This window comes from Stenella coeruleoalba (genome assembly GCF_951394435.1).
Source record: "Stenella coeruleoalba genome assembly, chromosome: 17".
Classification (NCBI taxonomy): Eukaryota; Metazoa; Chordata; class Mammalia; order Artiodactyla; family Delphinidae; genus Stenella; species Stenella coeruleoalba.
The window spans coordinates 52,150,242-52,222,330 of NC_137163.1; the positions used below are offsets into that span (position 1 = coordinate 52,150,242).

At 38.2% G+C, this 72,089-nt stretch overlaps 1 long non-coding RNA gene across 2 annotated transcripts; it reads left to right on the plus strand.

The window, feature by feature from the left end:
* Positions 1 to 10,634: 10,634 nt before the first annotated feature.
* On the plus strand, positions 10,635 to 34,598 carry LOC307176135. 2 transcript variants are annotated; one of them, XR_013824615.1, is made up of 5 exons: positions 10,635 to 10,713; positions 11,557 to 11,667; positions 13,516 to 13,795; positions 15,286 to 15,504; positions 33,842 to 34,598. It is a non-coding gene; the product is annotated as an uncharacterized lncRNA (long non-coding RNA). The 2 variants fall into 2 exon arrangements; XR_013824616.1 differs by lacking the exon at positions 15,286 to 15,504 and having other exon boundaries at positions 13,516 to 13,598.
* Positions 34,599 to 72,089: the final 37,491 nt, after the last annotated feature.

The following is a 72,089-nucleotide window of genomic DNA, read 5'->3' on the forward strand; positions in this document are numbered from 1 at the left end:
CTACTGGTATACAGAGCTTCAAAAGTGTTTCCTGGGAAAATGATTTGAACTGTGTCTGCAAATGAGTTTCAAGTATGTGTATATATGTGTGTGTGTGTGTGTGTGTGTGTGTGTGTATATATATATATATATATGACACTATCTGGAGGGATGGGGAGAAAAGTATTTAAATTCCAAGAGGTACATTAAGAGAGAAGTCATCCTAAGGAAAGATAGACTCAGGTACTAATACTCCACATAAATAAGACCTGAGTATTGATGGACAACCCTGGTGCCACATGCAGGCCATTACCTAAAGCCATTCTGGTGCAGAGGTGTCTGCTGGAAGGAAACGTCTAGGTGTAATTCTGCGGTTCCACAGAGTCATGCTGTGGGACTCCTTTTGTATCAATAGATGTAATGGAGGAGAGGAAAATCTTCAGCTTTTTATTTTCAACTAACTTCTAAGCAGTCCCAGAGCCACCAGCCTGGAAGGATTCATGATGACAGCCTAAGAAGCCATACTGCAGCAGGTGCTTTTGGCTCAGAGCTGAACATTGATCAAAGATGGCAGCACAGGCAAGCAGCAGCCTAGAATGGAGCACTGATGGGAGGGTGGTAGCCTTTCAGAGCAAAGCATTGATCAACAGTTATGAGAAGTGAGCCCTGATCCAGAATAAATTGAAGAGACATGTGAGACACCCCTCACAGTTTCCCAGCATGCCAGAGTTGAAGAGAAGCTGAAGGGGTGACAAACATGACAGTCAGATAAGATATTGATACTAAAACTCTCACAATATCTTTGGTATCCACAGTGTAGTGAGACAGGAAGATACTCATGTTATTTTTAGTGAGCTGAGCCAATTATAAATCTCTGAAATTATTTCTTTAATGAGCTGCCAAATGAGTGGAGACGAGACCAGGAGGAGTAATAGCTGGGGAACCTTTAAGTCTTTTGTTTCTATTGACTAAACAGAAGAACTGTAAGGAATATTCCTATAGGAATATCTGGCTTAGAAATAGCAAATGCTCCTTTTAATTGGTTGGGAGATATCACCCTAAACTGATCTAAGTTAACATTGCTTGTCTCCACATATCAAATGGAAACTTTATTTTAAAAAGAAGTACTATTACTTCTCTCAGAGAGACCCTTAGAAAAGTATTCCAGACTACTTCATTTCTTATCTTTTTTATTAAACACAGACACACACACACACACACACACATGCATACACACACACAAAAGAAATCTGTAAGCAATGAATTGACCGTAGTCATCTTATTTGGGGCTTGGGGGGAGGTGGCAGATGTTCAAACTGGAAAAGAATCAAGCAGCATGAATCTGAGGAAAGAGGGAGGACAAATGAGCACTGTTCACAAAGCATGGAAACAAATTAGCGAATTAACTAGCAAATTTGCAGTTTTTATCCAAGAGAAAAGGTCTTTGGCTACTAACACATGAGCAGGCTAAAGAGCTTCTGGAGACACAGATGTGAATAAGAACTCCAAAGATGGTCGAGTTTTACCAGTAAACAATCTAATATGTGAACATGATTAATTAGTTTCCACTGATGGGGTGGGTGTTTGGCTTTTTGGTAAACACCAAGTGTTTCAGGATACAAAACAATATATCCTTTTAATAAGGGTCTATCTAGGAAGAGAAAGGCAAAGAAGGTTTGATGAGGGCTGGGAATAATGCTTAAGGGGTTCTGTTAATATTGGCCAAGGCTGTAGTTGTACTTACTTTGCTATCCTTTATGTGCCTTAATGTCCTGATAATTCATAATTTAAGAAGATGGTTAAGACAATTCTAATTATAATAATACGGAAGCAAATGATTTCCCCAGATGTCAATAGAAAAAAATAGAAGTTGAGTCTCTGTCATTTCAACTATTTTTCCAAACTCCATTTCTTATAGAAGCCAATTTAATAAGATTCAGTGCACTTTCTTTTTAAATTTATGTACAGAAAACTTCACATTTTGGGGTGTACAGTTCTAAGAGTTTTGACAAGCGTATAAAGTCTTGTGAGTACCACAGAAATCAAGATATAGAACAGACAACCCCACACACCCCAACACCCAATCCTGCTGTGTGTTTATAGTCACCCCTCTCTCCACACTTAATCTCTGGCTACCACTGATCTGCTTTTTGTTAGTATAGTTTTGCCTTTTCCAGAATGTCATGTAAATACAATCATTTATGTGTGTGTATATATATATATATATATATATATATATATATTTGCTGGTATCTTCAGAATCTCAAGGAAATCTAGGTGCTTTTTAAAAAAGGAAAAAGATGAGAGGAATGATAAATTAGGAGTTTGGGATTAAAATATTCACACTACTATATATAAAATACATAACCAACAAGGACCTACTGTATAGCATAGTGAACTATATATCTTGTAATAACCTATAATGGAAGAGAACGTAAAAAAAGAATATATGTGTATCTATCTATCTATAAGTGAATCACTTTGTTGTACAACTGAAACTTAACACAACATTGTAAATCAACTATATTTCAGGGGACTTCCCTGATGGTCCAGTGGTAAAGAATCCACCTTCCAATGCAGGGGATGCAGGTTTGATCCCTGGTCAGGGAACAAAGATCCCACATGTGGCGGGGCAACTAAGCTCGCATGCCACAACTACAGAGCCCACGCACTCTGGAGACTGCGCACCACAACTACAGATCCCATGCACCCTGGAGCCTGTGTGCCACAACTAGAAAAGAGAAAACCTGCATGACACAACTAGAGAGAAGCCCGTGTGCCGCAACAGAAGAGCCCACATGCCTCAACGAAGATCCTGCATGCTGCAGCTAAAGACCTGATGCAGCCAACATCCCCCCCCCAAAAAAACGTATATTTCAATAAAAATTTAAAAAATAAAAAGGAAAAAATAAACTGAAGATGTCCTGATTGCCAAGTGTATTAGAATAGTTTTGCCATTTAATTATTTAAAAAAATAAATATATGAGGGTTATCAGTTATGATTCCTAGACTATGAGTCTCCTCTTGGCCCCTGAAAGATAAAACAAACTCATGTACATTGAATGAAAATAAAGGAATCTTGCCTCTAAAAGGATATTGAGCTGAGGTGCTTTTGAGACAAGAAGAGATGGTTACTCTGTGAAGGGCAAGATTCATTTCCTACTGGCTTGAGCTGATCATAGAGACAGCACTTGACGAATGAACGGTCTTTGAAACCTTCAAACGTGTGTATGAGGGTGCATTTTTGGATGAAATTGCCACTCGACCCCTCTGATCAAATCTGCTGGCATGGTTTTCTTGATGCATTTCCAGGATGTGCAGACCTTTGCCCATATGGTCTCAATGAAGCACCGGATCCCCTGGGTGGAGGGAAGCCCTTCATTAGTCAGGGGCACATGGGGAGCTGCACTGCCTTCCGAAAAGTTTGAAACAAGTTTGGTTATAAGTCTCAGTTTTTCTTTAACTGCAGGCTAACTCTAAGTCTAACCCTAACACTAACCCTCTTTCTTTACCCTGAATGGCTGTTTCCTATTTACTGTCAAGCCCCCTGCTTTGCTGAGGGACCAAAATTTTTCACATCAAGGGAAAGTGATAGTCTTGAAGTGGTCCTCAGGGCCTCATGCGGGTTCACCCAACTTGACTCCCCTTGCTCAAGATAGCAGACCTGCTACATTTATTTGGTAAATGGTTTTGGATAATGAGGATATCAGTTTTTAAACACGTCCAGTTTTTGTCCTTCTAAAGCACTGCAAAGTAATCTTTCCATTTAACCACAGCTAAGTAGGCTCTCTGGGTCAAAAGGCATATCTTGATGGGTAAATCTTACTGCTATATTGTAGGTATTTCTAAGATCTGGAAATATTTTACTAAATTCTGTTAAAAAATGTTTCTGAGTACATTAATATTAAGGGATTTCAAGTACATATAAATTATTTAAATACATGTAGTAACAATATCTTGAAATATTAATGTTGGCATTTTACTTTTCCCCACTTATTTATGCATGACCTTTCTTCCACATTAATCCCAGACGTAAGTTTGTTTTCCTGGGACTAAAAGATTAATAGTTTGCCCATCCTTTTTTTAAAATTTTTTTTTATTTTCTTGCGGTACGCGGGCCCCTCACTGTTGTGGCTTCTCCCGCTGCGGAGCAGATGCTCCAGACGCGCAGGCTCACGGACCCAGCCGCTCCGCGGCATAGTGGGATCTTCCCGGACCGGGGCACGAACTCGTGTACCCCTGCGTTGGCAAGCAGACTCTCAACCACTGCGCCACCAGGGAAGCCCCATACTTATCATTTAAAAAGTAAATTATCCAAGTCGCACTCCTGATAATCATCAGGAAGAAAGACGTGAAGTAAACAAGCCCCAGATGGTATGAGTTAACAATAGATTTGGAATGAAATGGAAGAACAAATTGCTCCACCCACACTGTCCTCCCATCCCTTGAGACCAGAAGCAGGGTTTCTAGAAAGGAGTTATGGAGGAGGGGCAGGAGTTAGGAAGTTCCCTCACAGAAGATTGGAGGGAGGGGAGAGGAGAGAATGAGGGCTGGCTGGACCCCGTGCGTGGAGCTGGTGCAGGAGACTACTGAGGACCAGGTGCTTAGTGAGGCTGGGAGACTTCAGAGGAGCCCAGCTTGTTGCTTTGGGGAAGCTGCCACGTAACTCTCCACTGTCAGAGACTTTGATGATCCCAGTTGATCCCAGAGATTGTGGACTGTCTCAGCAGTACAGTCTCCCTGCAACAGAATGGTCTTCTTCAATAATCAAAAGGGGTGGAAATGTGTAAGAGAAAGCCCCAACCCTGGAGCTTGCATGAGACTGGCTGGCAGTGAAACCAAGTAAGAATGAAAGGTAATGATTCAGTTACCGAAGACAGGGAAGCTAATTAGAGTAGCCATACGAGATAGGCTGAGTGTGGTCGTCACTAAGGCAGCAAAACTTCAAAATTTATCTCTGGTGAGTCCTGCTGCCCTAATCCCTGTTTATATTCTTCCCTGGAGCCTGCATTGGATTCACAGCTAGCTACCACCTAACCCCCAACAAAGTTGTCAACCGACAAATTTTGGGTAAAGATTTGCATTTTTAAGAGTGGCAAGGCAGGCTTCCCTGGTGGCGCAGTGGTTGAGAGTCCGCCTGCCGATGCAGGGGACACGGGTTCGTGCCCCGGTCCAGGAAGATCCCACATGCTGCAGAGCGGCTGGGCCCATGAGCCATGGCCGCTGAGCCTGCGCGTCTGGAGCCTGTGCGTCTGGAGCCTGTGCTCCGCAACGGGAGAGGCCACAACAGTGAGAGGCCCGTGTACTGCAAAAAAAAAAAAAAAAAAAAAAAAAAAAAAAAAAGTGGCAAGTCAAAGATCAAAAACTAAATGGGGTGTTTCATGGTGGAATTAAAATTTGAGGAGGTTGTATAGGGAAACTTGATTGAGTAATAAAAAGCTATTGATACACGAAACAGAATGGGTGAATCAAAAAAATTACGCTGAGTGAAAGGAGTTAGACAGAGAGTATATATCATATGATACGATGTATCTAAAACTTTAGAAAATGCAAAGCAAATTTGAGAGAGTGGGAAGGGACAGGAGGTAGAGATTACAAAGGGGCACAAGGACACTTTTGGGGGTGATGGATATGTTTGGTATCTTGATTTTGATGATGGTTTCACGGTTGTACACATATGCCAAAACATATCAAAGTGTACATTTTAGATATGTACAGTTTATGTATATAAACTATACTTCAATAAAGCCATTAAAAAAGAGACAAATGAACAAAACTTGGTGGAGTAAGGAGCCTTGAACCAGAGCAGACAGCCGCCTACTCGACCTACCTATAAAGTTTCTAACTGAAAACTGCCTCTTAGTAGGTGTTAAGCCAAAAGACACAAGCAAGCCAAAGAGCAGGAGAAGGAAGAATGTATTACTTGCAGCAAGTAAGGAGAATACCAGGGCTCTTTCCCAAAGCAGTGTCTCATGAAGGGGCTTGGGCTGTTGACAGAGTCCAAGCTTTAGTTGATTGAAGTCACGAGGGTCAGAAAAGGTCAACATAATCATCCCTTAGGTTTTAGCTGATCTGGTGTTTGAGAGCTTCAGGCTAATCTTTACTATTGAAACAGAACTGGACAACTGACATATTATCTTTGCTATCTCTTTCCTGATAACAGTCCTTTGCTTCTGCATTCTTTTGTTCCCTTAAGATCATTAATTACCGAGACCTGTTTAAGGATGAGCATTGTGGCCAGGCTTAGATCACAAAATGGCTTAGGCCAAAAATGGCTTCTCTTCTGTCAAGAAAGCCATGCCTGGTTCTCTTTCTCCAGGGACTTCCCTATCCTACCTGCTTACAAAATCACCTTTGAGAACAGTTAGAACCTTTCCTTGGAGGATACAGAGCTACAGGGCAAGAGGTAAAATGACGCACAGAAGAGCACACGGTTTGAGCTGCCTCTTCTTTTGTGTCACCCATAAAGCCACAGTGCCAGGAAGTGCTCAGGGGTAAAGGGTCTCCTATCTCCATAGAAGTATCACCTAGCCTTAGTTAAGTAGCCAGTAGTGTTTGTGGCTGAAAGTGTCATGGGAGAACATACATTGTCATTTAAATTAGGGTGTTGGACTTGGTGTTAGACTGTAGCTAAATTAGTAAGTCCTTGTGACTTGTCATTCACTTTCCTTCTCTGTACAATTTGTCTGAGTTGCTTAATAAACATTCCTAATTTAGCCTTGAGGAGAAAAGAGAGTTTCCTAACCATCCCTTTTTGTGTATTTAGGACCTTGTTTAAAGATGCTGAGTTCCCTCACAGATAGGGAACCTTCTTTTAAGGTGTTTGGGGTTGTGGTGATACCACTTAGTTTTAACATGTTTGGATTTCAAAGCTACACTGGCCCGTCTGGCTTCTCACACTGCTGCCTTCCTCCCCCAGCACCTCTAGAAATTGAGCTGGTTCCTGTGATGAAGGTCAGAGCTGGTTGGAGCTGGTCCAGGAGGGGACCTTAGGCTGTCAGGCCCCTGCCCAGAACACTTCCTTGGAGCCGGCTTTCCTGGAGGATTCTGTTAGGTGTCCTCCACCCTCATCCCCAAACTTTTCCCCAGCCCCTCACAGGTACTAGACTTCATCTTATTTATAAGCAAATCCCCATCTAAATTACTCAATATTTCCCCCCCAAATGAACATTTTCTCATTCCATGTGTAAATTGTAAAATTGGGCTGCTCAGAATATTTTTCATTAGTGATTTCTCGAATAAATATCCAGTGGTTAAACATTCTTTTGTCTCTAAGGGATTAAATATTGAGTTCCTGAACTGAAATCACACTGAATATCAGCCTCTTCCTAACAATGTGTTTAAAAGGTATAGTCTGTGCAAAGAGTATGTTATGGAAATAGGACGTAAATTATTAAAATAAACCCCTATAGTCTCTCCTTCCCAGAAAAGTAATGAGTTGTTTTTCTGCTCATCTTTTATATCTTTCAAAAAAGGAAAAAACAACATGAAAAGTCAAACTTCATCAGCATCTGAGATACCCCTATGGATTTAAGCCCCTAAACAATCTCTTCTTCCCTCCCAGAAAATTAAATTAATCCATGCCTGAAAGCATAGCCCTGTTTCCTTTGCTTATTTTTGTCCCAGAGCACATCTAATCTCTCCCTGCCTGTCGCTACTCTAATCCTGCTTGGGGACGTTAACTCCCTGAGGTCAGGTAAGGATGCAGTGCAGAAATTAATTTAGAGTGTCCTGAGACAAAGCAACTACCTAAGTTCTTAATGCATTTTAAATATATTTTGAGGTATCTCCTCACCTTTTTTGATTTTGTGTGTGTGTGTGTGTGATAAATCTCTTCTGGGAAGAGAGCAAAACAAACCCTCAAGAAATCAATGAATAACTGCCCAGAAGCCAAAGAGTACCAGGGCTTGGGGTCGGGGTGGGGACATCTCCAAGTGGAGGGCAGAGTGGCTTGTCTAGGCTCTGCCATGGGAGAGAGGATGGGTGCGGGTGAGGATTATGAAATCTAGCTCCTGAAATGGGAGAAGGGGCAATATCTTGGTTTTGTTTGAAGGCAGCTATCTAAGTTATCTTTGCTGTAGCTTCTGAGGGGAGGGGGTAAAGAGGAGGGTTAGATCTGAGAGTGAAGGGGGCGGATGGGATAGAAGATGACTTAGCTGACACATTCTATGATCCCGGTCATCACGGAGTCCCTCAAATCCTTTTTCTCTCCCTTTTCATTGAGATCTGTAAGACTGCTGGTTTGATATTCTCAGAGTAAATAGATCATTTTTCACCCACTCAGAGATGCAAAGTTACGCTTACTATTTATAGTAAAGATATATTTCATGGATAAAGCAAATATCCTCTCTGTGTCATCTGCTAAAGGAAACAATCTTCTGGCTGATCAGTCAGCTGAACAGATTGCATTTTATAGGGTTGATGACCAGCCAGTTCACTGTAATATTCCCAAAGCATAATGAACCCCACACCTCAACACCAATATCCGAAAACAGTTCTAAAACTAGCACAGTTGTACGTTTGGTAACAAGGTCTATAGGCCCTTGCAAAACCGTTGCTTTACTGAGTATCCTAAATAGTAGTAAAAAAAGTCATTTGAGAGTCAAAACAACACAGAAGGCATTTATTAAACAATTTATTATTAATAAAAAACAAGCACAAAAGAAGAAAAATATAGTTTCTTATTGTTCATGAGAGTTATCTAACAGAATTTAATTTTAGATTTTAGTAGCCTTTACAAGTAAAATTTTGCCATATGGAAAAGTTTCTATGATATTAACTTCAAACATGGGCAAAATTGTTAAATAAATGAAGGTGTATTATAGGGTTTTCTTAACTCCACTTTTGATAATGAACTTTAAAAAATTTTAGACACATTTGATTTCCATGACTTCTTCTCAGTTTTCTATAAATAGACTTTCCCTAACATATATGGCAAAATAATTTGCCCAGGAAGTTTTGTGGTACTGGACTTAGGAAAGTAGAAAATTTTTTTAAGATCCAGAGGAATAAGTTGTGAAACTTCAGGAATGGTGACAGAATGTGGGAAAGCTACTGTGGGACTAAGTGCCATCCCACGGATAGTCACATAGGCACAGAAGTGGACATGCTGGTCCCAATTTGATTGTCTTTTTATATATTGTGCAAGAAACAAAACAGAAGGCAGTGACAAGATTATCTAGTCACTCTTTAGGGAGGGAAGCCTGAACTAATAGCCAGGAAGGGTGTATAAATATGAAAAGGAGACTTGAAATTTGGACATCTCTTGAAACTAAGAAGACGGACCCTGCTTTCAGAACTGGACTGCATTTTGAATGGAAAGTTGACCAATTAGCTTAGAGTTCAGCCTCTTGTCTATCCAGGTCCCATAGTCAGCTCTTAATTGCTAATGTAATCATGGGTTTGTCAATAATCAATTTTTCATATTTGAAAATGTGGATGTTGCAAGTTGACCTCTAAGTCTTTTTTCAGATCCCACCTATCAGTTTCAAGGACATGAGATGTCAGAACAAGTAGTGTGCTAGAGCTGACTGTAGGACTACGGAGAGCCAAGTGTTCTCATCTTTCCACCTCCGCACTCAGTGAAATCACACTGTAGCTTGACATCCTCCAGGGTGGGAGTATTTACACCACAGAAATTGGTAGACTCTACAAATCAGTGCCCCACCCACTCCCCACCCTGGGGGGATTGTTTAATATTTACCAGCCTTCATTAAAGAAATTAAGAAATTAATACTAAATATGTAAAGTGTTTAGGACAGTGCTGATACATTGTAACTTCTCTATAAGAGTTAATTTTTGAAATACATTTTCATGAGAAATTATTACTTTCAAGAATTAAAATGTAAAAAAATTGATGTTCTCTGTTCATTTATTCTCTCACTGAAGGATAAAACTAAATGTAAATTCTATTATCAGTGTGTGTGTGTGTGTGTGTGTGTGTGTGTGTGTGTGTGTGTATTTTGACAACTCAGCCAATTTATTTTTCTTAAATTTAATTCACGCTATAGATGTCCATGATATCTAAAGAAATAAGATTTAAAAAATATAAATGAGAGGATTTAATTTTGGATCTAAATAATGCCTAGAAGCAAACAAATAAACTGAATATTTTCATGGAATTGGCAAAATTTACAGGTTGCTGTGAATTAGCTGATGCTCTATCTTCTCTCTGATGTCTGACTTCACTACAGTCCATTTGTTACCAAGACCAAGCTTGTACTGCTCACCACATGACAGGCCAATAAATCAAGGGATGAAGTGTTGGGGCAATGAATAGTGACTTTATTTGGAAAGCCAGCAGACTGAGAAGATGGCAGACTGGTGTCCCAAAGAACCATCTTACCCAAGTTAGAATTCAGCCTTCTTTTATACAAAAAGAGGAGGGGGTATGGTTGGTTGTTATAAACTTTTTGCTGCTCTCCAGACCATGGAGTGGATGTGACAGTCCTTTGTTCTTGCAGCTGTCCAAGTATGTCTGGTCATGATGTTCCTGTAAACCTCCAACAAGATAAATGTTATTCTCTGTTCTGCAACACTTTATCTCTATATGAATGGAAAAGTGTTATACCTTTAAAGGTCAAGCTTGGGAGGCAGAGCTTTGAGAAAGAGCTATTATGTATATTTCAGGCTAGAAGCAACATTCTTTTGCAAAGGTGCAGAGCCAGTATAACTAAGCACAAGCAACAGAGCACAGAGGTTGGAGCTAAAGGAATAGATCCAATACGGAGTCAGGTTTGTTTTTCTCTGTTTGCATACTCTTTTCTTTGAAGTCCTATAGTACCTCAGGTTTGCATGAGCAAATCTAACACTGAGCTATATCCTGTTTTGTATTACTTTCTAATATTTTAATGTATGACATGTTTCTCCAACTAGATAGCACTTCTCAGAGTGAGTGCAGCAGCCACATTTGCTCCTTTTCTGTCTCCACTATCTAGCCTATATAGACACCTTGCAGTCAAGGCTGTCTATCAATTAATTGAGCAAAGTCTAGGAGTGAGGATGGTGAAGGGGGATGATTTTTCATCCGAAATCTGACCCCCAAATTTACTCAGATTCTCTCCTTCTGTTCCAGTACCACCATGCTTATTTTCTGCCTCTTGCTTGGACTTTGACTTATGTTCTCTCCCTCTTCAACTAGGTTGTCTAGTCACTGAGGACAAGGACAGTACTATACACCTGTTTATAGTTCTAATTCCTTATACCAAATATAGTTTTAGTTCTTCAGTGCAAATAACAGAAACTAATTTTGTTTAACTTCAACTCGAATTACATTTATTTGAAAATATAAGTTAAGAGCTTGAAAGCTTGTAGGGAGAGATGAAGATCCAAGCCCAGGACACATAGTCAGGTCCAGTAGATCTCTGCAGCAGGAAGCATTTGAGAATCCTCCATCGACACAGCCACTGCAATCAATCAACTCCATCTGCTTTTCTATGCTTAGGTCACTCTGCTGACAATTAAAAAATGCCTGCATAGAGTGATCAGACTAGTTTAGGCTGCATGTTCACCCTTGACTATGCCTGGACAGTGAGAAGAAGGGCCTGACAGCCCTTGTCAATTCTTTAATTTTTTTAGATGGAGGGAAGTCTCTGGATTTCCTGCCCCAGCGAGACTATATGCATCTCTTAAGAAAGGACCATGAATGCTGGGTGGCTTCTAATTGACAAGTGCCCATTTGAGGATCTGGTAAATATTTAATGCTTTGTTGATGATGAATGGGCAGAAATGGGGTTTAAGACTTATTTTACAAACTTATGTAGTAGGAAAGTATATCTTTTCATAAACTTCAATAATAATTTTTATTCCTTTCTACAATATATTCTTATAAAGAAACACATACAAATGCTTATCCAAAATTACAGAATGGGAAGATAAAAAAATATTTTCAACAGAATCCTATTTTAACATAAAATAACCATTAGAAACCTCTTACAAATCAGTCATTTCTGTATCCAAACTAGGCATGGCTGTATCAAAAGCACAAAGACAATCAGCCTGTTTTCTGGAACAACAAGCCTCATTCACGTTGCTTTCTGTGTTTATTACCGAGATTATGTTCTTAAAAATACCCGAGATTGTAGGGACTATCAAAAAGCCCTGGGCTAACTGAATCCATTGCGAACAGTTCCAGGGGACTCTAGGTCACATGGCTTCCATAATACCTGCAGTCCTCCTCTCTGCATTGTGCAAGGCCTTTGAGTCCGAAGGAAATTTACAGAGTGGAAGGATTTGAGAATCCTCTATAGTAGGACAATCCTGGAAGAACTGGGCTATCATGGGATGATTGGCTTGTGGCATTCATGCACTTATTAATTCCTTTCTTCACCCATCCACTAAACATTTATTTAGTATCTAGTATTTCCCCAGGCACTGTGCTAGTAGGCACTAGGAATAGATTAGGACTAATATTTAACCAGCACAAACCTCCAGCCACATTGGTGGTTTATAGTCAGCATCTGTTCTGATTGGTCAAAGCTTCTCCCATACTGGTTGTGAAATACATTGAGCAGCATCCCTGGATACGAAGATGGGTAAGATATAGTTCTTGCTCTGAGGAAGCTTATAGTTTGGTAGAAGGGAGAAACACATAAGTAAATGAAAGCAATACAGTACAGTGAGAGCTATTCTTGGCCTGATAATTTATTTTTTAGTTTGGTCTGTTTCAGGCTTCTGGGTTTTCTTTACATCTTTCATTTACATTGTAAAAACTATATCCATCCAGAAACAAAGTAAAAGTATACTATATTAACAGTAGAGACATTGCTGCAACTCTCTGATCTCTTCCAAGGCAAAGCCTCTCGCTCTAATAATTCTTGGAAATGATTTATTTTCCCAGAGCTTTTACATTCATACAAGCGTAACTAATTGTGTAATGAGAGACCGAGGCAGAAAATAGCAAATGAGCAGTTATATTCCTTCTCTTTCCCAGTTATTGATTATGGTAGATTTCCCCCGAAACCCGAAAAAAACTAATATCTGCTGAGAAGCTACTAAGTGACAGACAATAGATGTGGAGGCTGGAAATACAAATATTTAACAAACGCGGTCCCTTCAAGAAACTGAAAATAACTTAGTATGATTAAATGCAGAGTATGTGCCTTGTGAAATCCAAGTCCCAGAGAAGTTAAATAATTTTCCCAGGTTTGCTGACTCCTCTACTTCTTCAATTACTCATTTAGCAATGAATTTTTAGAGTGTTATGAGTAAAACATAGTCAAGACATACCAGTATCTTTATTTTTTCCTGCATTTAATTTTGTTGGAACCCCTGCCACTCTGGATTATTTTGGTGGCAGGGAGGGGGAGGGGATGAATTAAGTGCTACCCCATGCAGACTAGTATCTTTCAGTGTGACCTCAGTTCAGTCAACAAATGAATGAAGAGGAAGAAAAGGGCTATAGCATCTTTTTAGCTGACCTGTTAGAATGAGATGGTCATTAGGATTTTGGCTTCTTTCACTTTTCACCTGAAGCCAATGCCATCCTACCAGCACACATGTATCCTACTGCTAATTTTGTCCATGTTTATTTTACAGGTAACTGGAGCCCATGGCCCATAGGGGGATGCTTCATGTGCGTGTGATGTACATTTTTAAGCAGCTGCTGGTACAGTGAGAAGGTACATCATGAGCAGATAGAAGCTATAACACTTAGCTGTCCCAGTGGCAACATGACAATGTTAAATTCTAAGTGGCAGTGTCTGCATAGGAGTTTGGAAACAGCAGACTGTGCATCTCATATACTCATGTGAAAAGCTTCTCTGGGAACACCATACTTTCATTCTTTTAAAGAAGAAACAGCCTCTGTCTTTAACAGGTCTGTTGGTCAGAGGTAATGTTTGCAAATAAAATTCAAGTTAATATGTTAAATTTCAAATCCCACTGAAAATAGTTACTTCAGGATGCCTTCTTCTGTCTCATATCTGAGCCTCAAGGTGAAATGGGTATCTTCACTCCTACTGATGAAAACAATTGGCAAGTCTCCTTGCTTTAAACATAGAGAGCCTTCTTTGCTTGCTATGAAAAAATAATGAGGATGATTGAAAGCACTCATTGTAGCTAATGTTATTCAAACTCTACTTTCTCTTATAATATGGCAACTGATACTTAGTAAAATAAACAGAAATATTATTAAGTAAAAAATTTATATTTTAAGTAAAGGTGACCAAAAAGCTTTTAAGTCTTTAAAAATTACCTCTATGCCTGTTACTGGAAACTTTTTGGTCCTGTCTGTTTGTTTAATGCTTACCACTCACTAGAGCATTAGAGAGGAACAAGAAGGAGGGAAGGGAGAGGAGAAGGTGGGGTAGCAGAGCAGGGGGTTACAGCACCTATTCTACAGCCAGGATTTCCTTGTCCAAATTCCAGCTCAGCCACCTTTGAGCTGTGTGATCCTTGAAAAGTTCCTCAATTTTTCTGTGCTATCTTATATAAAATTGATATAATAATAGTAATAGTAGTAATAATTTCGCAGGGTTTTATGAATAATAAGTAAATTAATATTTGCCAAGCACTAAGGCAGTGCCTGGCATATAGTAAATACTAAATAGGTGTTTGTTAAATAGAGTTGTAGTGGTTACAGTCATAACAGCTAACATTTGCTGAGCCTGGAACTGTGCCAAACACTATACTTAACATTTTTGTGTAGGTTTGCTCCTCTAGCCCTCACAAAACCCCTATGAATTTGGTATCTTCATTATCCCCAGTTTATAGATGTGGGAACCGAGGCTTAAGGTGATCAGGTAACTTGTTTCAGGTCACAGAGATGTGAGAGAATGACCAACTATTTGGAATCTATGCGGCTGGAATCTAAAGAGCCTGCACCTTCACTTAGCATAAAGTTTAGAATAAAATATATAAAATAAAAACATTTTTATGAGTATAGGAAGCAATTGGAAAAAAGAAACCCATGATGGTTCAAACATCCCTCATCTCCCCCAAGAATTCACTTAATAGATAATTTGTGTAGCCTGTCTCTGCCTTTGCTTCCTGTGTTCCTTTCTTCACCTTAGTGAAGAGAAGTAAGATGGTGGAGCCTTGAACACACTTTACATTTTTGGGGGGAAAGTGGCATTTTTGAAGGGGAATGCTTCAGGAGTGATGGCATTTAGATGGCATTCTTGTAAATTTTATATAACAGATTTGCATCTTAATGTTTTCTTGGTACATGAAAAAAGAAAAATTTCAACAGTAAACAGGACAGAAATCTAAAGCGCTGCTGTGTCAGTTAGGGATGTGTTCGTCTCCTCAACTCGGTCATCGAAGACCCAGGCTCACTTTTTCTTCTTTTCATTTCACTATTCTTAGCATGTTAGTGTGACTTTCCATGGTCTCAGGATGTCTACTCCCGTGGAAGCCCACATTTTCCTTCAAGGTGGGAAGCGAAGCAAAGAGTAAAAAGCTTACCAGAAGCCCCCAAATGTCCTCTTATGTCATCATGACTTTGTTGGTTGGAAACTGGTCACATGACTAGCCTAGCTGTGAAAAAGTCTACCAGAGTGACCTCTTCCAGCCTCTAGAGTGAAGGTGGGTAGAGGAAAGAGGAGTGGGTTAGCCAGCCACCTGGGTCTATCACAGCTACTCAAAATGCAGTTGATTTTTTAGTAAAGATGGGAAAACTTTCACTTAGATACTTAGACTAACATGAATTAATTGTGTGTGTGTGTGTGTGTGTGTGTGTGTGTGTGTGTGTGTGTGAGAGAGAGAGAGAGAGAGAAAGAGAGAGAGAGAGAGAAAGAGAGAGAGAGAGAGGGAGAACAAATTGGCAACACAGGGTGGTCAATTACGTCTTCTCTGTTAAAACAAAACTTAAAAAGCATAAATTTAACCCATCTATAGTGTATAAGAAACTGACATATCATTATAACTAATTTTAAAGAAATTTGAGACCTATATAAAAAAATTGTGTCTTCCTTTTTTTTTTTAAATTTATTTATCTTTGGCTGCGTTGGGTCTTTGTTGCTGTGCACGGGCTTTCTCTAGTTGTGGTGAGCGGGGGCTACTCTTTGTTGTGGTGCGCAGGCTTCTCATTGCAGTGGCTTCTCTTCTGGAGCACGGGCTCTAGGTGTGTGGGCTTCAGTAGTTGTGGCACGTGGGCTCAGTAGTTGTGGCTCTCAGGCTCTAGAGTACAGGCTCTGTAGTTGTGGCGCACGGGCTTAGTTGCTCCGTGGCATGTGGGATCTTCCGGGACCAGGGATCGAACCCATGTCCCCTGCATTGGCAGGCAGATTCTTAACCACTGTGTGAACAGGGAAGTCCCTGTGTCTTCCTGATTTAGTCTTACTGATACTGATCATCATTTATTTGATCCAAGAGTTTCTTTATTCTCTCTGCCTTTCTGTTAACAATGTACTGAAAGTGTAGAAAAGCCAATTTGCTTACTCTCAGCTCCCTCAGGATCTAATTCAAGTTGCAACCACCTAACTGGATTTGAAGAGTTTTGGGATCTTAAATCACCAGAGTTTAGTTTAGTACAGACCAGCCACTAAAGTTTTGTTAGTATTCTTGTGTCTTGGAGAAAGCTTCTCTGTCCCTTTACATGAGAGAAACTTGACTTCCACTCCTGAGGACATTTCATACACTAAGGGCACAATTACTCCAACTTTCTCTGTTCCTTAAATTGGAAGAGGACAGACTATCTGGCCCCCACTCAACGCCCATATCTATACACGCTGTATTTTGGCAGTCTTTGAAGATCTGTCTCAGCTTTTAGCAGATTTAGAGTTCAGCTTCAGCAAAGGTTCTAAATATAATACAGTAATAATGTCTACCATATACTGACTATGTGCCAGGCTAAGTGCTTCAAATGTATTACGTTAAAGCTTCGTGACTCCACAAGTGGTTGTATTATCTTCATTTCATAGGTGAACAAACTGAGAGAGATTAAGCCTTTGCTCAAGGCCTTTTAGCTGGTAAATGCCCAAATTAAGTTTTTAATGAAGTTCTATGTGATCCCAAAGACCATTATCTTCTATTAAAAATATTTTAAAATTAAAGTTTGTTTTTATTGAAGTAAAATATGCACATAATTTAAAAGCCAAACAAGACCAAAAGGCTTACAAACAACAAAACAGCAATTCCCTGCTCACCCCTCTTCATGTTCCTGTTGTACTTCCCTTCAGCCAAGACTTTCAACCCTTATTAGTCTCCATGGGAATTAACTTCACACTTCTAAGAAATTTGCTTACACTATTGTTTCTTTTAAATTTTAATCTAAAATTTCAGTTAATTAGAAATTACATGAGGAATACATACATTTACATTCTTATTTAAAATATTCAAATAGGACTGAAGTTCATTTACTAGAAAAGTTCTCTTTACTTCCTCCCAACCCTACACTCCAACTCTTTTTTTCTTTTTATAATGAAAAATTTCAAACTTCAAAGTTTGAAACTTCAAACTTCAAAAAATTTCAAACTTCAAAGAATTTCAAATTTCAAAGAAATCAATTTCTTTGATAGCATCCTTGCTTTTAGGCGTGACAAATTGTCCTGGGCTCATTTTGTACATTTCTTACTCCAGACCTGAAATCAGGCATTTCTCTAAGAAGCTTTCCTTCCTTTTACTGGAATGTAGTACTGTATTTAAAGACTGAGCAGTACAGTATCTGTTGACTTCCTTTTCCATAGATGAGGATTTTGCTCTCTTACATCATTCCCTGTCAATCAATGACTGTATCATAATTTTCGGTTAAATCAATATTCACTGATTGCATTGTTATGATTCCCATAATGTGTTGTGATTATTTTTCTATTCTTGCACAACTTTTTGTATTCCTCCTGAGATAATTCTTATTCTCTTTTTAATTTGCTTAGCTTTCTATGTACCTTACTCTAAATGCCTGTTCTTCTCAAATACCCCAGTTGTTTTTTTTTTTAATGAACTTTTCCTCACAAATACATCAGAAAATCTATCACTTCCACTTTTTTGATTGTTTGTTTTCTTCTGGACATTTCTATCAGTCATTCCGTTCCGATCTGTACTGGTTGCTTTCATGGCCTACTGTAAAGCTTTTGCCCTGGAAATTTCTGTCATCAAGGGATCCCGTTTGACATTCTTCTGCATGAGATCTCATTTTCTCTTGGATCCTATGTCTTCCTCTTCTCGGTTTATTCCCCTTTTTTGATGGAGAACATTCTCCAGAAATTCCTGAGAAAATTCCCGAACTAGAGTTTCAAATACCTTGGCAAGGTTTCAAAGACCATGGATGTTCAGAAAGGTCTATTTATTCTACCATTGCTCTTGATTAGTGGCTTGGCTGGGTATGGAATGCTAGACTGAAAATGCTTCTCACAAAGAATTTGATGATGTTGCTTTTCCTTTTTTTTTCAAGTTTCTAATATTGCCTTAGGAGTACAATGTTTTCCTTAATAGATGACCTTTTTCTTCTCTCTGAAAGTTTTTGGGTCTTCTCTTTATTCCTAGGGTTGTAAAATTTCATGATGATGATCCCTAGGTACATCATTTTCTTGTTGTTGTTCATTGTACTGGGTGCTCAGTGGTTCTTTTAATCTGGATTTCAAGTCCTTCAGTTCTGCAAAATATTCTTGATTTATGGCTTTTATAATTTCTTCTCATCTGCCTTTTTTCATCCTTTGGGAACTTCAATTATTAGATATTTGACCTGTCAGTCATATTTCTTCATCTTTAAGCCCTTTTTTTGTGTATTTTTCTGCTGTAATATTTTATTTTTTTGTTTTCCAAAACCTTCTACTTGTGTTCCTTCATTAAAAAAAAAAAAAAAACCTGTTGTTCCTTGATTCAATATTCAATATCTCTCTAAGGATATGAATAGTATATGATTTACATGGTTTCTGTATCTACATCCAAGGGCATATGTCTGCTGAATGGAGTACAAGCCAAATCCAATATTAACAATTGTTTAAAAAATATTATCAAGTGTTTTTAATTTGGAGAAACAGAAATCTACCAAAGTTAACAGAATTGATTAGCTTTTACAAGAAAGGATTTGCTATCTATGGAAGAAGCTTTCTTGTTTTAGTAAGTTGTGATTCAAAAGAGCAATATAAAAATGCAATGCAAACACCCATCACACATTCTCCTTTGAAGAGGATGTGGTTGATGCCCAATACAGGGCTGTGATCCATGGACTTCCTGCTTGATTACACAAGTATGGTGAAACACTGCAGTGAAGCAGTATGTATTGTTACTGACAGGTTTTAATCTGGAGATTTGTGATACAATACAGCCTTCTTGCTCTCTGTAAATTTACCCAAGGGCTCACATCAAAGGGAAAGTTGTGATTATGATAATTTTAAAATATCTATTAGTTTATATTTAACAGATAATAGAGTATACCCTGTGCCATTCTATGATTTTTTTCTTTTAAATTTCTCTTACTTTTGTCTCCTAGGAAATCCTGACACCACATTGACTCAAAAAACCACTCTTAGGTCCACAATATACTTATATTCCAGATCTAGCTGCTTTCAAAATGGCAGATTGGTTTAAAACACTTCCACAAAATTTATTTAAGTGAATCATTCTATATCAATAAAATAAAGATCACTGTGAATGGTCATTGTTCAACGGCCTTGTTGATACTCTGGATTTTCTCAGCTTCCTCTTCCAATATGCAAATCCTGATACTCAGCTAATTTCTTACTTGAGCCAAAACTGTTTTTTATACTTATTTTTTCTCCATTTAGATGAGAAACTTCTTGAGACATCAGACTTGACTTTTTTTAAAAAGTGAAATTGCTATTTCCTACTAAACACTAAACCTAATTGATAATTTTCTTTGCCCATTTCTCATACCCTAAAGACTTTCCTCTTCTTTTCATACATTTTTCTTAACTTCTGAGTCCCCAGTTTTCTATACAAAAGAAGTGCTCTCTATATAGCAATACCAGTGCTCCTCAGAATTATGTTGGAATAGTAACAATAAGAAATTAGAAGAGTTTAGACAGCTGAAGTTCTCCTTCTGTGTGTGTGTGTGTGTGTGTGCGTGCGCGTGCACATGGGTGTGCTGGTAATGGGTACATAGCTGGAGAGCCCTGCTTATCTCTTAGTCACCTGTATGGTACCCAAAGATGGGATCTTGCTTCTGAGTAGATCGATGTTGCCCATGGCTGCTTCTATATTTTTTAAGGAGGCCTCAGAGAAATTTGAGTTTGAATCTCAGCATTGCCACTTAATAACTGTGTGCCCTATTTACTTATATATAAAACAGAGATCTTTTTTACCTTATCATAAGACTTATATGAGGACTAAACAAGGTCATGCATGCAAAATGTCTAGCAAAGCAACTAGAATGTTAATAAACCCCCAACAATTGATTAAAGAAATTGGATGCTTTTTCTAGGCTGTTTTTAATGGGTATAGAGCAATCTTGAGAAAGGAAGTACTCCATCCAATTCTTTTTAGTGACAGTTTCATAATTAGGCAGGAAATTACTTTAGTTGCCAGAGACTACTAGCTGCAAATAATCCCTTCTCATGGAGAGCAAGTGAGGAATCCAGAAAGAGAAGTGGAGAAAATTTTCATCTGAGGAATGCTGTTTCTTGAACATGCCAGTCTTGTTTCTATCTTTTTCTCTGGCTGTTCCTTCTCCTGGAAGGATGTTTACAGGCGTGATGTTTATACGACTAGCTGCTCTTGTTCAGATCTTAGATTAAATTTAAATTTTTCAAAAAAAGTTAGTTCCTGACCAATCAACTCAAAGTAGACCTTACCGTGATCTAGCTCTTTTCTTGTTTGTTTTGCATGTCGGTTTACTTACTGCACTCCCCCACAATGTAAGCTGGTACTTTGTCCATCTAGGTCACTAAATCCCAGTGGGTCATATGCACGTGTATTTAGTACACAGCAGTCATTAAAAAAATATTTGTTGAATGAACTTTTGAACAGGCAGACCATATTTCAACACTAAGAATGCAAAGAACAGTGATGAAATAAAATTCATGTTTTATGGAAGACAAGAAAATTTAAGCATAAAAATGATCTCTACCCATTTTGGCCTCCTCCCTTCTCTTCAGGGTGTCTTGTACTTCTGCATTAATCCTGAAGAGATAATATTCCTTCCTAGTCTTGTAAGCGGTCATGATGACCCACTACTCACTTTGTACACGCAGATCTGGATTGTGTTAACTGTCAGAACGTCATTTGATGAGTAACTCTTGGTCTCAGAAACATATGTAATTGTGCTTGACCTTTAATAGGTGGAAGAGTCCTCAGAGTTTTCTGAAAGATTGTCTCCTGGGTTACAATCCTCAGATAGGCTCCAATAAAATTTTCTATTTCGTTCTTAGATTGATTATTAATTAATTTTTCATCAACAATAGACAGTCAGTCATTGACTTATTGCTAGTAATTCACTACTCTCTATGTATGGAGAAACCACTTAATGATGGTGGTGAAGCAGATACTCAATAGAAGTTTCCTGAATAAATCAAAAAGCAAGGAGTCAATTTAGTTGGTAGTTGACGATGGAGCTATAGTCAATGAGAGTGTGTTTTAGAAGTAATTTATCAATCGCTGGCCCCAGGATGAGGCAAGGTACAGTGAACAGAGGATGTCAAGGTCTTTTACATCCAAGCAGTCCATCCTCACATGTTGTCCCATGACTGCCCAGGCACCCTTCCCCAATTCTTTTAGCAGCACCTGAATTCTGCTCCTTTTAATCTTTCTGCTCCTTTAACTTTCCATCAATCAAATCTCATCTACCCTATGCTCTTTCACAAAAAGCCTTGTTCAACAGATAGTGTTTTCAATAACTTTCCTCCTCTTTGACTTCTCATGCAACCCAATTAATAAAATAAATTAGAATGTATTTTAATAGCACTCTCCTTTGTTCATTGTTCAGTAATGAATAGTGGACTGGCTCAAGCACCATCAGCAGAAAGATAGTTTAGTAAAGAGTTCGAGAATGGGCCAGTATCTATTAAAAGGCTGAAAGAGGAGTGTGTTTTGGGCCCATGTCTACTGAGGCAGAAATTCCATTTTGCTAACACCCCCTCCACACCCATTGTCTGAAGGATGCACTGCTGTTGACTTACTAAGTGGGCCCAAATGATCCCTGTTGGGCCTTTGAAATTCCCATGGAAATTTGTAAATTCTATCTATTCTCCGAGCAGCCAGCCATGGCTAATGGCAGGCCAATGATGTTAGTGGAAAACAACTTTAGCTTTTTATATTGGCTTGATTGAAGAACTAGGTAAATATGAAATTGTTACACATTTTTTTCTGATTTGTTTCATAATAATTAATAATACCTAACATTTAATGAATAGTTAACATGTGTTGAGCATTTTTATAAGTGCTTAACATGTGGTTTTTTATTTTATCTCCTTTTTACAGGAAAGGTTTCCAGAAGGTCAGAGAGATTAGGTAATTTTGCCAAAGGTCATTCAGGTAGTAGAAAGCAGAGCCAGAAATTTGATGCCAGCTTGTTTGGTCCTTATTCGGAGCGCTTGATCCCTGACCCACTCTTACTCTGGCAAGTGTGTGAAAGAGCGATGATTACAAGCTGATCTAAAACACAATAGCAATTGTCTCCAAAGAATTTCAACATAACAAAATCCAGAAATACGCCTTTCCCTTGCCATAGATAATCCTCGTGATAAGCACAGTTCAAAGGTTATTAAAATAATTTCAGATTGTTTAATTCTATATACGAAATGGCATATCTCATTAAGTAGTATTTCAAAGATGAAATACTGTATTTTGTTAATTGTTCTCTCTGAAAGGCTCTCGTGTTTTATTTTTCTAGGTGGACTTTTTCCACCTGTTAACCACTAGGTGGTGCATGGGTTATGCAAACACCTCAAATCTCTTAAAAGAAATTAGTCCAAAACAAAAGGGAAAAAATTCAGCCGATAAATGTGGAATTTGGACTCAGTTGAAGACGTATTTCTAACGGTGGGAAGCTGGGAGTCTAGTTCCATCCCTTTTCCTTTCAGAATAAACATTAATAGCTACTTAATCTGAGATAAAGAAGATATGAGTAATAGTCAAAAGCTGTCAAGAGTTTGTCTCAGAAAACTTCATGCCCATAATTGCAGCCAAGGTTGGTATTTTGAAAAATAGGAACAAATTCCAAGAAACCAAACAACAGCTTCCTCTAACTCTGTGTTTTCTTGAACCTAGTAAAATCTGCAAGTAGTTATTTCTTCCTAATTTTCTTTAATTACTCTGTAATAAAAATGGGCATGAATAGCCAGTTACCACTTTCTAGCAACCATCTGACCAACCAAAAATTCTGATATTCGAAAATTCAGGGTTGTTCAATGAATAAGACTGGAAAATTCTTGGAAACCCCATGAGAATGAATTTTAAAACCAAAGGGAAGTCACTTATTCTTTTTGAGCTTGAGTTGATTTTTCTACAGAATGAAAAATTAGCCCTTTACAGGCAGCTGTATGACATCTAAAGAAAAAGAGAACAGCATTGGTGATTATACCCACAAACACACATATGTACAGGTATCATCTGTTGTTTGGTTTTCACAGAGTTATGTTCTGTTTCCATATTTAAGGGTACACGATGACCTTATATTTGCTGAAGGAGTAAGGAGAACGAAACCTCGTTTTTCATCACACCAGGTGTGGTGGTGGTTGGAATTAGGTATTGCTCAAGGGAGTACCATCATTCGTTCTATTTTTCACAAGCCCTGCAGATCCTGTTTGTGACACAAATTATGGTGATAATAGGCACTAACATGCACTGCTAGTTAACAGTTTTCACTATATGTGGAGTTTTTTCCTCTAAGTTTTTTCCTCAGGTAAATATATTTGATCAACTCTTAGCTGTTAAACCTTAAGAATACCCAGTTGTCATTTTCATTTTGGACTAGGTCCAGGTTTTTGGATTATAAACATAACTGGAAATGACCCAGTAACAAACACATGGATGAAATAAATAATGCCCACAAAACAGTCCTGCCAGCATGATGCTTATTTCCACATTTAGATGAAAATTGTTGACCTAATTCTTCTGCCTTTGGTGGAATTCAGAGTTATAACAGAGCCAGAGCGCTTTGTTTGCTCACGTCTTCACTTGGGCTGTCATTCTCAGTCCTGAACAGGGAGGGGGCGCCAATGCTGCATGGATGAAAAACAGCGTGGTTTCCGTGGGAAGGGCGCTTTTCTTTCTCTATTAGGGGTATTGAAGTCTAGGGTCCTCTCTAAAGACACACCATTCTTTTTTGGGTAAACTGCAAAAGCAATTTTGGCTTCATGTTAATTACATTCGCTGTGCTGAATTTTATAAGCAATATTTACATTCACTATTTTATGGTAATGTTGGTTATTTATCTTTATGATTATCAGGCAACTGACAAAGTATACAGGCATTCAGTGGGCATCTAGGGTGCCTTAAAAAAAAAAGCAGCTTTCTAAGCAATATAGATTAGGGGAGAAATGTGAAATGTGGTGGATGGGTAGAAAAGGGAGAGGAGATCAAAGAGACATCTGTGTTTCTTCTCTCTGAAGACTTCTGACGTTTATGTCACCCTCATTCTGCATTCAGTGTCTCTAAAGATCTGGTAGAGCCACCCTCTAACATTAGTCATTGGCCTCACCTTGACCCACTCATAAATGGGTCAGGACATGCTCCAGCCCCAAGCTATGCTGGATAATCTGTTTAGTACAGAACATAGATAGGATTCAGCATAAGTGTTCAGGATGCATTACTGGATGCATAAATGGTTATTCATTTACTTGAAAAGAATTTTGGTCCTAGAAAGGAATCAATCCTTAACTGGAAATATAAAGAACATTTGATTACAGTATCATTGGTCATTTTATATGAGAATATGATGCTCTATTTTCAACAAAAGTGATCAATAATAAGGCTCTGTATGTCTCTCAGGAAAAAAGGTTAATGTATCGTTTCAGAGTTAGGAATAGTTTGACATCAGGTAGATGGAAGATCAGAAAAAAGAGACTCAGACTTCCCTGGTGGTACAGTGGTTAAGAATCCGCCTTCCAATGCAGGGGACGTGGGTTCGATCTCTGGTCGGGGAACTCAGATCCCACATGCCTCAGGGCAGCTAAGCCCGTGCGCCACAACAAAGAGCCCGCATGCCTCAACGGAAGATCCCGTGTGCCACAACTAAGACCTGACGCAGTCAAATAAATAAATAAATTAATTAATTAAAAAAACACATTATAACTAGATGAAACAATATCTCCCTTTGTTGACAGCACTGGTGAATTCTGACACTGGTAAGTTTAACAACAACAAAAAAAGAGACTCTAGATGCCGTTTAAAGCCACTCTGGTATCTCAAGTCTTCAAAGGAATACGATTAGTCTATAAATGAAAACTAGTGTTTCAAGAACGGTCACCCAGTGTAATCTGGCTATGTTGAAAATGTCCTCTTTTCTGAGGAACAATACATGCTGGATTCTATGACCTGTGTGAAATGGCAGGATTTTCTTTTACTTTCAGTCTCTTTGGGACCACACATTATAACTTTAGTGGCCGTTCACCAAGTGGTCACTCAGGGCCTCCAAAATGCAAAGGATTGAGCTCTACAGTGCTGGCAATAAGCTAGGTGATAGTCACACTGTGGCCATTGTCACCCTTTTATAATACCATTGTTTAGGGTTAATAAAAAACCATGACAATTCAAAATTATTTGCATAAGGAAAATGTAGCATTGGTAAGAAAACAAACAAACAAGAACAGTGGTGAGTCAAGGAAACACCCAGCAGACAAATCTTTAAGAAAATCCTCTAGTTACTAAGTCTGGGAAGGGTCAGTCTCTAAAGGACTAAGGGAATTCCTGTGAGCATTTTGTAAACTGCTCTTTAGGGTATGCTAATACAGGATTACTTCCTCCCACCTATCTCATTCCCCACTAAGGCATATTCTTATTTGGGGGGAAGTGGACAGCCCTCAACTGAACTCCAACTTAGGTGAGGTAGCTAGCTCTCTCGTTTACAGTGGGTTAAAGGGAAGACACGCAGCTGTGGAATCTTTGATCCTAAAGGATAGAGATGATATATTGGTGGGAATAAACCCATTGGCTGCCTTACCTTCTAAGATCTGGATGATATCTTTTTAATTCCTACTGCATGTTTCATTGACTTACCAGGTAAAAAGAGTGAGTTGAGGCTGTGGACAAAGAATGTCGCCTGCCATATCACTAAACAAAGGATGTTGGGACCACTGAGCCATCCGCCACTGCAGTGCCTCCCCCTCCCCCAACAGTATACCTCCGGGGGGATTCAGGATGAAGAAAACAGGATACTAGCCCTAGATAGTTAAAGTGCATAGCCAAGAAATGATTTCAATGAGCCCAGTCTCTTGCATCTTCCCATATATAGAAAAGTGCTAAATTCATAAACTTGAGATGTCTGGTTTTCTTTAACTAACAGTAATCTTTTGATGTTTCAACAGCCTGTTTTTTGGCTTTTTTTTTTTTTTTTTTTTGTAAAAACTCCTATGTACTCTGGAGAGGCTGTATCTCAGGCTTAAGTCCTCAGTATGTCTGCTGAATGAAACATAATTCTCAACTTTTAGGTTGTGCATTTCTTTTCCGTGACAAAGCTTATAAAGAAGATACTTCACACAACCTAAGCTGATGAGGGGTTTGGACTTAATATCTCCAACTCGATCTTAGACCCTCTCAAAAACAGCATCACTTATTTTTTAATAGAACTTCAATCCTTCAAGTTAAAAACAAAATGAGTGTACCAATGAAATGTATAGAAACCAAATGAATATTCCAGAAGGACCGCAATGCTTACAGTTCTTTCCCTCTGCTGTTGTGATATTAAAAATAGGAATTTATTTTGTAGAAGACCATCACTTTGAATATATATTAATTTCATATTTTTTCATTCTTTAAATCTCTTCTCCATTTTTTTGCCATTGAATATAAATACTTCTTGCACTTTTTTTCTAATTGGAATTCAAAACACTTTAAATAGACTGTATTTTGAGTTAAAACACGTTTTCTTGGTAAATATCATAGATTTCCTCAGCACTATAATTTCTGGAGATAATTGATAGCATTGCTATTATCATAAAAAAAGTAAGATCGTTGCCACATGAGACAGTACTGTACAAATCATGTGAAACAAATATATTTTCTCCTTTCAGAAATTCTTTTTCTAAGAGGTTTGCCATACACGGTGGGCGGGGGTCTGATTTTGCTTAAACATCAATAGCAAGAAGATTATATTCATATGAGTAAAATGCTTGGTAATATATGTATTATTAATATGTTTTAGATTATATTTGTTTGGCAATTTTATTTAGGTTTATGGAGCAGTTTTAAAATTTATTACCTAATTTAATCCTCAGAAGATATTATTCCCTCTTTTTATACATTAGCAAACTGAAGCTTGGGGAAGTGAAGGGACTTTGCTTAAGATAGACAGATGGCAAGGAGCAGAGCCAAATGTAGAAGTATTTTGTCCGCAACTCATGTGCAGCATATTGGGGTTTGCAGAATAAATATAATACATAGTTGCTGCCTTTAGGGAATTTACAGTTTAGTTGGGAAAAAGATTGATGTTAGGAAAACAGCTTGCACGAATGGTAGATGGAGCATGGTCTTGGGACCAGAGGGCTTTGCAGCTCATAAAAACCTGCTTCTTTGATTTGAATAAAGTTATAAGTAAACTATAAAGCAGAAAATCTTTTGACTGATAAAGGTGCTGTCACAGACATCTGTTGTCTAAGGGTCTCAGAGCCAATTTGAGATAGATTTACCTCCACATAAACGTTCGTCAACCATATCACCACGTCTTCCCAACAGCCATGCAGCACACAACTTAACTAAACAAGGGAAGCCAGGCTGTGTTGTTGACAAAATGCACCCAGTTTTAAATGCATTCAATTTTACATCCCTGGCCTGTGGCAGGATGAGCAGCAGGATGCATGTCAGGTACTCTGGTTGAACACGCTGCTCCAAGTGACCTCAGGCTCCATCCTCTGTAAAACTAGTTGCTGGTTAATATTCAGCTGGGCTGTTAACTAGAGCACAAAAGTAGGGACAAAATTTGCAATCTGTTAATGTTTTCTTAAAATCTTGTTAAGCAAAAGCTAAATCCATCATTAACAGAGCAATATAAATTAGGTGCTGTAATTAGCAGTCCAAATGTATACCTTTGCAAAAGGTTATCTTTAATGTCTTTTTTTAAAAAAATTAACATATTGATAATTATATGTTTTGGATAATCATAGCCACGGGGGAAAACTAGGAACTGCAAAAGTACTATTGCTTAGTCAAACAGAAATGAAAAGGTAATGTCTGCCAATGTCATAAGCATGGGAAAGAAAATGAATAATAGATGACACATCCATGTATCTAACAAACTAGATTTAACAAATATTAACAAATATTACCATGTTTCCTTTAAATTGGTATTTTTTTAAAGAAATAAAGTGTTTACTGTAGCTGAAAAAAAAGAAAGAAAGAAAGAAAGAAGTGTAGTCCAAAGGAGCTACCACATAGAATAGTGTTGCGTAGTTAAGATCCTTTGGAAGGAAGAGACAGACAATTTAAAAGTAACTTTTAGTATCTTGCCCTTTATGGAGATTGTGTAGATAAAGCATACCCACAGTTTGGCACAAAGTAAGTATGCAAAAACCATGCTTGCTCTTATGAAGTTAGTGTTTGTGATAATCAGAGAATGTAGATCCTCTATCATTGTTTCCAGGGCCTTTCAGGCTTCAATATAGCCCTTATCTTGTTGTATGCTAATGCTGTTGACTTGATTTGACCCACTCCTCGGGCTTGGAGCTTTCTTAGGACAAAGACTCACCTTTCTCTCCCTGGCAACTACCACATCATCTGGTGGACAATAGGTACTAAATAAGTATTTGTCAAAGTAATGTCTTTAGTCTAATTTTTCTCTGTTCATTATTTCATATTGATAATCTGATTTTAGCTAATCAAAAAGAGTCAGAACAGAATCTGTTTAGATCAGAACAACATCATCTCTCACCTGTGTTATTTCAGCAACTTACCTTACCTCTCTCCATCTCTCTTCTGCTTCCTCCACCCTCTCATCCATTATCATTAGTTCAATCCTTACGATGTTGTCAGCAGATCTTTTAAAATAAAATCTGATTCTATCATTCTTTTGCTCAAAAAGTTGTGGTGCTTTCACATGCCCCCTGGGGTAAATAATGTAACTTTTTTCATGAAAGGCAAGGTCTTTCCATGAGTAGATGCTTCCCCCTCCAGTTTCTCTGCCACATCCCCCTTTTATTTTACACTCCAACTATACTACAACCTGTGTTGCATTCTTATCTTTTTTAACTTTTCCAACTGCCTGTAACACGCCCTCCCATCCCCAGACCTCCCCACGACACTCTTGCTTCTCTGCCTAGCAGTCTTTTACTTATTCTCTTGCTTGCAGCGGAATAGTTATCTCTCTATGAATCTTCCCTCATTCTCCTTTTCCTCTGCTCCTCACTGCCCCCACTGCTACCTCCCTGCCGCCTCCCTCAGGCTTACACATACCTTTATTAAATCAAAGATCTTGTATTAAAATTGTGTGTTTTCATGTCTATCTGCCCTCAAAACCATAAGATCCTTGAGATAGGGTACTATTTGGCAGGCAATAGTAACTCGAGGCATATTTGTTGAATAAATGAATGAATGAGTAAATGAATTTGATAGGTCTGACTATAAAAATGTCTTCATCGGGCTTCCCTGGTGGCGCAGTGGTTGAGAGTCCGCCTGCCGATGCAGGGGACACGGGTTCCCGGTCCGGGAAGATCCCACATGCCGCGGAGCGGCTGGGCCCGTGAGCCATGGCCGCTGAGCCTGCGCGTCCGGAGCCTGTGCTCCGCAACGGGAGAGGCTACAACAGTGAGAGGCCCGCGTACCGCAAAAAACAAAACAAAACAAAAAAACAATGTCTTCATAAAGTCAGAAATTCAAAAAGAAAAAGAGAACCCCTGTAATCTGGAGATTTGTTGAAATGACAAATTCTCCATGTCGTGGTGATAAATGCAGCAACGAAGGAAAAAAAATTCTCACGTGTTCAGTCCTCCTTCGCCACAGGCACATAGACCAGCTGTCCTAATACTTTTCCCCTCACTTTCTGCTTTAAGAAAGAAAGAGAGGACAACACGATTCAGAAGAAATTTTCCATGACATTAAAGAATATCATGGAAGTGGCTATACAGCTGGTGAGATGAGTGAAAATAAACTCAGTGATTTAATATAAACTGTTACTTACTTCTACAGAAAAGAAACATTGTACAGGTGTTCACTGAAAATAGTGCAGCCTGGTGGGGCCCATATTGGCTTCTGAGGATGGGATCTGCATCTGAATCATTTTTGGTTTCCCGACAATGCCCAATACAGGTGTGCATACAGTAGGTGTTTGTTAAATACCTGAAGAAAGGAATAATCTGACCCATTCTTTTAGAGGCATTAGGTAAGTAATTTAAAGAGAGTTAGATATTGTCCTAATCTCTGGATTATGGTACCAAAGTGATAAGGATGCTGCTGGGAGCCTTTTCACTATATATATATATATATATATATATATATATATATATATATATATATATATATATATATATAAAACACGGTCAATAAAAGTGAAAATGTAATGTCTGCCAATGTCATAATCATGAGAAAGGAAAATGAATCCAACACAACTACTGTTTCCTCTCTGGTCAAAGGTATTTTGAAAATGAGGCTTCTTGTGTGGTTAGAATCAGCGTGTTGCTAAATCATGTGTCTGATGCTCTGCTGAGTCTTGTTAATTTTGGCTTAAAAAATGAAGCCTGGAACAAAGGGTGGGAATCTTTGAAGTTTTCTCCTGTGTTCCACCAAGAACCTATTTGTTTTCAGTCCCTGAAGCAGGGGTTTTTCTCCTTTCTTTTCACCTAAATCTTTCTCTCATCCAACTATCCATTTTTAATTACTCTTGCTGTCTGAATTTAAATTATTCCACAAATATTTGTTGAACACCTACTCTGTGCCAGGTTCTCTTCCAAGCCCTGGAGACACAGCAGGGTTCCCTGCTGTCCCTGATCCCAGGAGTGTACAATCTAGTCCTGCAAGACCAAAGATAAACTGTTAGTACATCGTGTGCCTGGTGGGGTAAGAATTTCTGAAGGGGTAGGAGGCAGAGGCTGTGGGACCAAAGGAACAAGAGCTCTTTTAGATGATATTACCAGGAAAGACAGCTCCTAGGAGGCAACATTTTCCTTTGTTTTATCCCATTTTTCACTTCCATCCACATGATTGCCAAAGAGTCTAGCTTAGATGAGTCTGATATTGATAGCTATTTATTATTACCTTGGAGACACTTGTAAAGATCTTGCTGGATCTCTGATGGAACGCTCCTATTCACACTTCACATTCTCCAAGTGTTTCTGAGGTGCAGGGCTGTGGTAGGTGCCGTAGGGAGCGACGAGGTCCTGGAGAAGACAGAGCTCCCCTCTCTTTGTTGCTTATGAGACAAAGCACACGCTACTCACGTAAGTGTTGAAGAACTTCTATTTATGAAGCAGCCGGCCAAAAGCACAACCTAATACACCTGAATTAAAAACCCAGCACTTTCAGGGAAGAATGAGGAAAATGTCGCCTCCTAGACCATTTTGTCTTATGATCATAGCTCTCCTTTCCATGGAGGAGCATAAAATTCCAGCAGCACAGTAGGAGGCCATTCTGGTATTTACAGCTTTGAAAATGGGGAGACCTTGCCCGCTAGAGAGCAGAGATGTACTCAGGAAAAATTCTTGTTGATTCAGAATAACTTCAACCTACTTGCCCTATAACTCCAGTTTCTTTCTGGGTTTGACTCTTCCGCAATTTCATTTGAGGTATAGACCAAAGAAAATAAGGTTAGCTTTATGATTTAAATGTCTCAATCTCTACACCAATGATGATCTAGAGTTTTCAACATCCTAATGAGAAATGGTGGAACTTGCCAAGCAGAATGGTTATGTTTAAATAGACCTTCTCCAGAAATTCTTCTGCCAATGAATTTCTGAAGCTGGGGTACTACCTTGGTTGGGAATTTACTTTCTTCTCAGTACCTATGTTCTAGTTATTATTACCATGTAATGAATCACCCCCAAACTTAGTAGCTTAAAACACACAATTATTTCCTTATCTCTACTGTTTCTGTGGGGCAGCTGTTTGGCAAGAGAGGCTTGGCGGGGTGGTGCTGGCCCAGGGTGCTCATGTGGCTGCAGAGAGTGGCTGAATTGGAGAAGCAGGGGCAGGAGTAGCTGTGGGCTCCCTTCGTGTTGTCCCAAGTCTTCTTGAGTGTTTTTTCTGTGGGGGTTAGATTGGGCTTCCTCATAGGATGGTGGCTTTGGGGCAGCTGGCCGCTTGCAGGGCGGTTCAGGGCTCTGACATGAGTGTTCTGGCGTACACGGGGAAGCTCACCTAGCCTCAGAAGTCACACAGCATCACTTCTGCTTCATTCCAGTGCCTTCATATCTCTCACAACCCTGCTCACATTCAAGACTGAAGGGGGAGTTGCAGGGTCCTAGGGGAGCATTTGGGATGGGAGAGAACATTGCTGCTGTCTTTGGAAAATATACTCTGCCATAGCCTACTCATAACAGGTTGCAGGAACAGGCTTATTTTAGGAGACAGACAACTTCTGATGGAATGAAAATGTGGCTAGTGGTTGGAAATTAGAAGTGAGAAGTCAAGAGGGCCCAAATATCAGGTGAACTAAATACTAAAGGGGGAAAGACAAACCTTCTACTCCTTTTTTTATTTTCACATTGAGGTAAAAACACCACAGTTATTTTTAACAAAATAAAAATGTGATATTTTTCTTTTAGTACTGCTATGTATTATTCTGTGGTGAAAAATAATGATCCCAAATCTCTACAATAACTTCACTATTTAAATGCTGACAGTAGACCTAAAAACACGTTGATTCTGATAAGTTTTATCCCCTGACTGAAAGAAGAAGAAAAAACTCAGACATCTTATCTCACAGTCACAGGAGGAATGTGAGAAAACTGCATATATTACATAGTGCTGAAACTGGGGCTCGAGTTCCTGGTTTATGCTTCTTAATTTGCTATTTTAAAAATGGTTTGGTGTTGGTGGGGCTGATTGGAATTATAATGGAAGCCACATGATCCTGAATTATAAATTAATATAAACAGGTTTTCAGATGTAAGTTTCTGTCAGCTGAGAAATCAATTATAATTCAGAATTATTCATTTATTTTTCATCCTATGTAAACATTCTAGCCCTCGTCATAATCGTGAACGCATGATGTTCATGTTTTCAACTTAGAACACACGATGCTGCGTAATTCAGATTTATTAATGGTTGACCATTAATGTACTCTGGTTTTTTTTTTTTTTTTAGAAATTTGATTTTTTGTCATTCCTTTCAGGGCGGGGGTGGTTTATTTATTTTTTAATAAATCTATCTATCTATCTATCTATTTATTTATTTTTTGGCTGCGTTGAGTCTTCGTTGCTGCATGCGGGCTTTTCTCTAGCTGCAGTGAGCGGGGGCTACTCTTTGCCGCGGTGTGTGGGCTTCTCATTGCTGTGGCTTGTCTTACCATTAATATACTCTTGACCTTGACTTGTGAGGAATTGGTATTTGTTGTCTCCTTCATTCCGTTGTGATTTTGAACGTGGGCCCTCCTTCATGTGTACCCAGGAGAAGGCATACTCACCCTTAACCAATGATCCCCTTGGATTCGTGTCAGGCCTCAATATACTTTCAAAGCTGGCACAATATTTACTTCCAATTTTTCAAACCATGTTTCCAATACGGCTTTAAAATCTCTGTGTGTGTGTGTGTGTGTGTGTGTGTGTGTGTTATCTGAATGGAGGAAAATATCTCAAATGGGTGTGAAAATATGTGAAAACGGTTGCCTCTCATTTCTCATTCTACTTGCTGAACTTCTATCTCTTCTGCTTTGAATCTCTAGGAAGACGTTTGGGGCAGGACCAAAGAAAGGATACACTCCAAATGAGGGAAATAAGTTGGTCCTTCCTTGTGATAAATGCCTTGGACTGAAAACTCTCCCTCGTGTGGTGTGATGGTGTCCAGTGTCTGTGCTCCTGCAGCAAATAACCCCAGCGGGACCAGCGTACACCACAGCCCATCACGTTGGGACAGCACATCCGATTAGCAGAACACTTCCCACTTCCCCACCCTCTTGTAAACGGAACACCTGGGGAGTTTTCTGCAGCGGTTCTGCCTCTGAGAGGGGCTGCGTGGAATTCCACTCTGAGAGTTTGAACTCATACAGCTCTTAGCACAGATGGTTTGTGGGATTTTTTTCCTGATGCCAATACGGTCAGACGTTTTCTCAAAAAGAAAGTGAGAAATATCAACAGCAGTAATCTCTTCATTTTACCTTATTTAAACTAAATTGTATGGAGGCCCAGACAATTTTTTTTTCAGATCTGCCTACAGTTACAGTTAGGGTGTCAAGGCAGACTGGGAAGCAGCTTGTTCTTTTGTCACAAGGTAATTAGATAAATGCAGCTGAACCCCTTACACAGCTCTTCAGTCACTATCCAGTAAATTAAGGCTATTATGGGTTAGAATGACATGTTGCAACTGTCTTCAGGTTGAACTGAAGCATTATATTTCATCAAGTACCACCAATGATTTCAAAACCAGAAATCATCAGCTGCATAGCACAGGGAGACCAGCTTGGTGCTTTGTGTCCAACTAGAGGGGTGGGATAGGGAGGGTGGGAGGGAGATGCAAGAGGGAGGAGGTATGGGAATATATGTATACATATAGCTGATTCACTTTTTTATACAGCAGAAACTAACACACTATTGTAAACCAATTATACTCCAATAAAGATGTTAAAAAATAACACCCAGAAATCAATCATTTGCAGGGGTCCACTTCCTTCAAATACTTCCATCTTCATGTATCCAGGAGAGAAACTGGCTTTCAGTAACTGTTACTCAAACCTCAAATGCACAGAAAATACGGCAGCTTAAAAAAAGCGGAAGAATGACAAATTTTATCTTTGGTGACCAGATGTTAGGTGCTAACGTAGGATGGCAGTCAAGGGAGTTTGCAGAAGAGTTAAGTGACCAACATGAGGGTGAATAATGGGAAGTGATGTAAGGGATGTTTCTGTCTAACTTCAGAAGCTTCAGTCACACAAACTTTCAGGATGTTTGCACATTTCCAGGGAGAACAAGCAAAATTAGAACACTCGAGTCAAAGAAGCATCTAAAACCTGATGACTCACTTTCTCTTTCATTTGGATAAAAGCTCTGAACACAAATATGTGGCCTCAATACATCTAAATATGGCACTGGGAAAAGAAAACATGTTCTCAAATAAAGTAACAAAGAGGTGAGTGGTAATTAGCAACTTCTTAAAGATCTCTATGTCTAAGAAAAGATGCTGTTAGTTTAGCCATTGAGAATAACTGTTCAGTCTAGGCTTAGGGATCAAACTGCTGTGTTTAACATAGAGACTGTGTCACTTAGCAGTAGCCTGCCTTTGGGCAGCTTACTTAACTTTTGTTCACCTCGGTTTCTTCACCTGTAAAATGGAAATACTAATCATATCTGTCTCCTGGGAAGTTACTCCTTGGAAGAATGGATTAATTAAGTAATATGTACACAGCACTTAACAAAGTGCTTGGGTCATGGTGACTAGTCAATAAATGCTGAGAGTTTTGATGGTGAAGAGTATCCTTTGGAATACTAATGTTCTTGGGATCCCAGTATCTAGAATACTGGAAGATTCCAAATATTCAGGGTGATGAAATATACAGGTTTAATTTTGATGTTTTTGTGACTTTAAAAATAATGACAAGGGTTATACAGGCTTGTTTTGCCTTTTAAATGAATCAGGCTATTGTGTAAATAGATTAAAGTCAATCAGAAGATTAACTATATGTGAAAACCCCAGGCAACATTGCTCAAAGTCACAGTCAGAAAATATTGGACTCTAATCCCTCAAGGTTCCTGAACACAAGTCAGGCATATCAAATGTCCAAAAATGAAGTAAAGAACAGGAATAATCATTTCTGGTCTGGAAGGCTTTCTGTCCTGGGTGGAGACCCAAGGACAAGGAAGCCAAGTTACTTCCCTGGAATGCCTCAGACCCTTAATTATCAAACAAGGGTGTGATGACAGCCCATTTCTTCCTTGGAAATAGTTCCCATGTGTTCTTTCCCCTTCATATTCCTTAGCACTTCTTAGCCAGATACTCATCACCTTAGGACCAGATTCCTGCCATCAGCTAACTGTTTACCTTTTGCGAGACTATTTCTTCCATTACCCTAATCCTAACCTAATTCTTTGCTTTTAGTAAGCTTCTTAAGCAATCAGCAAAAGTTTCTGAAAAGCAATTCTGTCATCTCTCCTTCCATTCATTAAAATTCCTCATCACTTCATACATTCAATAGAAAATGCAGTATCTGGTTATCAAAATTGCAAAGGAATTTTTCTGTTTCCCTGAAGGCAATTCTTGTTGCTTTTAACATCTAATTAAAGAATTATATATTGTAAAAATGTGATAAGTACCCATAAATTCAAAGTAATATAAATAAAAATTCTAATAAGAAATATTATGGAATTTAGCAGGCTAAATATAAAATTCATCTGGAAAATAAAACACAAGAATGATTAAGAAATTATTTTTTTTAAATAAGGGGGAGTTTTTTCTTCCATAGTAAAGTGTATTCTTAAGTTATAGTAACTAAAACAGTCTGATATTCATGCAAAAATGGAACAATAGATCTATTACACCTAATAGAGAGTTCAGAAAAAATATATACATTAAAGTTTAGTAAATGATAAATGTAGCAGTTCATATTGGAGAGGAAAGAATTAACTATTCAGTAAATGATTTTGTGCCAATGGCTATTCACTTGGGGAAAAAGGTAAATAATTTAAAATCCAGGGAGATTAAACATTTAAATAAAAATTTTAAACTTAAAAAATTAGGAGAAAATATGAGGGGATATGTTTATAAATCTGGTGTGGGCAAAGTCTTTGAATCAGTATGCAAAATGCAAGTGCAATAAAGAAAAATATTCATAATTTAACTCTGCAAATTACAAAGTTCCTATACTATAACAATTAATGGTCAAGGAACAGACAAGCAGGAAATATTTGTAATAAATATTTAGAAACAAACAAACAAAGACTGGAGATTAAGTATTACATGAAGATGTGGAAAAATGAAGGGCATGCAAATTAGTTAAGTAACTTTTAGAGAAATTTGGTGTTTTTTATTAAAATAATTATCTTTACTAGAAAAATACTCCCACATATGTGCAAAGTGATATTTAGGAATATTCGTTTAGCAGTTTTTTGGAAGAGTGAAAATTGCTAAGCACCTCAGGAAACTGATAATTAAATTATGGTACATTCGTAACTATGCAGCAGTTGAAAGAATAAGGAAGATCTATGTTTGGAGATAGGAAAACATTTTCAAGACATATCAAATTAAAACATGTTGCTAAACTAAATGAACAGTATAATTCCATTTTTGTAAGCAAAACAAAACAAAATTTCATGAAACAAAACTGCATCATATATATATATTTAGCTGTATCTCTATCTATCTACCTATCTATCTATCTATCTATCTAGAAAATGGTCTGAGGTGATACAAGCCAAATTGTCAATGGTAGTTTTCCTGTAGTGTATAATGAAAAGGGAGGAGAATTAATGAAAACCAAGGAGAACTGGGTTTTATCTGTATTTTAAAAATTAGAATGTTTTCATGCACAGCTTGTGAATTAACTGGTTCTTTTTTGTGTGGTTGTTTTTATTTTTTAATTTTCTTTTTTTATTGAAGTATTGTTGATGTACAATATGTTAAATGAGTACAATACAATGATTCACAATTTTTAAAGGTTATACTCCATTTATAGCTATTATAAAATATTGGCTATAGTTCCCATGTTGTACAATATATCCTTGTAACTTATTTTATACATAATAGTTTGTACCTCTTAATCTCCTACCTCAGTATTGCCCCTCCCCCTCCCCTCTCCCCACTGGTAACAGCTACTTTGTTCTCTATATCTGCGAGTCTGATTCTTTTTGTTATATTCACTAGTTTGTTGTATTTTTTAGATTCCACTTAGAAGTGATATCATACAGTATTTGTCATTCTCTGACTTATTTCACTTAGTATAATGCCCTCCAAGTCTATCCATGTTGCTACAAGTGGCAAAATTTCATTCTTTTTTATGGCTAAGTATTCCATTGTCTGTATATACCACATCTTCTTTATCTATTTATCTGTTGATGGACTTAGGTTGTTTTCATATCTTGGCAATTGTAAATAATGCTGCTATGAACATTGGGGTGCATATATATTTTCAAATTAGTGTTTTTGTTTTTTTGGATATATACCGAGGAGTGGAATTGCTGGGTTATATGGTAGTTCTATTTTTAGTTTTTTGAGAAACCTCCGCACTGTTTTGCAGAGTGGTTGCATCAATTTACATTCTCACCAGCAGTGTACAAAGTTCCCTTTTCTCCACATCCTCACCAACATTGTTATTTGTGTTCTTTTTGATGATGCCATTCTGACAGGTGTGATTTTCATTTCTCTGATGATTAACGATGTTGAGTATCTTCATGTTCCTGTTGACCATCTGCATTTCCTCTTTGGAAAAATGTCTATTCATTCTTCTGCCCATTTTAAAATAGGGTTGTTTGTTTTTTTGATGTTGAGTTGCATAAGCTGTTAATATATGTTGGATATTAACTCCTTATCAGTCATATTATTTACAAATATCCTCTCCCATTCAGTAGGTTGTCTTTTCACTTTGTCATTGGTTTCCTTTGCTGTGCAAAAGCTTTTAAGTTTAATTAAGTCCCATTTGTTCATTTTCTTTTTTATTTCCTTTGCTTTAAGAGACAGATCCAAAAAAAAACATTGCTGTGATTTATGTCGAAGGGTGTTCTGCCTATGTTTTCCTCTAGAAGTTTTATGCTTTCCGATTTTACATTTAGGTCTTTAATCCATTTTGGGTTTATTTTGTATATGGTGTTAGAGGATGTTCTAATTTCATTCTTTTACTAACAGCTGTCCAGTTTTCTCAGCACCATTTATTGAAGAGATTGTCTTTTCTCCATTGTATACTCTTGCCTCTTTTTAAAAAAGTAACAAACTATATGTGACGTGCTAACCCTGTTTAGTACATTTCCGTCCGGCTGAGGAGCTATTGGGTAGCACCTGGCAGAGCAGACAAAGTGATAAATTGAATCAGAGATGTACAGGAAGATGGTCTTCGCCTTTCTCACGTTATTCAAGATAGCTTAGAAACGATAACTTACATCTGTTAGAAATGATAGCTTATATCTTGTTTCCTTATATTAATAGAATACTTTGCCCATTCTGTCTCATTAATTAAGAAATTGATGTGCTCCTCAGACAGGAAGAGCAAATTAGTAAGTTGGCTTAAGGGAAACCAAGACTCTGTGAACAAAAAGAGAAGCAATCTATTCTTTTTTTTAGCATCTTTGTTGGAGTATAAGTGCTTTACAATGGTGTGTTAGTTTCTTCTGTATAACAAAGTGAATCAGCTATAGGTATACATATAGCCCCATATCCCCTCCCTCTTGTGTCTCCCTCCCACCCTCGCTATCCCACCCCTCTAAGTGGACACAGAGCACCGAGCTGATCTCCCTGTGCTATGAAGCTGCTTCCCACTAGTTCTGTATTTTACATTTGGTAGTGTATATACGTCCAAGCCACTCTCTCACTTCGTCCCAGCTTACCCTTTCCCCTCCCCGTCCTCAAGTCCATTCTCTGAGTCTGTGTCTTTATGCCCCTAGGTTTTTCAGAACTTTATTTTTTAGATTCCATATATATGTGTTAGCATATGGTATTTATTTTTCTCTTTCTGACTTACTTCACTCTGTATGACAGACTCTAGGTCCATCTACCTCACTACAAATAACTCAATTTTGATTCTTTTTATGGCTGAGTAATATTCCATTGTATATATGTGCCATGTCTTCTTTATCCATTCATCTGTCAATGGACACTTAGGTTGCTTCCATGTCCTGATTATTGTAAACAGAGCTGTAATGAACGTTGAGGTACATGACTCTTGAATTATGTTTTTCTCAGCGTATATGCCCAGTAGTGGGATTACTGGATCGTATGGTAGTTCTATTTTTAGTTTTTTAAGGAACCTCCATACTGTTCTCCATAGTGGCTGTATCAATTTACATTCCCACCAACAGTGCAAGAGGGTTTTCTTTTCTCCACACCCTCTCCAGCATTTATTGTTTGTAGATTTTTTGATGATGGCCATTCTGACTGGTGTGAGGTGACACCTCATTGTAGTTTTGACCTTCTGTGCATTTTTGGATTGGGTTGTTTGTTTTTTTGGTATTGAGCTGAATGAGCTGCTTGTAAATTTTGGAGATTAATCTTTTGTCAGCTGGAGAAGCAATCTATTGAAGACATTAGAGGAGGAGAAGAAAACTGTTTGAAATTACAACAATCAAGCAAAGAGGATTATTAAGAGGAGCCTCTTGGGTGACAGCATGGATGTTTATACTCTGGATGTGTGCTTAGAGTAGTAGGATGATGACTAAATCTAACCTGGTTTTCTGGCTGGTGAGAAGATGCATCTTCCAAATGGAATGGAGCAGTGAAATGAACAGTAGCAATGATATGCATGTGTTGGTTGATATATATCTTGGCATGAAATTTCAGCATAATGTTAAATACTTGGCCTCTATTTTTATAGCAACTGGTGTGGAAGTAGGGCCTGACTTTCTATCTACCTTAATTTAGCAGGAGTGCCCATGTTCCAGGTGATAAGAATGTGCTCTCAGTCCTTGCTTGAGTTTGGTTAACACAACTTCTTTCTCTCTTAAATGGAGTGTTCTACCTCCTTGAGAATATCAGACTGGGCCAAACTAGGTCTTGGGTTCCAAGTAGAGAGCTGATGGGAAAAAGGGTAATTGAATGAGGAGGAGAGGAAGCTTGGGGCCTCAACTCCATCCTTTGCCAACATCAGACCAGTCTAGTTAACAAGAATGGAGTTTGAAGTGTGTGATTTAAAGAACTTTGAGTTCCCTCTCTCCTCACGTAAGATCCAAGCTAAATCCTCCACACTTTCTCAGACTTTATCTGCTTGAGATCCATCTGGGTTAATTAGTTAACACTCCTGGGAATCAATTTGGTCCTAACATCTGTCTGAGGACAGATACCATGCTGAAAATTATTGTGACTGATGAATTTAAGAAGACAGGGTAAATGTATCTTATGAGTCACTCCTTGAAACCAGAGCCAAGGGCTAGCTCAGCTTTTGCTATAAAACATGCATTTAATAAGTACATGAATGAATAAATGAACAAAGAGCTCTGAGATTCAAAACATGGTTTTCAGTATCCATGAAATATTTCAGGGTAGAAGACAAAAATGCCTCTGCAGATTTTGGAAACAAGAAGAGCAGATTATTTAGAGGTCTTGACTAATTCTATTTAAGAAACTCCTTCTCCCCACATTTTTCCATTTCTCTCCTGCTGCAATAGAAACACATTCTAGGATCAGAAGGAGGTTTCCCAGGATTAGCTGTGCTCCCAATGGAGCTTTGTATGTTTGTAAACACCTAAGAGTTCATTATGATAGTAACTGCCCTTCTCTTACCAAGGAAGCTGGTCCAGGAAACAATGAGGTGGCTTAAAGTCTATTGAAGTATAAGCAGAAAAGACATTTGAATGTTTAAGGTCTTAGAAAAAAATTAAGTTAAGGGTTTATTTTTATTCAAAGTCATTCAAATACAATTAATTGTATTAAATCACCTGTTGTTAGGTAGACGTGTCAGTTGGTTTTGAATGATGGACAAAATCTGGAAGATAAGGCAGTGGAATAAGGGATGAATTTCAGGATGCTTGTATAGAAGGAGGTCTGGAAAGTTGGAAGACTCAACTTCAAGGGTGGCATTTGAAAGGATACAATGAAGGTAGAAGAAGTTGGGGGACTTCCCTGGTGGCACAGTGGTTAAGACTACATGCTCCTAATGCAGGAGGCCCGGGTTTGATCCCTGGTCAATGAACTAGATCTCACATGCATGCTGCAACTAAGAGTTTGCATGCCACAACTAAGGAACCAGCCTGACACAACTAAGACTCGGTGCAACCAAATAAATAAATATTAAAAAAAAAAAAAGTTGGGTTGATTTGTAACGGGAGAGACAGAAAGAAGGAAAGACTAAGAAATAAATATTGGCCTCAAATATCTATTTGATTTATGGATCAAAAAGCAGATAAATAAACAAGCAGTTAGGGAAGAAAATGAGCAGATGTATAGGAAAAAGGAGAGCTGGTTGATCAAGGAAATGAGAAAAGAATCAGAGGAGATTTAGGAGAGAAACTTGGTAGCAAAGTCAACAAGACGGAGTCTTTCACAAACACTAGTTGTCATTGAATCAGTGATGGAATTCTTACCTCTCACCCAGGTTTGATTCTTAACAGTGCACTTTATCCTACCCACCAGTGTTTCAAATATGACTTAAAATAGTGCAGATAGGGAGTTCCTTTGTTGTCTAGTGGTTAGGATTTGGCGCTTTCACTGCCGTGGCCCAGGTTCAATCCCTGGTCGGGGAACTAAGATCCCGCAAGCTGAGTGGTGCTGCGAAAAAAAAAAAAAGTGCAGATAATCAGTTTTACTTTCTTTATATATGATTAAAGTGATACATTTTACATATTCACTTTTAATGCAGTATTTGGCCTACAAATAATGAAATTAAGTGTGAATTTGGACTTGGATTGGATACTTCCTAGAGTAACAATACTAGAGGCAAATCAAAGACATGTTTAATTTTAGGAAAATACACTGATTTAAAATCAATCATTTTATTTTATTATTTTTTCTAATTTATTCAATGATTATTATTTTTTATTATATAAGTTTCAGGTGTACAGCATTATAGTTCAAGCTACATATGTATACACTGCAGAGTGACCATAACCACAAATCTAGTAACCGTCCACTACCATACAGTTAACCCCCTTTTCTTATTATATTTCCTATTGTTTCCTTTAAAATTATAAGAAAATGATAAATGCTATAAAAATCACGACTATTTTTAAATGAAATAAATTTAAATGCCTTGTTTCTTGAAAATTTTAATTCACAGTTTATGCGAAAATCATTTTCATTTGGCTGCTGACTTGGTAAATATTTGGAACATAAATTCAAAATATGGATACAAAGATTTTTTAACATATTCTGCTTACTTAAATCCTTAAATTCCTTATATCATCTGTCTTATACAGCTTAGTGACAGTTCTAGATTGACACAGACCCTCAATTTAGGTGACTTTACCTTGAGAGACTTCAGCAAATCCAGACTTAATGGGCCTCTAATAAACTTATGGATTAAATGTAGAAATGAGTAAGGGAGAGAGAAAACGTAGTTTAGTTTCAAAATAAATAGCATTTTGAAGACTCAACTGTTCTATTCAGGGATTTTTTTAGATAAAAATATTAATCTTATGAATCTGGCTATATTGATATGGGACATCAGGATCAAATATAAATTAAAAACTTGGCTTGCACTGTCTGTATGAGGCTGTTTGTTTATAAGTCAGGAATTTCAGTGTCTGCAAACATCTCATATCATTTCTTGTTTTATGATTTAAAATTTTTTCATAGTTCTTGCTAATTAAAAACACTGTTCTGCCTATGTTCGTCAGTTCTGGTCTTCCAAGGTGCTAAGGAGATGCTAAGACAGAATTAGAAATGTAAGAGATTTACTAGGGGAAAAGTATCATGAAAGATGAAGTAGAGAGGGGCAGGAGTAATCAGGGAGAGCCTTCAAACAGCGATGCAGGTCTGATTGTGGAAGGAGAGGAGGGAAAGTGGGAGGGTTAGGTAGGAAGAGCCTTTGAACACAGCACAGCTCTGAGAAGGCCTTGGCTAGGCCAGTGGTGGAGCCCTGGAACAAAGATTACCTGCTGAGGACTCCTGTGCTGGGCAGAAAGGGCCCAACCCTAATACTCTTACCAGGCTCAGACTTGGGGGGGAGCAGCCTGGGGAGAGTGTTGCCTCAGCAGATCCCGAGGATGTGGCCACTGGAAGTGTCAACCAATACACATTTTGCAGAAGGTTTTCTCTTGAAGGAGGATCTGAGTGGCACAGCCCCATGGCTGCCCAGTGGGAAAGAAGAACCCACAGTCTAGACAGGAAACAGATAAACTGAAATCTTTTGGTTCAAGTCATTTTGACTACTCCCTTGTAATAATAATAATAATAATAATGATGATAATAATAATATCTCCTATGGGTATAGCATGGTACAAATTACAAAGTGCTGTAATATAATTTTCTAGTTTTATCATCCTGACTTCACAAATGAATGGGGCTGAGAGAGGTTAAGTAACATTGCCCAAATTCATTTTTATCAGAGCTATGACTTTCTTCACTAAGCCACAGCTGCTTCACTTTCATGCAGACGTAATCTCAAATACTTGATTTTTCTACTCTTTTGATAAAATATAACATACTGACAAAAAATTAAATATAACTTGTACGCACATTCTGGTGAATAATTATTAAGCAAGTACCTGTTTTACTGCCAATAGAACCTTACTAACATGCCGGAAGTCCTGATATGCCTCTTCCCGGTCACAATCTCATCCTTTTCTGGAAAGGGAACTTTTGGGGGAGCAAAACCTGGAAATAACTCTGATGTCTATCCATGGGTGAATGGGTAAACAAACAGTGGTACCTCCATACAAAGGAATATACCTTTCAGCAGTATAAAAACTACCTATTGATATACACAACAGAAATGGCTCTTAAAATCATTATCCTGAGTGAAAGAAGTCAGACACAGAATGATACATACTGTAAGATTCAGTTATATAAATTCTGGAAAATGCAAACTAATTTATAGTGACAAAAAAAAAAAAAAAAGAGTTTAGAGGTTGCCTGAGACTGGAGTCAATAGAGGGATAGACTATTAAGGCACATCAGAAAACTTTTGGGGAGATGCAAATATTCTGTGTCCATCTGTAGAAACTCATTGAATTGTACACTAAAAAGGATGCAGTTTATTGTATTAGAATTACAACTGCAAAATGTTAGAGGGAAAACCCTCTTTAATGACAACAACAAAAATCTCCAACTATGGTTGTATATTTATCTAGTTTTCCCTGTGTTTCTGTCAAGTTGTGATTTTTGTATTTTTAGATTTTTATTATTTGCTTACAAATTTAAACAGTGTGGCATCTTTGTAAAAATTGAATCTTTTATCAATGTAAAATGACTTTATCTCTGGTAATGTTTTTTGCTTAAGAGCAAATTTTGCCTAACATTAATATAGCTATATCTGCCATGTTGTTTGCTAGAATTGCATAATATATCTCTTTATGTTCCTTTCTTTAATTTTTTTCTTTTTCTATTTTTAATACAATTTTTAAAGGTTACTTTCCATTTACAGTTATTACAAAATATTAGCTATATCCCCCGTGTTTTACAATACATTCTTAGGCTTATCTTATACCCAATATAATACAATACATTCTTGTACGTCTTTGTCCTTCACCCATATATTGCCCCCCAAAAAACTGGTAACCACTAGTTTGTCCTCTACATCTGTGAACTTGCTTTTTTTTTTTTTGTTATATTCTCTACTTTGTTGTATTTTTTAGATTCCACATATAAGTGATATCATACAGCATTTGTCTTTCTCTGTCTTACTTATTTCACTTAGCATATGCCCTCCAAGTCCCTCCATGTTGCTAGAAATGGCAAAATTTTATTCTTTTTTTATGACTAATATTCCATCATCTATACATACCACATCTTCTTTATCCATTAATCTGTTGATTGACACTTAGGTTGCTTCCATATCTTGGTAATTGTAAATAAAACTGCTATGAACATTGGGATACATGTAACTTTTCAGATTAGTGTGTTTGTTTTTTGGATATATACCCAGGTGTGGATTTGCTGCATAATATGGTAGCTCTATTTTTAGTTTTTTGAGAAACTTTCATACTGTTTTCCACAGTGGCTGCACCAATTTACATTCCCACCAACACTGTACAAGAGTTTCTTTTTCTTCACATCCTTGCCAACATTTGTTATTTATGTTATCATCTTTTTGATGATAGCCATGCTGACAGCTGTAGGGTGATATATCATTGTGGTTTTGATTTGTACGTCCCTGTGTTCTTTTCTTTAAACTTATCTTTATGTAAACAGCACATCTTTTTTAGAAACAAGTCTGAAAATCCCTGTCTCGTAACTGAAACATTAAGTCCATTCACATTCTTAAAAGATGACTTTCATGGGTATGGAATTCTAGATTGGCAATTATTTTATTTCTACACATATCATACAATCATACTACTGATTTCCAGCTTCTATTGTTGTTCTTAAAACCATACCTTTTTGAGTAAGATTTTTATACCTGATACCAACACACTGCAGCAACAACAAATCAGGCATTGTATTTCTTACAACTGAAGATGGATATTTGTGAAGGGAGGTTAACCTGCCCTCTTAACTCAGCAGTGGCTCTAGCATCCTATGCAGTATAATGAATTCTGTTGGGCAAGCTTATCTCTGGTTGTCCAGATAGTTTCATTTTCACCTTAACTTACACTCTCCTCCAGCTCAGGGATGTTGGATTAAGGAAGGTGGTGGTAGATGAGCTGTGGTGTGGGGTTTCTCTCAGGGGAGCCCATAAAACAGAATGCATCATACATTACATTTCCCAGAGCCTGTATTCACATGTTGGATTTGACCTTCATAATAAACCCCGGTGGGGCAAATATTTTTACCAGTTACCTCTTATAGACATGGAAACTGAGACCTGGATAGGTTAAGGAATTTGCTGGAGGTCACGCCTGCTACAAGCTTGCTTGGTGCTGTTCTAAAACACTGCTGGGATCTTAGGAATTTATTTTTAGTTTCAGTAGAGCTATGGGTTATATATTGGTCTGTAGCAGCACTGTCCAAAAGAAGTATAAGGTGAACTGCATATGTAATTTAAAATTTTCTGGTAGCCATGTTAAAAAAGTAAATGAAGCATGAAAAAAAAAAGCCTATCTCTGTATCATTCTTTTGATAATCTACCTTTTTTCTTGTGGCTGTTTTAAGAGAGTTGCATTTTCTTTGGTGTTTTGCAGTTTCATGATGACATTTCTAAATGTGGTTTCATTTATTGAATCTATTTTATTTAGTTCTGGAAAATTATCTGCTATTACCTTAATTATTACCTTTAATTATTACCTCTGTCCTCTTCACTTTTCTGAATTTGTCCCCTTCTGGAACTCTGATTAAAATTATGTTAACTCTTCTCTCTAGCATCCATCTCTTAACTCTACAACATATTTTCCAACTTTTTGTCTCTGTATGCTGAATTCTAGTTAATTTTCTGGTCTATTTTCCAACTCACTAAATCTTTTCCAGCTGTATCTCATTATCTCTTCACCCCCCTCAACTAAGTTATTATGCTTGTCTCTTATGTTTGTTTCTTTTATACTGTTTCTTTCTTTCTTTTTCAAATTTCCTAGGTTTATTTTTATAGTTTCTTTTCCTTGTAGGAATTTTCATTTTCTTTAATATCTTTAAGCAGAGTAAGCATACTTGTTTTATTTCTGGATCTGATCATCTCAACATCTCAAATATTTTTGGATCTGTTCTGTAATTTTATTTTGCTGCTGATTATTTTTCATGGTGACTTATTTTCTTGTGTATTTTTACTTTATTATTTTTATCATGGACTACTCAATATTTCTTGAAAAAATACTTTTTTTATGATTCTTTGAGGCCTAAGATTAAGGTGCCTTCCTGCAGTGACAATCTGCATTTCCTTCTGCAGACTCCGTGGGCACTACTAATTTGGTAATGCCACCAACCAAGTTTATGGCTTGAAATTGACTGACTGCCCAAATAATATAGCCCAAACTTTGGACCTATCCCAGGATAAGGCTGTGGTGACCACACTTCTCAGGAACTTTCTCTGCCCTCTTATCTTTTTCCTCTATTTACATTGTATCATGGCATCAACCTTCTCTACAGTCACCTGAGGGATGTGTATGGGGTTGGGGTCAGGGACTTGTTTCTGATTAGTTTCTGCCCTGAGATAAGCCCCATGGTACCCAGCTTAATGAGGGGAGGGTCTCATCATAAACCTACTACCTGGAGTGGACTCTCTGCCCTAACTTCTGACTGTTTCATCTCCTGAGTCCAAATTTACTGAGTTCAGCACATGCTCTCAAGGTTTCAAAAGAAGCTTCATCCTTTCATTTATTTCTCTGGTTCCCAACTTCCTTTAGGTTTCAATTTGATAGTCTCTTACTATTTTGTTAAATATTTATCCTTTTAAGAGGTTTTAAAAAAACCTTACACAGTATTTTATTTGTTTCCAGCAAGAGTTTTGTCCAAATCTAGTTTGTTGTTTACTGGAAACAGAAATGTTTGGTTCTTAGTCCTATGATAGGAATCATAACATGAAAGTTAACTAATGGAAATGATTAGAACACATCTTTGAACATGGAAGAATAATACAGTGTGGAAAAGCACCACAATGTTTTTCAGTGCATAAGAAAAACAAGTTTGGCTTGGGATGTGAGGCACTTATTTCCTTTTTCAAGATATGATTTTTCAGCCTCAAAACTGGTTAGACTGTGTCACCCAGTAGAATTGTCTAACTCTTCACTTCATCCTTAACAGACTCTAATCCCAAAGCAAATATGTCTTAGTCCACTTAAGCTATTATAACAGGAAACCACAGACTGGATGGCTTATAAACAATAGAAAATTATCCCTCACAGCTCTGAAGGCTGTAAGTCCAAGATTAAGGCACCTGTAGATTTGGTGTTTGGTGAGAGTGTGCTTCTGTTCATAGACAGCTGTCTACTTGCTGTGTCCTCACATGGCAGAAGGTACAAGAGATCTTTCTGAAGACTCTTTCAGAAGGGCACTAATCCCATTCAGGAGGACCCCATCCACATGACCTAATCATCTTCTGAAGACCTACCTCCTCACATTGGGCGTTAGGATTTAACAAATAAATTTGGGGGGAACAAAAACATGCAGTTTATAGCAGTATGAAATCCATGGATGCCTATGGATGGTCAGTTATACAATGGAGGGTGAAACTTGTTGAAATACATGGAATTTTAGGATAAAAAGAGAAATTTTGATTTCATGGTTTATTTTGAAACTTATTATCAAATACATCATTCCTGGGACATGGTAAGTTTGGAATAGACCACAAAAATAATTAATGCTAATAGATATTAAAATAAAGTCTACAGAGAAAGAAGAGAGTTGGTTTTTCACTCCCATTCCATGCTAATTAATAAGATTAGTTAGAAGGGTATCATCTACTGTGATTTGTCAACTAGTAGTAAACAGACTTAAAGACCAATTTCTTACTTGAAATATGGGTGAAATAAACATTAGGAGAAACAAAGTTTCAATTTTTCATCATGAATGTGACATTAAAAAAATAAGTTCATATTTGCATTGCAATGAGGACTCCTGTGAGAGAATGTCAGTCTATAATGAGTGGTAAAATAAGACAAGGTTCTAAAACTTACAATGCAGTGTTAGTAAAGCTCAGCATCTGTTTCCCAGAGAAGAAGAACATTCAAGCCACTGTTTTTTGGTGAGGAGAGAGATGATAAATATGGAAGTCATCAATTCCAAATAACCCACTTTTTAAGATCTTCCTGCCACTTCTGACATTGTATGTTAAAAAAATACTTCCAAGAATGTAAATAGAATATTTCCTGTATTTCAGCAGCCAATAGAATATTTCCTGTATTTTGGATACTTTTACTGGTATCTGTAGCTTTACTAAGACATAAAAGTCAACATGTCGACATGAAATTGGGTAGCATGAGGTCTGCAGACTGGTAGAAACTGTACCTTTCAAATATCAGCCTTTATTAGTATTTACCAAATTAATCTTTGGGACATAATTTGGAAGAACCCCTGTCATATTTAAAGTTCTAATTTTAAAAAATTAACTCAGTACAAAATTAAAATAAATGGGACATTGTTGAGTGATTTGTAGACACATAGTTTGATTATGGCTCTTTAGAAGACTAACAAACCTGAGGAATTGGCTAATTTGAAGATATTGCTAATGTAGCAGCCTTCTATATATTGATCAATGAAAATTTAGGAATATACTTAATCATATTGGGCCTTAATTCTTTTCACAGAAGTTCCTAGTAGAATAGATGATAACTTGGTAATTCCTTATTCAGGGTGTTACAGATCTATAAGCTTCATGTGCTATGTTAATCTGATATACTTAGCTAATTATTTTTCTCAACCAGAAATTATTTTTTACTGGGCACATTTAGTAGAAGGAGTTTTTCTTTAAGTTTCTATCAACCAATGATAAGGGCAGCTGAGGCATCAGGTCCAGAGAAGCTGGGGTTTCCTGCTTGAGCCCAGGCTAGGGTTACAAAGGACTGAAGATTTATTGTCTCAAACAGGCTCAAGAATATCTGGTCATTGTCATGCCGATTCTTATTATGTTGTTTGTACATGTCTAAAAATAGACTAAATTTATTTTTTTTTACCATGTCCTACTTTACTTTCCTCATATTTTCTTTCTTTTCTCTCTTCATTTCCCCTTTCCTGGTGAACTGGTGATGAATAAGGCTAGATTCTTCAACTGCCAGTCAACCCTCCTTTCCCGGACCCAGGGTTGAGCTCACAATCACAGCATCAGGTGCCACTGTGGATGGAAGAGACTCAAGTGAGCAGATGAGCCCTTTCTAAGTCTCACCATAAATTTCCAGATTGCTGAACTACTGCCCACTTGTTACCCCGGTTACAGCCCACACACTCTGTCTCTTCACACTCATAGATGTTCCTCAATAAAACAAAGTTCATTATTACCAAAGGATTTTTTTTTTTTGCTTCTCCCTTGAAGGAACAAATTATTCTTGCATTGAACTTGCTGCCTACTCACGCCCAGTCTCCTTTTGTGCCTTCCATGTCTCAAGCCCTGCTCCCTTTGCATTCTCTCTGCACTGCTGAACTTAACAGATTTCCATCTGTGGAGCAGCAAACAAAGGCGGGGCAGCAATACAATAGGTCTTCTTTGGGAAGGACAGAGCGAGGCATCTGTCTTCCCTCCTGGATGCAGCCTGCTTCACTCATTTTACAGCTTTCACAGACTCCCAGCCTTTGTGCTTCCAGAGCTATATATATTTTAAAAGGTTATTGATGTAAAAACATCAAGTCATACTAAGTCAAATTTCTTCTGGCTAAAAAATTTGTGATGCTAAGGGCAAAAATAAACCTTTACTAAGCTTCCACAAACATTAATTATTTCGGGAATCAGAAAAGTAATGCCAATAGGTGAAGCTGAGTGGATTTAGACAATAAGGAGTGGGGAGGTCAGTGAGGCACTAGATCGTTAGTCTTATCTAAAAGGGGTCAGGGACTTCCCTGGTGGCACAGTGGTTAAGAATCCGTCTGCCAATGCAGGGGACACAGGTTTGATCCCTGGTCCGGGAAGATCCCACATGTTGCGGAGCAACTAAGCGTACGTACCAAAATTATTGAGCCTGCGCTCTAGAGCCTGCGAGCCACCGCTACTGAGCCCGCGTGCCACAACTACTGAAGTTTGTGTGCCTCGAGCCCATGTTCCACAACAAGAGAAGCCACCGCAATGGGAAGACTGTGAACCACAGAGAAGAGCAGCCCCCGCTTGCCGCAACTAGAGAAAGCCCGCACGCTGTAATGAAGACCCACTGCAGCCAAAAATAATAAATAAATTAAAATAAATTAAAAAAAAATAAAAGGGGTCAAAGCCAATTGTAAAATGGCCAAGACAAATTTTTCAAGGACCAGATTCTGCCGATGAAGCCATCGGTTTGCAAAACGTTTGAATGTTTATATGACATGTACCCAAAGCTAAGTTTTAATAAAATACGCTAAGTATTTCTGTGCATCTATAATGCATACCATCACCAGCCCAGGAAACCAATGTTTGTGCTGATGTTCCATCTACAACGTCTGTATCCAAATTAACTCTGTGTAAAGAAGTGAGTTCCCCAAGGCTCCAGCTGAATTTCTGCTCTGGTTTCTCCAAGTCAAGCAAACAAGCTGACTTCTTGCATTAATATTCCAGTAGAACTGTCATCTGCAGGCAAGTTCTGCTGCTTTCCCCAGGGGCAGTGCTCTCCCTCAGTGTGATGATCTCTTACATGTGTAGAGAAGATAGACTTGAAATGCTGTTACTCGAAAGAAACTGATGGTTCAGAAGTGCTGCTGGAACACAAGGAGAAAAAAGTTTGTCCATGTTCCATTGCTACAGAAAATACTTAGTGTGTCTAATCAATCAGGTAGAGAAACAACTTTAGATTTTAGATACATAAATCAGAAAAAAAAATGCCATTGCTCCAGTCCTATTTTTTTGGATTCTAGACATAATTACCTGAAACCAAAATCACGCTGCAGCAGTGGGAGGCCTCATCTCCCCAGCCTTGAAGTGCAGGAATAACTATAGGGCCCCCAGAGAGCCCTGCACATTCTGGACCACTCTGCCTTTGTCTTAAAAGAGACAATCCAAATAAACAAGGGCCCTTGGAAATAGGAAAAAAATTTTTTGGGGAAACTATTTTTAGAAAACAAATATCTAACCTAAACTTTCCTGCTTTCCATTTTATTCTCTCACATTCTTTCAGGAAACTTAACTTTAAACCAGAGGACGTTTGCATTCAGGGAAAGAGAGATCATGCCAAGCTTTGCCTGCATCTTGTCCTCTCCATTTTGGGACAGACTGTGGCTGTGGAGCATACAGTTTGCCCTTCTTTTGACTATCCTGGCCTGATTCTGGGATGGCCCAGTAACCCAGGCTTCTAGTCCCATTGGGCTTTCTTTTAATTTGGTCCAGTTCAGGCTTCCCTGACTGAACCAGAGGGAAGACAGCTGCTACGTTTTCCTTCAACTGTTGCTTAGCTTTGAGGATGAGCTCTTTGAAGACCTAAAAAGATTTCTTGGATACCAAAGGTTAAACAAAAGTAGCAGGATAAAATCCTTGTCTCTTCTGTTAAAATTAAAAAAAAAGAAAGAAAATATTAACACATACAAAGTAGTTTAAAAATAGCATTTGGTGGTGCCAGTATGGAGCATTTAATAGGATAATGAATCCTCAATTATCCCACAAACATATACAGTTCAGATGACACATGCATTCACTGGTACTCCTGACCTTAGGATAATAGTTATATTTATTAAGTATCCACTAGTGTCAGCCCCAAATATATATTAACTCATTAGGTCTAAAAACAACTCAAGAAGGCAGATATTATTACAAACATCTTGATTTTAGGGGTGGCAGAATTAAGGTACAAAAAGACAGAGTAAATTGCCTAAGGTCCAACAGCTAGCAAGTGCCAGCACTAGGAATTTAACTCGAAGTTTCTGTTCTTTCCACTTAGACATTCCACAGCCTCAAAGGATTGAGGGGTCTTAATCCCTTTAAGAGGCCCCATACTTGCTCCATGAATGCAAAGCATGAGCCCTGACCCCAGCAAGACTTGGTTGCTAAACCTCACCGAGTTCACATGCAGGCTGTCTCAGTTTTCCTTTAGGGACAAGGAAATGACTCTTGTGTGAAATAAAGCTCACAAAAGTCCCCCAAACTCAACATTATCTGGTCTTTTTCTTCTCTTGGGAAGGAAACTGATGATTTGTAGCCACACAGGTGGGGGTTTTCAGGCTTTAGAGAAGGGGAAGGGAAAGAGGGGTGAGGATATACTTCCATAAAAGCACTCATCATAGCTGTGTATCAGCACAGCTCTCCTGGATAGACAACATGCAAGTGTCTGGCTCAGTGCCTGTGTACAATAAGTGCCTGATAATTGGTGAACGCTCTCCTGACGGTCAAACAGTTCTGTTCTGTGGGGGAGGGGAGGTTGAGAGGGATTTGAGACTCCAGCAGGATTGTCTAAATGCATGGATTATCAACTCTTTCTTATCCAACTCTCAAGTGCGAGCTTTGCTCTCAAGTCTTATTTAACATCTCACCTCCTCTCTTAAATTATTCTCATGTAGCCAAGGCAACAAAATTTAACATTCTCATTTTACCCTTTTTCTTTGGTCCAGCCTATCTGACCTCTTCTGTTCAGTTTCCCAGTCACCCCTCCCACCAAAGATTAATACTGTTTTAATTACTACCCCACTAATCTGGAAAAGCTGAGAAAGCCAGTCAAAAAGTCTTCAAGAAAGTACAGCTCTTCTCATTAGTATCATCAGTGAGGGAGCCTATTAATTCCAAGAATATTCCTGAAAGAATTAAAGTTGCCAAACATGCTTAGTTTCAGGAATAAAAGACAGAAGATGTGAAAGACATAGCACAGTTCCTGGTCCAGAGAACAGACTGAACAAATGTTAGTTGTCTTTCTCCACAAAGTCCTACTCACAGAGCTTATGAAAATATTAAAAGGGGTGATGTGTATTCAAATGTGTTCTAGAGAGTAAAGCTCGATGTAAGTAACCTATTCTTAATACAATTCTGTGGTTGAAAGTTAACTCATGGCCTCTCCTCATTGCAGTCACCTGCCAACCCTCTCCTGCCACTTCTCCTCAATACTCGAGGTTTTGGGTCACTCTGTCCTACTTTGCCTCTGTCACACTGACTATTGTAGTCTTAATAGTCACATTGATGATCCTACCAGGACCTTAGCCTCTTGGTTCCTTGACTTCTTCCCTCCCTTTATCTTGCCCTCCACCCTCCCTTAGACACTTAATTTACAATCTCAATTGTAACCATCCTGCTCTCTGCCGCCCCCTTCTTTTTCAGCTGCTTCATTTACCGTCCCCCATCCAATCATCCATTGACTCACTAGGATCAAATGTCCTTCACTGCCTCATGCCTTCACTTACCCAGATTAACTTCCAGAGCAAACCATTTCAACCAGTCCCTAGGATATTCCTTCAAACCCTCTGTCTCACTCTTGTGTACTGAGTTCTTGGAAGACTCCTTCCTGTCCACACCTCCACCCAGGCTTTTAACTGCTCACTGTGCTGTCACCGGAATGCTGTGAAAAAGGAAAGAGGCATATGTGACTCAATAACATTTAATGAAGTAATTACATCGTCACGTTCATGACAAATCGCCCAGCAAGAGTGCTAACGTTATGATCTCAGCTAGTTTTCCTCTGGGAGAGGAAAGGGTCTCCCAGGTTTCTCCAGGTGGTCAGTTGTAAATCCTAACCTGGCTGATTGCAGGGTGTTAGCTGCCACCATGCCCTTTCCTCTGAGGTTTACAGGTGAGAGTGGGAGAACGTTCAAAGCAGAGGAAACACATCTAAAGGCTCTGATGGAGGAAAGAGCCTCTTGTATTGTTGTGTCCCCCGAAGGGAAAAGTGGCCATTGTGACTGAAGAGCCAGGAGGAGAAGGAATAAAAAAGTATAACTCTGTAGGTGTGAATCAGTTCTGCAGGAATCACAGGCCATGGTTAGAAATTTAGACTGGTTTCTGTGTGTGATAGAAAATCCTTGGATAGAGTTGTCTAAAATTTTAAACTGATTAGTCTGGCTGATGTGTGAGGAAATGATTTATAAGGACCAAAGCAGATGTTAAAGAGAAATGAGGAAGCTATTGTAGGAAACCAGGTGAGAAATGATGGCACTTGGACTGGGGCCCTGAGCAATGGAATGGAGAAGAGAATTGCCAACTATTTTAGGGGAAGAAATGACCAGATGTGTGTGATATATTGGGTGTAGGGAGTGTGAGAGAAAGAAAGGATTCAAGGATAATTCTTAGGGTTTTTGGTTTATGCAGTGGATGTGAAGACTGAGACAAGCAAATGTTGGGAGGAGGGCACACAATCAAGAATGGGTTTTGTTTGTTTTGTTTTATTTTTATTCAATTAATTTATTTTTTAGGTTTGAAATATTTCTTTTTAATTGAGGTACAGTTGATTTAAAATGTTGTGTTAGTTTCAGGTGTAGAGCAAAGTGATTCAGTTATATATATATATATATATATGTCTATTTAATCTTTTTCCGGTTCTTTTCCATTATAGGTTATTATAAAATATAGAGTATACTTCCCTGTGCTATACTTGAGGTCCTTGTTGGTTATTTATATATAGTAGTGTGTATTTGTTAATCCCAAATTTCTAATTTACCCCTCCCCACCTTTCCCCTTTGGTAACCATAAGTTTGTTTTCTATGTCTGTGGGTCTATTTCTGCTTTGTAAATAAGTTCATGTGTATCACAGACATGTTAAGCTGGGGAGACCTGTAGGACCTGCAAATGATGATACCAGTTGGTGTTGCATTTATAAGACTGAAACTCAGAGAGGCAGTTAGACTGGAAACACCAAGTTGGGCATCGATGGTGTGTAGAAGGCACTTAAAGCCACAGGAAAGAGTGAGATAACTTAGGTGGAAAACTGTAGAAGGAAGACCTCAGAGCCCAGGATCAAGCATGACAAACACCAACTTTGAAAGGTTAAATGTAGAAGGAGAACTAACAACAGACACAGAAAAAGAACCAGGAGAGGAGATAACCTGCAGAATCTGCTTGAGTAACTAGAAAGGACACATGGTGGCATTTAAGCTTCTGTTTCTGAAGAACAGAGAGACACGTGCTCTCTAAAGTCCGAGCTTTCTTCTAGTATGATTTCCCCACATACACCACATCTCCTAGGCTTGACTCCAAATTAAACTGAGAGATACACTTTTAGGTATTTAGTCTAGGAAAGAGAATTTGTGGGGCAAAGCGGTAGGGAACCACAGCCTGAAGATTGTCAAAAAAGATCGAAAGAAATTATATTTTCCATCATCTCTCTGTGCCCTAGTTTCCTATTTTTACTTTCAGGAAAACATGATTTCTAAGTCTTTTCTTATTCTTAATTCAAAAAGAAAAAAATGAGAGGGAGGAAGAAGGGGAGAATAGTACAGAGAAGTTGAACTAAATGATAATTTCTTGACTAGATTATATATTTATAATTCATAACCAAATCAAGAAGATTGTCTTTGCCACTGTTATTAATTCACTGAATATTATTAGTACAAACATTGCACTGGGCATCTTTTCTGGGATATATGGAATTCTTAAATAAAGTTTCAGGAAAATGGAAAACAGCCTCTGGGAACCATCTGAAAGTGCTAGGAGAAGATGTCTAGCTCAGCGTCACACATGGAACTCAACGTAATGAGGTATACTGATGATTCAACAAGTAGGCAAGTATTCCCTGTCCTTCAATGACCTTTTTTTCTCTATTTTTTCCTCCACTTTCCTGGAGCAATATCTGATTAGTAATGAGAAACTGGAGACTTCTCTGGGCCTGGGAATGCAGCCAGTAGTTTTCTATGCAAGAAGTCATTGAGACAGTCTGGGATCTGTGAACAAAGAAAATAGGAGTAAGAGCAAGAAAGTGGAGAATCGATGGTCTGGAGTCTGTTGGGAATTGTGTAAGTGCCACTGCTCTTAGTTTGCTTATATTCTGGATTGCGTGTGGCACTTCAGCAGAGTAGTCAAATATGAAGGAGTCAGGGACAGCCGAAAGAGAAATCCATGTTGGTTTTAGGGTATTCTGTTGTTTGTTTGTTTTAACAGAAAATTTGTTTCCATGTAGTCCTTGTAGTGGACCCTAGTAATTCCCACCTGGTATTCACCCTTTGTAGAGTTTCGTCTTACACTGTATCAGGAGCTCTCTGTGTGGCCATTAGCATATGGCAGAAGTGTTGGCACATGACTTCCAGTTAGGTTGTAAAAGGCATTGGACATCTACCTTACTCTCTCTTTTGGATTGTCACTCTGATGGAAGCTAGCTGCTGTGATGTGAAGGTGCTCAAGCAGCTCTGTGGAGAGATGTATGTGGAGAGGGACTCAAAGCTCCAACCAGTAAGTACGTAATGAGCCATCTGGGAAGCAGATGCTCCAGCCCCTTCGGATGATTGCAGCCATGGCCAAATCTTGATGCCATCTCATGGAGAGACCCTGAGTCAGAACCACCTACCCTGAGAAGTTGCTCCCAGATTCAGATAATGTGAGATAATAAATGTTGTTCTAAGCTGTTACATTTTGGGGGGCAACATATAAGCACCAATAGACAGCTAATGCAAGCCTTTTTGTACACAGAGCTGGAAATAGTACTTGGTAAGTCTTGGCCCTAAAGAAGCATGTGGCAAATGAAGAAAGTATAAGGTGGCAATCTTTGGAGCTAGATAGACACTTAGATGTAAATCAAGTGTAGGAACTAAGAAAAATTTCATCGAAGCAGGCAGAATTTCACAAATGGAGATCACTCAACATTCCATGCAGCAGGCAGCACCAGGGAGGACTGTCAGGGAATGTCAAGGTCAGGAGCACACTTACAGGCAGACCGGGTGACAACCAGAAGCCTATCAGCTGGCAGTGCTCTCATGTCCTGGTAGGCTGCACCAGGAAAGAGTCTTATAGCAGACGAAGGCCCCAGATAGAAGCTGGGCCTCATGGAGACAATGCCACTTCCTGAGAGAAGATGGATACAAGGAAAGAGGGACTGAGGATAGGGTTGTCAAGAAGAGGTTCAAGTGCAGGGAAAGTACATGGATTCAGAGATAATAATGGGTGTACAAAGTAGGGTCAAAACTGGGGACTCAATCCAGCTGTTAGGAAAGGCCCTTGAGGTCAGAACACAATTAGTGGAGAAGCTGACTTGTTGCTGAATCCCTCAGAAATTAACTGAAGCTCCTATGAATGGGATGAATCCACCTGCCTAACTTCAATAGTGGTCACTGAGCCTAAGACAGAGCTACATCTGTAGGCGGGGATCCAGGTCTGAGTGGGAGACAGGGCTGGAGAAGCAGAACTGTAGGCAGACTCTATGAGCTTAGATTGTTTCTCTGATTCATACATATAGCTTACAACAGCTGGGCCTACTTCTCCTATTTTATCCTTAAGGGTGTAAGAATAGAATCTCAATTTTTTTGTTTCACCCAAAAGTAGAATTATTTCCACTTCAACATTTGCTGGATAATGTAGTTCAGTTTTTTTTCTTTCTTTTTTCTCTTTCTGTTTTCATGATTCATTATCTGTGGGAACTATGGAGTGATAATAATCTTTACATTTGTAGAAGCACTTTATAATTTTCAAAGTACTTACAACTGATTTATTCCACTCATCCACTTTGGAGGGAGACAGAGCGATTATTATCAATGTCAGATTGCAGATGAGGAAACAGACATTCCGACGTGTTACATAGCTTGCCTGAAGTCTCTTAGGTGGTAAGTAGGAAAGCTACAATGAAAATGCAAGTTTTCTGATTTCTAAATTAGTGTTTAAATGTCTTATGACCTTTTAAAATCTATTCAAAATAGTAGTCAATCATTAAAAGTGTTTAAGTTTAGTATTTGGGGATAAAGTTTATTGTGTTTTCCTTAATTATTACTTTAATAAGCTCATCCAGAAACCAAAAGTCCAGCTAATGATCCTTTAGATATTGACCTACATGATTCTGGCCTCCATAGGTTCTGGCCTCTGATTCCTAGAGGAAGTGGTCCAGAATCATCAAATACAAATACCGGATCCTGGTCACTCATTTTAAACCTAAGATTCTATGTAACACTCTTATTGTGGCAACGACATTAAAAAAAAAGGGGAAAACCAAGTAAGAAATATGGCCTCAAACTTAGGTTCATTGCACATTGAAGGTTAAATACTTGCTTCTCTGTCTCTCCATCCATCCATCCATATGTCTCTCTCTCACATATATATGATGTTGTATTAATATAACATATATTCATATGTATATTTAGATAGGTATTTGTGTATTTATCAAAATGTTACTTGTCCTTCTTATATCCTTTTGATGAATTTGAAATGAATTACTATAAGAAACTTTGAAACTATTTGTCACAATCAGATATTTGTATCTTATCTACATGGGGAGAATGGAAAGAGATAGGGAGAACTATTGAAATAATAAATGTCCTCAAGGAATATGCATCTAACCAATAAAGTGTGTAGACTCATGCCAATTGCAATGCAGGGTAATGTGCATGAAACTGTGTGGAATATTACAGATAATTCCCAATGAGCATCAGTTATGCACTGATACATTTGATGCTTTTCCCAAAGGAAACTGAGGGGAGACTCAGTAACCTTCACAGGGCAGACTCTGAAGTAATACCTGCCTCAGATTTCATAGCATCATTAAGTATATATTTAGCAACCTATGTAATAAAGTCGTACTGCGGTAGTTTGGAGAAACTAGAAATTGCTTTTCAGACTTCATCTAAATAATTCTTTAAATTTTTTATGGTGATAAAATATGCATAACATACACATTTATCATTTTAACCAGTTTTAAGCATCCAATTCAGTGGCATTAAGTACACTGTTGTGCAACCATCACCCCCATCCATCTCCAGAGCTTTATCATCATCCTAAACTGAAACTGTACCAATTAAACAATGACTCCCCATTCTTTCCTCCCCCAGAACATGGTAACCACTATTCTACTTTTGTCTCTATAAATTTTACTACTCTGGAGACCTCATATAAGTGGAATCTCACAATTATTTGTCTTTTTGTGTCTGGTCTTATTTCACTCAGCATAATATCTTCAAGGTTCATCCATGTTGTAGCTTATACCAGGATTTCATTTCTTTTTGAGGCTGAATAATATTCTATTGTATGTATATACCCATTTTGTTTATCCATTTATCCATAGATGGACATTTGGGAATAACTCCTAAGAGCATCATTATGCAAATATCTGTTCTAGTTCCCGATTTCAGTTCTTTTGAGTTTATATCCAGAAGTGGAACTGCTGGATCAAATGGTAATCTTATGTTTAATTTTTTGAAGACCCACTATACTGTTTTCCACAGGGGTTGTACCATTTTACATTCCAGCAATGCTCAAGAGTTTCAATTTTTCCACATCCATGTCAACACTTGTTATTGGATTAGCACCTTTATAAAAGAGGCCGCAGAGAGTTCTCATCCCTTCCACCATGTGATGCCATAGGGAGAAATCAGTTGTCTATGAACCAGGAAGCAGGCTCTCACTACATACTGACTCTGCCAGCACCTTGGTCTTAGATTTCCCAGCCTCTGGAACGGTGAGAAATAAATGTCTGTTGCTTAGAAGTCACCCAGTCTATGGTATTCTGTTATAGTGGCCCAGACTGATGGAGACTCTGGGCTTCCTCAGTGCATGCCTGGTCCCTGACTGCAGGCCTCTTCTCCTCACAGCCAAGAACACTTGATGTTCATCAGTAGGCACAGCATCACCCCTGGGAGGAGAGGCTGGTGGACCGGGCACACAAGTCCCACTCTTATGAGAATTTGCTTCTGAGATCTGGGAAGTTTGAAGCCCTCATTTCCTTCAACTCCCTTGGCACCCTGTATGCTTCTAAGATAACATATTGATTCTCATCTTTTACCATAAGTGTCTTGCCCTAATAGGTTTTAAGCACATTGAGTCCAAGAATCATTTATTTCTTACTTTTGTGCCTCTTAAATTGGACACAGTTCCTGGATTATCATATAATCTCAGTAAATATTTATACTTTTCAAATATATATATATATATACACACACACACACAGGTACACACCACACACACGTGTATACACATATCACATTTGCTTTTACTGAGCATCCAACACAAAACTATTACTCTGGAGGAAGAGAGATGATTTTTAGTGGTCAGTTAGCAGTCTTAGCTATCTTTTGTTTCCAGTTATAATTTCCATCTTGTGTTTTATTTCTGTGCTTAAGACATTTTTTTCTGTAAAATTCACTGTCCTCCTCTAACTAGCCCTGAGTCCCAGTATCTTTCTTGCCACTGTTTCATGAGGCTCAGTGTCCAGTGTCTGGCTTCTGTAGTCAGCAGTGAGTAGACTCCCCAATGCTTCCTTTCTGCCAGATCTGCCACATGCAGATCCTGGTTTGTTTCCCACCAGGTCCTTTGGGTTTCTGGGTCATCCTATAGTTTATGTTGAATTTTCCAGATATTTGCTGTAGCTGTCGACCTGCAACCTGCATGCTACACACACTTGCCAGACTGGATCTCCTCTCTTACCTGGGACTGTACTTCCACTACTCACATAGACATATCCTGAGCTCTAGCTCACTGTATGCTCTGTAATGGAAACCTAGCAAACTCAGTGACTCTTAAAAATTTGGAGGGTTATAAATCCATTTTGAGCAGTTGATGAGAACTGTAAGCCCTCTCTGCAGAAAAAAGTATGCAAATTCACATAAAATTTTGCATCTAATTTCAAGAGGTAAATGGACTTTCGAACTGAAGGTCTAGTGACCTGGCAGATCCAGGGTGGGTCAGGAGAATTAAGGCAGTAAAGCCGTCACTACGGTGGACACCAAGTGACATCTCAATTGTCCTTCTTACTAGACGGGAAAGGGATTGTAGACTTTAGTTTGCGATGGAGGACTGCTAGCTCTGGGGGGCAATTATTCAGTAGGACAAGACTCCTTTTACATGTGATTTTAAAAATATGTATAAAATTTACTTTCAAAAATCATAGTTTCCAAAGTGGTTTCTAGAATAGCCGGCAATGTTGTGTTTACTGAACAAGAAAAAGGAGTATGTTCTATCTGTCAGCAGGGGACTATTGCCACCTTCCGCTTAATGACTTCAGTATTGAACAGAAGCATGGGCAAAGTGAAAAACCCACAATCTAAGATTTTAAACATGTATCAATAATCATGAGTTAATGGGGAATGAAAAGGAGAGAATTTAATTGAACAGAGACAGCTTCAGACTTTTGTGAATGTCAGTTTTGCAAGTGATTTGGAAGATTGAGCTGGAAAGAAAAGCAAAATCAAAAAGAATGTTTGGATTTCACTGCTGTTAAAAGGAAAAAAGAAGAATCTTGTGGAGGTTTGAACTGAAGTTTTCCAAAACATTCTTTTTCACACAGAAGTTAATCAGCCTCGGTTATATAATTCTGAGGTGAATTAAGTGAAAGCTTTTCAATATCTTATGCACTGGTAATGAGGACTAAGCCCACAGAGGATATGTAATATGCATACGTCAATATTACATATTTAGGTTTTCTCATTTTGCAAACTATTGCAAAAACATCACGTTGTAGTCACGAGATACTAGTCAGACTCCAGTGATACATTACCTATTCTTGTGAGGCAAATATCGCAGACTACCAGGATAAAAACATTTGTCAAAGAATTAATTTCCTAACAGTTTCAGATAATGGAAAATAATCTGATTCATCCATGACAAACAGTTTAATCTTGAAGGGAACAATTTTTTTCTGGTAATATGAAATGAAAATTAATAGAGAATTTATATTTTCTGTGATAACTAGGTAAAATCTATTTCTTTTATTTATTTATTTATTTTTGGCTGCGTTGGCTCTTCATTGCTGTGCGCGGGCTTTCTCTAGTTGCCGCGAGTGGGGGCTACTCTTCGTTATGGTGTGCGGGCTTCTCATTGTCATGGCTTCTCTTTGTTGCGGAGTGTGGGCTCTAGGTGCGTGGGCTTCAGTAGTTGTGGCACGCGGGCTCAGTAGTTGTGGCTCATGGCTTAGTTGCTCTGCGGCATGTGGGATCTTCCCGGACCAGGGCTCCAACCCGTGTCTCCTACACTGACAGGTGGATTCTTAACCACTGTGCCGCCAGGGAAGTCAAAAAGCTATTTCTGGAATAGATTTTGAGTGGTTATTCCCATTTTATTCAAAGTGGATTTTAAATAATTTCTTTTTCAACTTTTTTATATCTGTCATAAGAAATGTAGATCTCAATTACACTTACGCTTTCCTTTCTTTAAGTAATGTGCAAATAAATAAATGTTCTTTCCTTGTCCAATTCTGCCTTCCTTGCTTAAGAATTCTCATCCTTTAGTTTTGAGGAGAAAATAAAATCCTCTTTCCCTTTCCCCGAATAATTCTCTGTTTCTGCTTATCTCACTATAAACAGGAGAAGCTCTTGAAAAAAGCAATTAAAAATGTAGTAGACTCTCCTACTATTCACCAACATCCAATGCTGTACACATGTAGGCCCATGGGAGGATTACACTTTTCAAACCCCTTGCATTTGAGCGGGGTCATGTGACTGGTTCCAGCTAGTGGATTGTGGGTCAATTCCATAGCTTAACATTTAATTGCCAGTGCCAGACACTCCAAAGGATTCTTCTGCTACCACATGTGTAAAGATGGAGCTGTCATTGGCTTGGATTCTTGAGGCACAAAGATGAACAGAGCAGTGAGCCACACACATTGGTGACTGGCATAAGCTTTGTTGTTTTAACCACTGAAATTTTGGGAGAGTTAGTTAGCACAATATAGCCTAAGCTATTCTAACTAATACAGAGAGAACAGTTAATAAAAATTCTAATAAAACAACAAATAATATTTCTAATACAAGCTGATATGGATTTGATGTGTGTCAGACATTTAAAACTACCCTGTAAGATAATTATTAATATGATTCCTATTTTATAGATGAGGCAACTGAAACCCTTAGAGATTAAATAACAAGATTACCCAGGGGAGCCTCAAAATGTCAGAAGAGTAAGACATGGAGATCATCTTCCTCCCCACAAATACATCAGAAATACACCTACAGAACACCTATTGAACGCGGGCAGAACTTAGACCTTCCAAAAGGCAAGAAACTCTCCACGTACCTGGGTAGGGCAAAAGAAAAAAGAATAAACAGTGACAAAAGAATAGGGACGGGACCTGCACCAGTGGGAGGGAGCTGTGAAGGAGGAAAGGTTTCCACACACTAGGAAGGCCCTTTGCGGGCAGAGACTGCAGGTGGCAGAGGGGGGAAGCTTCGAAGCCATGGAGGAAAGGGCAGCAACAGGGGTGCGGAGGGCAAAGCAGAGAGATTCCTGCACAGAGGAGCGGTGCCGACCAGCACTCACCAGCCCGAGAGGCTTGTCTGGTCACCCGCCGGGGCGGGCCGGGGCTGGGAGCTGAGGCTCGGGCTTCCGTTGGAGAGCCGGGAGAGGACTGGGGTTGGCGGCGTGAACACAGCCTGAAGGGGTTAGTGCACCACGGCTAGCCGGGAGGGAGTCCCGGGAAAAACGTCTGGACCTGCCGAAGAGACAAAAGACTTTTTCTTGGCTCTTTGTTTTGCGGTGCGCAAGGAGAGGGGATTAAGAGTGCCACCTAAACGAGCTCCAGAGATGGGCGCGAGCCGCAGCTAACAGCGCAGACCCCAGAGACGGGCATGAAATGCTAAGGCTGCCTCTGCCGCAGCAGGCTCACCCCACATTCCGTACCCCTCCTTCCTCCAGCCCTAAGTGAGCCAGAAACCCCTAATCAGCTGCTACTTTAACTCCATTCTGTCTGAGCGGGGAGAGATGCCCTCAGGTGACCTACACGCAGAGGCGGGGCCATATCCAAAGCTGAACGCCAGGAGCTGTGTGAACAAAGAAGAGAAAGTGAAATTTCTCCCAGCAGTCTCAGGAGCAGCAGATTAAATCCCCACAATCAACTTGGTGTACTCTGCACCTGTGGAATGCCTGAATAGACAACGAATCATCCCAAACTGAGGCGGTGGACTTTGGGAACAACGATATATATATATATATATATATATATATATATATATATATATATATATATATATATATATATATAGTCCCTTTTTCTCTTTTTGTGAGTGTGTATGTGTATGCTTCCATGTGATTTTGTCTGTATAGCTTTGCTTTTACCATCTGTCTTAAGGCTCTCTCTGTCCATTTTTTTGTTTCTTTGTTTGCTTTAGTATAGTTTTTAACGCTTGCTATCATTGGTGGATTTCTTCCTTGGTTTCGTTGCTCTCTTCTTTCTTTTTTTTTTTACTTAAAATTTTTTATTTAATAACTTTATTTTATTTGTTTTTCTTTCTTTCTTTCTTTCTTTTTCTTTCTTTCTTTCTCTCTTTCTTTTCTTTTTTTCTCCCTTTTATTCTGAGCCGTGTGGATGACAGGGTCTTGGTGCTCCAGCCGGGCATCAGGGCTATGCCTCTGAGGTGGGAGAGCCAAGTTCAAGACATTGATCCACCAGAGACCTCCCAGCTCCATGTAATATCAAATGGTGAAAATCTCCCAGAGTTCTCCATCTCAATGTCAAGAATCAGCTCCACTCAAAACCCATCAAGCTCCAGTGCTGGACACCCTATGCCAAACAACTAGCAAGACAGGAACAAAACCCCACCCATTTGGAGAGAAGGTGCCTAAAATCATAATAAGGTCACAGACAATACAAAACACACCACAAAATGTGGACCTGCCCACCAGGAACACAAGATCCAGCCTTATCCACCAGAACACAGGCACTAGTCCCCTCCACCAGGAAGCTTACCCAACCCACTAAGTCAACCTTAACCACTGGGGGAAGACATCAAAAACAATGGGAACTACAAACCTGCAGCCTGTGAAAAGGAGACCCCAAACACAGTAAGTTAAGCAAAATGAGAAGACAGAGAAACACACAGTAGATGAAGGAGCAAGGCAAAGACCCACCAGACCTAAAAAATGAAGAGGAGATACGCAGTCTACCTGATAAAGAATTCAGAATAATGATAGCAGAGATGATCCAAAATCTTGGAAATAGAATGGAGAAAATACAAGAAACGTTTAACAAGGACCTAGAAGAACTAAAGAGCAAATAAACAATGATGAACAACACAATAAATGAAATTAAAAATTCTCTAGAAGGAATCAATAGCAGAATAACTGAGGCAGAAGAACAGAGAAGTGACCTGGAAAATAAAACGGTAGAAATAACTACTGCAGAGCAGAATAAAGAAAAAAGAATGAAAAGAATTGAGGACAGTCTCAGAGACTACTGGGACAACATTAAACACACCAACATTCGAATTAAAGGGGTCTCAGAAGTTGAAGAGTAAAAGAAAGGGACTGTGAAAATATTTGAAGAGATTACAGTTGAAAATTTCCCTAATATGGGAAAGGAAATAGTTAATCAAGTCCAGGAAGCACAGAGAGGATAAATGCAAGGAGAAACATGCCAAGACACATATTAATCAAACTAACAAAAATTAAATACAAAGAAAAAATATTAAAAGCAGCAAGGAGAAAACAACAAATTACATACAAGGGAATCCCCATAAGGTTAACAGCTGATCATTCAGCAGAAACTCTGCAAGCCAGAAGGGAGTGGCAGGACATATTTAGTGTGATGTGATGAAAGAGAAAAACTGACAACCAAGATTACTCTACTCAGCAAGGATCTCATTCAGATTTGACTGAGGAATTAAAACCTTTACAGACAAGCAAAAGCTAAGAGAATTAAGCACCACCAAACCAACTTTACAACAAATGCTAAAGGAAATTCTCTAGGCAGGAAACACAAGAGAAGGGAAAGACCTACAATAACAAACACAAAACAATTAAGAAAATGGTAACAGGAACATACATATCCATAATTATCTAAATGTGAATGGATTAAATACTCCAAGCAAAAGACACAGGCTCCCTGAATGAATACAAAAACAATACACATATATATGCTGTCAACAGAGACTCACTTCTGACCCAGGGACACACACAGACTGAAAGTGGGGGGATGGAAAAAGGTATTCCATGCAAATGGAAATCAAAAGACAGCTGGAGTAGCAATTATCATATCAGACAAGATAGACTTTAAAACAAAGACTATTAGAAGCGACAAAGAAGGACACTACATAATGATCAAGGGATCAATCCAAGAAGAAGATATAACAATTGTAAATATTTATGCACCCAACATAGGGGCACCTCAATACATAAGGCAAATACTAACAGCCATAAAGGGGAAATGGTCAGTAACACAATCATAGTAGGGGACGTTAACACCTCACTTTCATCAATGGACAGATCATCCAAAATGAAAATAAATTAGGAAACACAAGCTTTAAATGATACATTAAACAAGATGGACTTAATTGAAATTTATAGGGCATGTAACCAAAAACAACAGAATACACTTTCTTTTCAAGTGCTCATGGAACATTCTCCAGGATACATCCTATCTTGGGTCACAAATGAAGTCTTGGTAAATTTAAGAAAATTGAAATCGAACACAATGCTATAAGACTAGATATCAATTACAGGAAAAAAATCTGTAAAATATACAAACACATGGAGGCTAGAAAATACACACTTAATAACCAAGAGATCACTGAAGAAATCAAAGAGGAAATAAAAAATACCTAGAAACAATTGACGATGAAAACACAATGACCCAAAATCTATGGGATGCAGCAAAAACAGTTCTAAGAGCGAAGTTTATAGCAATACAATCCTACATTAAGAAACAAGAAACATCTCAAATAAACAACCTAACCTTGCACCTAAAGCAATTAGAGAAAGAAGAACAAAAAATCTCTAAAGTTAGCAGAAGGAAAAAAATCATAAAGATCAGATCAGAAATAAATGAAAAAGAAATGACGGAAATGATAACAAAGATCAATAAAACTAAAAGCTGGTTCTTTGTGAAGATAAACAAAATTGATAAACCACTAGCCAGACTCATCAGGAAAAAAAGTGAGAAGACTCAAATCAATAGAATTAGAAATGAAAAAGGAGAAGTAAAAACTGACACTGCAGAAATAAAAAGGATCATGAGAGACTACTACAAACAACTATATGCCAATAAAATGGACAACCTAGAAGAAATGGACACATTCTTAGAAAAGCATAACCTTCTGAGACTGAACCTGGAAGAAATAGAAAATATAAACAGACCAATCACAAGCACTGAAATTGAAACTGTGATTAAAAACCTTCCAACAAACGAAAGCTCAGGACCAGATGGCTTCACAGGTGAATTCTGTCAAACATTTAGAGAAGAACTAACACTCAAACTTCTCAAACTCTTGCAAAAAATTACAGAGGAAGGAAGACTCCAAAACTCATTCTATGAGGCCACCGTCACCCTGATACAAAAACCAGACAAAGTTACTAGAAAAAAAGAAAATTACAGACCAATATCACTGATGAATATAGATGCAAAAATCCTCAATAAAATATTAGCAAAAAGAATCCAAAAGCACACAGAAAGGATCATATAGCATGATCAAGAGGGATTTATCCCAGGAATGCAAGGATTCTTCAATATACACAGCTCAATCAATGTGATACCCATATTAACAAATTGAGGAAGAAAAACCATATGAACATCTCAATAGATGCTGAAAAAGCTTTTGACAAAATTCAACACAAATTTATGATAAAAACTCTCCAGAAAGTGGGCATAGAGGGAACCTACCTCAACATAATAAAGGCCATATATGACAAACCCACAGCAAACATCTTTCTCAGTGGTGAAAAACTGAAAGCATTTCCTCTAAGATCAGGAACAAGACAAGGATGTCCACTCTCACCACTATTATTCAACATAGTTTTGGAAGTCTAGCCATGGCAATCAGAAAAGATAAAGAAATAAAAGGAATACAAATGGGAAAAGAAGATGTAAAGCTGTCACTGTTTTCAGATGACATGATAATGTACATAGAGAATCCTAAAGATGCTACCAGAAAACTACTAGAGCTAATCAATGAATTTGGTAAAATAACAGGATACAAAATTAATGCACAGGAATCTCCTGCACTCTTATACACTAATGATGAAAAATCTGAAGGTGAAATTAAGGAAATACTCCCATTTACCATTGCAACAAAAAGAATAATATACTTAGGGATAAACCTACCTAAGGAGACAAACGACCTGTATGCAGAAAAGTATAAGATACTGATAAAGAAATTAAAGATGATACAAATATATGGAGTGATATACCATGTTCTTGGATTGGAATAATAAACATCGTGGAAATGACTATACTACCCAAAGCAATCTACAGATTCAATGTAATCCCTATCAAACTACCACTGGCATTTTTCACAGAACTAGAACAAAACATTTCACAGTTTGTATGGAAACACAAAAGACCCTGAATAGCCAAAGCAATTTTGAGAAAGAAAAACAGAGCTGGAGGAATGAGGCTCCCTGATCAGACTATACAGCAAAGCTAGAGTAATCAAGACAGTATGGTACTGTCACAAAAACAGAAATATAGATCAATGGAATAGAATAGGAAGCCCAGAGATAAACCCACGCACATATGGTCACCTTATTTTTGTTAAAGGAGGCAAGAATATACAATAGGGAAAAGAAAGCCTCTTCAATAAGTGATGCTAGGAAAACTGGACAGCTACATGTAAAAGAATGAAATTAGAATGCTCTCTAACACCATACACAAAAAGAAACTCAAAATGGATTGAAGACCTAAATGTAAGGCTAGACACTGTCAAAGTCTTAGAGGAAAACATAGGCAGAACACTCTATGACATAAATAACAGCAAGATTCATTTAACCCACCTCCTAGAGAAATGGGAATAAAAACAAGAAGAAACAAATGAGACCTAATTAAACTTAAATTTTTTGCATACCAAAGGAAACCATAAACAAGACAAAAAGACAACCCTCAGAATGGGAGAAAATATTTGCAAATGACAAAGGGTTAATTTCCAAAATTTACAAGCAGCCCATGCAGTGAATATCGAAAAAACAAGCAACCCAATCCAAAAATGGGCAGAAGAACTAAATAGACATTTCTCCAAAGAAGATATACAGATTGCCAACAAACACATGAAAGAATGCTCAACATCATTAATCACTGGAGAAATGCAAATCAAAACTGCATTGAGATATCATCTCACACCAGTCAGAGTGGCCATCACCAAAAAATCTGCAAACAATAAATGCTGAAGAGGGTGTGGAGAAAAGGGAACCCTCTTGCACTGTTGGTGGGAATGTAAATTTATACAGCCACTATGGAGAACAGTATGGTGGTTCCTTAAGAAACTAAAAATAGAACTACCATATGACCCAGCAATCACACTACTGAGCATATACCCTGAGAAAACCATAATTCAAAAATAGTCATGTACCACAATGTTCATTGCAACTCAATTTACAATAGCCAGGACATGAAAGCAACCTAAGTGTCCATTGACAGAGGAATGGATAAAGAATGTGTGGCACATATATACAATGGAATATTACTCAGCCATAAAAAGAAACAAAATTGAGTTATTTGTAGCGAGGTGGATGGACCTAGAGTCTGTCATACAGAGTGAAGTAAGTCAGACAGAGAAAAACAAATACAGTATGCTAACACATATATATGGAATCTAAAAAAAAAAAAAATGGTCATGAAGAACCTAGGGGCAGAATGGGAATAAAGATGCAGACCTACTAGAGAATATACTTGAGGACATGGGGAGGGGGAAGGGTAAGCTGGGACAAAGTGAGAGAGTGACATGGACATATGTACACTACCAAATGTAAAATCAATAGCTAGTGGGAAGGAGCCCCATAGCACAGGGAGATTAGCTCGGTACTTTGCGACCACATAGAGGAGTGGGATAGGGAGGGTGGGAGGGAGGGAGAATCAAGAGGGAAGAGATATGGGGATATATGTATATGTGTATCTGATTCACTTTGTTCTAAAGCAGAAACTAACACACCATTGTAAAGCAATTATACTACAAAAAAGATGTTAAAAGAATTCTTCAACTGTATTCATGACTAAAAATGTCATCTATGAAATAAGGATAATAATTATCCTACTTCAAAGGGTTTCTGAAAAAAAAATTGAAAAGTACTTAGGACAGTGTCTAATACAGAATAAACACATTATAATCAGTAAAAAAATACATTACCCAATTAAAACTATTAGAATGAGAATATGAATTTAAATAGGTTTACTCCCCAGTTTAACTATTAACCAGAATGATCTTCTAATAGCTCTCCAAACTGTACCTTCTAAGATTTCATCGATTGGCCCTAGGAAAAATAATGTTCTGTGCTATAGCTCTAAGAGTACCATCTTTTAGTCAATAATTGCAGATGAGAAACGTTAAAATGCAAGTCAATTTTCTACTCCCCTAATAAAACTATATATAAAGCTTTCAAAGCTGAACAAATATTTAGGGAATATCTATTATGAATTAGGCATTCTACTAGGTGCACTTTATGTATGTTTTTAAATTATTCTTCCTTGAAATCTTTTCAGTTTATAACATTATTACACCACTTTATAAAAGAAACATTAAGGGCCAGGGAATATATGTAATATGCTCAGCTTCATCCAGCTTGTGGATGTCAAGAACTCTGTTCTGACTTAAAACTGCATGCTTTTTCTTTTAGGAGAGAATTCATGTGCATAAACATAGTAAATGAAGCAAAACTCTGTGAAGTTGATTCTTTTAGGATGGACTGAGCCTTGAAC